Consider the following 72,089-nt stretch of genomic DNA (forward strand, 5'->3'; position numbering starts at 1 on the left):
ATTCTCATATAAGAGATATATGAATTGTTCTATATGGACATATTTCTACCATCAGGGAGCAACTAGAATAACAGGTGTCTCCTAGTAAGGCAGAGAGTGTATATTTTTAAGAAACATATATTTTATATAGAAAAAAAATGATGAAAAGAAATGCGTTAAAACAGAAAAGAAATGTAATTGTAAGTGGATTTTTAACTATTTTCTTATTTCAAATAAACATAAATATTAATATTTTTATGACTATCTGTATTTAATTTTAATCTTAATTATAAAAAACTTATTTATTCGTACATGATATGGCCTTTAAAATATAATATGTTATAATTCAACCAAATATTTCAACTTTGGTGGCCATTTTCAAAAAGTTGTAAATAACTCATTGTTTGGAAATAGAAATCAAACTGGGGTAGAATAGGGTTCAAACTTTGGACCTCTGGTCTGTAAGTCCGCAACACTAGCCGCGGGACAACCTGATTCAACCCTCCAAGTAGTAAATATATATTAACACCTTAATACTTACTTGAGAAGACCCACATCAGTGGCAATTTATTTTAATTATCAACGACTCAGGAAATGCTTTCGAAGCTTATATTGAGATTGGTTTCCTTCTAGCTTGAAATTTGTCGCGTAGTCACGGATCTTGTTTTCATTTAAAATTGAAAACAATAGATTGGTACTTGGCAACGGTAAACAGTGTAGCACAGTAGGTTATATAAAAAATATCGTTTGTTTCAATGCAAAATTTGCTAAGGGTCAGTTGCACGACACAAAGTGAAGTTTAAAAAAGTTACCCTAACCGACTATTAAATTATTCACAAAATTTAATATATTTACCTGCTGAAATTAAAAAGCAGCAATTTAAAATTTTCACAGCTTTATGTTACCAGTTTAGTAAGTAGTCAGCATTCCACGGTAAAATCAGTTTTTGGTTTGGAGTAAATTCCCGTCACCCTAATAAAATATATTGACAGAGGAAGTACCCATATTTCGTTTGGAGTCTTAATTTTGGATACCGCGATGAGACCATTATCTGGATGGTATTTTTATCTATTCTCGGTTAAAACTCTGGCCGCCATATTGCATCTGTGTTCTCGCCGTCATCGCTGAAGCTACGTGTTAAGGACGAAGAATATTCAGATTTATGAAAGTTTTTTTGTAGATATCGGGTTCAAGCTGAGTTGAACAATAAGTTTTTAGCATCATTACTTTAGTCAATAGTTTAATTTAAAGGTCTCATCGTCTTCTTGCAAAATCAAGGTGATTAAACGTCAAATTTAATTAGGTTATATTGACATCATTATATCGAATTCATTCATTAGACGTACCTGTAGAAATTATAACGGACTCAGTATTGATGTAGACATTTTTAACTGCACGTTGCATTTGTACAGAAAATTTCTTCATGGGGTCGATTATTTGGGATAGTTGCTGAATGTACATCTTGAGTGGTTTATGCTATGTATATGTGCCACATGTAATGTATATGTTTGTGTATGTTTTATATGTGCGTTCATGTGTGTGCGTAGATGGATCGGAGTGTACATTCGGTACTTTTATTTATTTTAATTTATTACCTCCATGGAAAACGCAAATGTCAACAATTTTCTCACTTAAAATTCTTATTTATTTTTTATTTTTTGTCACATTTAATGTTTATATCTTTTTAATTTATGAAAACTTAATTGGTCTTTTTATGTTAAAAAATTGTTGTTCTTAGTACTTATTTTGTATGACTGTATGTTTTCTAAATAAAAAAAATAAAATAAAAAAAATAAGACATACAAGCTGAAAAATATTTTCGACATTTTCCTTTTTTTGGCACACTTCGATTACTCTAAGACCGTTTCTAATAAAAGACGGGTATCAGAAAGCAGTCGACGCCAAGAAAACTATTTTTTAAAAAGTAACTACCAATTAGCCTTCTCTAATGAATCGAACCGGAATTTTAAAGGTCCTGAATATGCCAAGTGTATGGTGCCTAGAGTTATACTAAGAAGATACAGATAAAAAATTGGGCTGATTGTAATTAATGTTTCAAGTTAAATTACTGGAAGTTTACAAGATTCAACAAGAAAGTCTAATTTATTTGCCCGAAACGTCCAAAAAAAAGTTTCTAATAATGTTTTTCTCATTGGCTATTTTCTTACCTTGTCAGTTGTATCCAAAATAAGGCACCTACTGGATCCGAAATTAAGGCCCTACTTTCTCCACCCTAAAAAAAGGTTTTGCAATATTTTTTATTTTATTTCGATGGGTGTTTAATTTTTTAGAATCAATCGAATACAAAGAAGTAATAGATAATGCCAAACCGTAAATCGTAAATTTCATATTTTTAATTCTGCATTATGAAGGTATCCGAAATATGGGTGCTTTCCTCTTTTGATAAATGAAATGATTGAATAAACACGTTGCTAGTCCGAAGAAAATGGCATTTTAATTCGTGGCTTCCGTCTCTTTTTCTCGAATGAATTTTCATTGTAATCAGACGTGATGCTTTGCAGAAATATACATTGAATTTATTGAATAAGTAGAAAATTAGTCTCAGTTACATTTCTTAATATTTTTTTTATTAAAAAATGTAAATGTAAAGACTTTTATATCGGTTAGTTAGTATCGTTTCTATGGCAATGAATTAGACAGATAAACAGGTGAACTACGTAGATATGTAAACCTTTGTCTTGAGTTATTGCATATATTTCGTGATTTACTATCTGTTACGCAATATTTGATATTTATCCGATCTATCTAGGAATAATGAGTATTTTTACTCTATACTTGCTTGTAATATTCTAGTCTATTTATGCTACTATTTTCCATGAAATTTTTCATTTGTTATCAGCTTTAGATTAATTTTTCATTTAAAATAATCTGAATCAATTCCAGTTATGTTATGTTGTACTAAGGGCCAATTGCAAACTAGAAAAGTACACGTTAAAAATGTTTGATGAAATATTTGTGGCGCTCGTCAAAATGGGCAATATGAGTCGTTTTATCTGTCTTTTCGCAAACATTTTATCAATTTCGATGAAAAAGCAACAATAATTCAAGATTATTTTTTTATTAATTGAATTGGCATTTACTCTGTAACACTTCACTATAAATCATAGTGAAACTTTGGTATTTGTGTACCACTATTTTATGCTTTAGCAAGAACGCTACTACAGTTTAAGGAGAGCACTTCTCCAATCATACTGTACTTTAAACAACTATTCACATATATGTCTTAGATAAGTGGAATAACCATCTTACGTCAAGTTCCATCACCAAAAAATTTGTTTATGGAACCTGAAGTAAGATGTGTATTGTATAGATTCTATAATGACACCGTGAACAATATTTTGTATGTACTATATAAATTATCGCCTGTTGATGGAAGGAGTACTTTTCCAAAACTATAGTACTATTTTTGAAAAATAATAAAATTATGTAACACTAATATAAATCATTTTTTGTCATGAGAATTCATTCCATAATTTAACCCAGTTAGCCCAGTTCAACCAAAAAAAATACTACACAATGCGAACCTGGCTTGCGAAGATGCTCAGGAGTTGACAGTCAACAGAAAGATCTTTGTGGACCCCATAAGCACCAACTAGTTAGCTGACGCGGAATGATGATGGTGATGATTATGTCTGTTCACTTATTCGGACATCTATTTTTCAAATGGGACATAAAATCGCTGCTATGTGCGCTGTTTTGATGTTTTTTCCTTATTCTTCGTCTTCTCGTAGATCTGCTTATCTTTTCTTCTCAGATTACTCAACGTCAAGCGATGAGGGCCTTTCTGGAGGATCTTTCCGTCGCTTTGGGGGCCTTCCAGGTAGCGCCGTCTGGAAGATATTTTTTTGGCTGCTGTAGACACCAGTTTATCGCTGCACATTCTGTTTTTATGGTATATCCAGAATTTTCTACAGGATCTGCTCCAGTGCACTATTTATTTAATTTTTCATGTTTTATGTATAAATTTATATTAACAGAAAAAAATCAAACTAAACTAAAATTGTGAAATGTCTTCCATTGTCATCCAAAATGAAAAACATTGTTAATTCAATTACATAATGTTTTCTTCTGAAGCTTTAATAAATAAAACCAAAAAATATGTTTTCACTTATTTTTCCGTTTTTAAATTACGAACGTATAAATAAAATTATTAACTTTTTCATTTATTGCTCTTAAGAGATTTTTTATGGTGATATTAAAAACTGAAAAACATAGGTACTCAATCTCAATATTAGGCACTAAAATTGAAAAATTAAATTAACTTCGCGAAGATGCGTAAATAAATCAATTAACTAGATTTAAAATTTCCTGGGAGTACCTAAAACAAATTTGCCGGTCGCTTTAGTAATTAAATTTATCCCCAAGCGAGATTTCATCATTTGGAAAATAAATTATTAATTTGCAAGTGTCTGGGAATTGCTATTTCACTTTAAAATAAATAAACGAGTAAGATAGATTAAAGGAAATGAAATTTTCCCAAACCGGTGTCTTAACAAAGACCTAGTGTTATTTTTTTATGAAATGTAAAGGTCTTATTATTTTTAGATTAAGAATCAGGATTAGAATAAACATATAATGTTGTAAAAATAATAAGTTTTTCACAAAAAAACAAACCATTATTTGGCGCCATTTCCCCGTAGAAATCAGCAGAGAGGATTGAATGCCATATAACTATGTTTTTGCATACAGACCATGTTTCATTTACGTTCACTTTTTTGGCACGCGCGCCGATTATTCCGAAATTTGATATGTCTATCTTATAGTAATTTTTTAAAATTATTTTTATTAATATAATTAAACATGCTTACAGTTGTTACATTTCGACTTTCTTATTTTTTAAGAAAACTTAAATTCCACCTACACTTATAAAGAGACATATTTGTAATGAAAACCCTCACGGATGCTTTACAAAGTGATTCATAAAAATGTATTTTTTGCTATATGGATAACTAATACAGCGCAGCCGAAATCTTAATTAGTCAAGGCCTTTGAAACAAATTCAAATTCAAGGTCCACAGAGCTGATTATATGATCAACTAGCATGTAATAGAAAGCAATAGCTGTTGATGCGTTGACCCTTTTTCAGCTTTCAAAGACAACAGCTTGAGGCACGATGCAGAATCCTAGGTGAATATCTTAACGACATCCCACTGGTGATAGGTAAAAAAAACTAACAGAAGAGGTAGTATTGTACATTGTCAATATAGTGCAGCAATTGGTAAAATAAGCCAAAAGAACAAAATGCCGAACACTCTTTTAGTGGAACAGGAGGGCTTCTCCTTAAGTGTTTTAAGTGGTTTTCTCTCCACATGAGCAAATGCTGAGAAAATCCTGATTAGTTCACTCAAGAATATCCTTCCTTATCCCAAAAACTTAGTTTAAATTTAAAGCAATTTAACTGCAGAAAAAACGTATTTTTGAAATATAAACCTTGTTTATTTTAAAAAAGGTAAAAAATAATGCAACTCCCGTATAAAAATATTTTAAAAAGCCAGCAATGGCTGACTTTTATTATTTTAATTTACAAATACTTCGCTGTTTAATGTTAATCGCTTCGAATTATTTTTATTTTATTTATTAATAAAAACAAAAGCCATACAAAAAAACATGTACAAAATTATAAAAAGAACGTAAAAAAAAGCCGACAAGTTTTCCACATAAATACAATTATAAAAATCCAGTTCAGTTAGATTTTAATAAAGAAGTACATGTGTGTGAGTTTTTGTGTGTGAAAATGCGTGGTTAAGGGAGTGGAGTGTGGTTTTGGTAGGTATGTGAATATGAGTATAAGTGTATATGGGTGTGAGGGTGGGATTATGGACAGGGAGAGTGTGTTTTTGATACGAGCGAATAGAAACATCTTAAATTTATAATGTGAAAACAAATTTTGATAAAAAACAGAATTTTGTAAAAAACGGTTTAGGAATTTCTTTTTAAAAAATTGGTTTACTACAGTTAAATATATCTTAGCTAGTTTTATATAATTTTGAAATTTGCCTTATTAAACACGATTAAATCATTATACCAAATACATATAAAACATTATAAAAAAACATAAAACACTCCATGCATATGTATAACTTATATTTATTTTAATCTTGTCTTAAATATAATTTAGAAAGACGACAAGAAATCGCTTCAAAACAAACAAACCAGCAAGAAAACAGCTGTAAAAATAAAAAATAAAACTTTTTAGTTTAATGCCGGCTACCAACATAAATAGAAAAAAACATAGACGTTCTTAGGAAAACCAGCAATTAAAAAATGAACTCGCCGGTGTTTAATTTTGGTAGACGTGAGAAAATAATTCATAAATATCTTACAAATTTTAATTAGCACACGAGAGAGGGTTAAATCAGTCAAAACCGGAAATAAGCTCTGTAAATACCAATCCTCTTATTTTTGTTGAGACATCAGTTTGTCTTGATAATCCTGGGATGCCAAACCCATGACGTATCAACAAAAATACTGTACAAATGGTGAGCAGGTGAATTAAAAGTATACCCTTTAACTCTTAAAAGACTTTGGTAAATAATTCCTTTGCGTGCGGTGTTGTAACGTCGTTTTACCATAAGCAAAAAACGGAATATTCTGAATTTAAGAAAAAAAAGTGGAAACACATTGTTAATTAATTCTTTTTCAATATTTTTAAAAAATAAACGTAACATTTAGCCCTGTTAAAGCAATATATATGAAAATTATAAATTCATTACTTTCAATAACCGAATAAATCTCTTTTCTCACAAATACCGGCCACAAAACAGGGAATCTGTCTTTCTTGCTAAGTTTCATCTTTGTGCTCTCTCTTACACATATTTATTGCATTATTTGCATCACATTCATTTTTCGCGAGGCAAAGAAAAATATTTTTAGTATTAAAATCCAGCACCGTTATACAAATTTTACTATTCCAATCGTAAGTAAAGGTGTCCGTTTGAAGATTTAAAAAAATACGGTTTCGTAATTTAAAAAAATAAAAGATATATATCAAGACTTGTTTCGCATGTAGACTAGTGTGACATTACAGCCACAACAGAGTTAATATCCTTTGAATTGTTTATCATAATATTTCGTGCCTTTTTATTTAAATTATATCTCGTTATTATTTTTTTGTATTTTGTTATTTATATTTATGCTTTCATTTTTTTTGTAATTGGCGTACTATGTAATTTTTACATGCGAGTATATTTCATTTTTTTATATTACCAGTAACAAAAAACAGATGTAGGAAGAAAGGTACTGCCTAAACACAGGAAATTCCTAGCTAGTCTAGACGTGAAACAGAAAACCTCTTTACACTGAGAAAGTAGTGAAATAAAAAGCTCATATTGTAAAAAAAAAAAACGTTAGAAACTTGGCAATCCTTAACGTTTTCAGTACCCACAGATGTAGCTAGTTATTTAGCAAGTCATATAACTATACGATCTAGGTTCAAAGTAGAATTTTCCCTGAGAAAAGGTTTACCAACTTTTATATTATGTACATTGAGTATACATGGGCACGTACACACGCGCATGTGTTCACACATTTACCGCATGTTTTTTTTTATTTTTACCGTGACTTTCTCTGAAAATAAACGTGTAAAATGAGAAATTTTAATTAAGAGAGATAAAACACTAGACGATAAATTTAATTAATTTCTTTCCCAATAAACATTTTTCGCAAGTTGATGAAAGGAAAAAATAAAGACGCAATTTGAATTTTCTGCCTTTGCCGTTGAAAAGTAGAGGCGCACAAAACGGCACGCTGACTGACGTTACGGTAAATACACGGAGGTTTACATGAATTTTTGAAATTCTTGCAATAATTTGGTAAATGTAATATCTTGTTATATATGTATATTTTGATAATAATATTGCAGGGAACGCACTGTTTATTTACCTCTACGGAATGCACGCCTCTTCTTGCACTTAATAAAATTCAATTATAATTTGTTTTGTAAAGTACACATTTCACGAAACAATCGCTAAATTAAATTAAATTTTTAACTTTAATGGGTTTTTTCTGTGGCGTTTATCTACGATTATGCTTACCTATTCCAAATTTATCGATCAATGCTAAAAGATGGCGCCTATCTTAAGATGAAGATATGACGCTCTAATACTTTTATGAAAACCAAGGAAAGGCTATATTGGAGTTGGCTGTCTAACTTTCACATAAAAAGCACTTCTCTTGATACATTTTCCGTAAAGCAAATAGGTAAGAAGAAAGTGTAATGAATCTTCATTCACAAATCTGAAAAGCTTTTCCTTAGAAACTTCAAAATGGTACCACAAACATACCAGCAATACGCCTTAAATGTCACATCATTACAAACTAATATAAAATATTTGTCTTAATGCCATGTCGCTTATTCACATTTATTTTGCAGCAAAAAATACTGTATTTTTACATTTTATATTTCTGTAGATAAACTATTTTTAATCTTAAACAAATACAAACATACTGCTTTTCTAAAAGTTAACATACATTTTTGGTCTCTTAATTTATATTAAGTTAGAAAAACCTTACTTCTAGAGTAAAAAATAACATTTATTTTTTTATAAACATTTCTGTGTCCTTTGTCGTGCTTATTTCCTATGTCCAGGCAGGAAGATTCCTAGAACCTGGACACTTTTTTTTTATTTTTTAAATTGGAGTTGCTTTATTATTTACCTTGCTTATAATATACAAGGTTTATATTTCAAAAAGTGGATTTTTCTGCTATTAAATATCTCAAAATTTATCTAAACTATTGGGATCAGGAGGGGTATATTAATGTGGGCTAATCAGGAACTTCTCAGCATTTGCTCACGTGGAGAGGAAACCACTTAAAACTCTTCAGGAGAAGCCGGCCTGGACACTTGTTTTAGACTCGATTGCTGCTGTCAAGTAAAAACCCTAAATAAGTCAATCCAGTAAAAAAAAAGTACAATCGTAATCTTGTGGTTAACCGCTTTTGCCATACAAAAGTCTTTTGGTTCGACTACCGTCAAGGTAAATATGAAACATTAAAAAAAAAAAAAATATGTAATGCAATATTTCATAGTCCTTAGGCAAACACCGGTCATCTTGCCTTCTTCTAACATATTATCGATATGTTCGGCTATTGTACAACCAATTCACCGTTCTGATGGGAAATGAAGATAATTCACGTTCAAATTCATCAATTTACCAAAATAATATTACAAAAAAAAAATGTTCAAGGCATTATATTGTGACAACATATCGAACCAAGAACCCTAGAGCAATGGTTCGACATTATATTATATATATGTTAAAATGATAAATCCGTTGCGTGATGTTCTCGTGTTAAATATAGGTCCAGTTAATTCAGACCTTCAATAAACTTTGCTCGTGTGTCTTGGCGGGATGTTTTTATTAAAATATCCTACCGTTCCTACTAACACAAGTGAAATTTGTGTGTTTACTTGGTTCACCAACAGCTACTAGCACATTAACGCTGGCCTTTTAAACATTCTAACGCACTGTACTGGGTTTGATAAAAATACCTAGGTTGATATGAAAAAAACTTTTTTTTTTTTTATTATTTCAAACCTTAACATTCTGATTCGTACTAAATGGTTAAACGACGTAAATGTCAATCCGTTTCAGAGAGGCACGGCGCGGCACGTCGTAGCATAACTTAACATTAATTTCATTGGTTTAAACTAAACAAACCCATACTACACCTTCGCTGCATTGCGCGGTACTCCACCCAAAACTTTGTCGCCGTAGTGCGGTTATTTGTCTAACATTATAATTTTTAATGTTATAGCGACATTTTGTTTGTCTTTTTTTTTATTAAATAAATACTAGAACAGAGGAATAAAAATATTTTTTTTACAAAGATGATACCAGCTAAATTGTGTTTTTGTTAATGTTTCAATTGTTTTTATGTTGGAAATGGTAATTTTTTTGAAATTTCTCCATTTAAAAGTTTGTTTTCAATCCATAAAATAAAGAAGTTTTGTACATGATAAAATATTCCTTCTTAAGGTTTATTAGAAAGCGCCTTTTGGCAGGCAACAAAATTTCGTTTGTAAACATTTGAACCACTTCTTTAAACAAATAAATGCAGTCCAGTTTATATGAATATCTGAAAACAGCGAGACTCAAAATATTTCTCTTTTTATTTCCTCACAAATTGGATCAGAAATTAGCATACACAGAACTCGGTTGGGTTCTCTCCTTACATCTAAATAAAAAATAAATCGTCTCAGCCAGAGAAAAGAGCTCGCATAAAAGAAATAAAGCTGAAAATTTCTTAAATTCATCAGCTTTACGTGAACAAAGAAATGTTTTTGAAGACATGTTAATGAAATTTCAAAGAAAAATCATCTCCATACATAATTCAAGATTTCGAAATGTGGAAAAATGTTATAAATTATTGTCTCGAGTAAAATAATTTCGTATAGTCTACTAAATCCGTCAAATCTTGTTTTTATTCCCAGATAGCAAATACCACTTTTTATCAAGATTTATTTCAAACGTTATATTTGTCGACGTGACAGAAAGAAAATGAGGGATTTATTTTTATGTTAACAATTAATTTAGTAATGAGATAAATTTTCCCAAAATTCTTAGCTCGAAAACTGTTAAGAATATACATTTTGTATATCTATCGTTGGATAATTAAATAAGAGTTTTGTTTGTTTGAAAATGAAAAGATTTAGTTAATAATATATCTGAATTCAAAAGTATTACTCAGTAAGTTGGTACATAATCAAAATTGTTTATGATTATGATAAAATTACAAATAAACTTAACAATGAAACTTCTTGGTTTAGTTTTACTTTGATAAGTTTATTTATAATTTTATCATTATCATTTACTACAGAGTTTAATCAAGAAATATCAACAAAAAACATCAATATTATCAACATTATTATTGAACACACTTTTACTGCAGAGTTTTTTCTAGAGCCTTAATTTTTCGTCGGCTCAATTCGGTGTCAAAGATGATTTCCTTTTTTTTTACTGTGGGTAGGAACTTATATAGTCAAATAATAATTATTTAAAAATAAGCGTTACACCTAACTCCTAAAATAACAGGGAAGAAATGTGGATTTTGTACCTGAATTGATTTAAAAAATCTTAATACCTGTATTGTGTAATTAAATATTAAAATAATAAATCGCAAAATACTCTGTGGCGTAATGGTCAGCATATTTGCCTACCATACAAGAGGATATCTCGGGTTCGATTTCCGACATGGTTGACGTGAAACATTTATTTAACTCTTGTGTGGCTGTTATATCACACTAGTCTATATCTCGCGTATTTTTTTAAAAGATGAAATTGAACTTCTGTTATCTTAAAATGAACATTTTTGCAGCGGGTTTGGAAAAGTAAAATTTGCATTACTACTCCTGGATTTTAATACAAAAAATATTTATCCTTGCTTCGCGAAGAATGAACGTGACTCCAATACAGCAATAAATTTGAGTAAGAGATAGCACGCGGATAGAACTCATAACAAGAAAGACAGAGACGCTGTTCTGTGGCTAATGTTTGTGTGAAACATATTTAGTCAGTTATTGACAATGACGGGGACACATGCATGTGAGATAACCAGCGTATTTATGAATTTTCAATTTATTTTTCTATAACAAGGTTAAATTACATGTTTGTATTAATAAATTATGGAAAATATATTTATATATATTTTTTTAAATATCTGAAATTTAGAATATTCCGTCTTTTGCTTGTGGTAATATGACTTTACATCACGGCGCAAAGGAATTATTTACTAAAGTATTTTATGAGTTAAAATTGTGTTAATGATTTTGATAAAATTAAAAATAAAATTATCAATGAAACTTCTCGGTTTAGTTTAACTTTTTTATTACTTTGACCAAAGAGGGCTTTCGTTTGAGTAGGCATTTTCAAGACTTTCATTGATAATTTTATTTATAATTCGATCAAAATCATTAACTATGGAGTTTTATCAAGAAATATCAACAAAAAACATTAATATTCAAAAATTGTGTTTTTAAACTGCAATATTTCTCAGTCACTGGATTGGCACTTGAAGCGTAAGATTGATTATGGGACCGTCATGTTATAAAAATGATCAACATACGCTTCGATTGGTGTACCAATTCAATACCCTGTAGACTTTAAGGGGTGGAAAATAATGATGATGATTAAATGGAAAAATTGATAAAAAGTGGGATATTTATCCGCCTCTTGAGGTAGTTGTTCTTATTTCTAGGTCTTAATATGCATAATTTCTCAAGTTTAATTCCCCGAATATTTTTTTGCACCACAACAGGCCAGGGTACGTATTTTGATGAGTAAAAAATAAGTTTTCTGTATGAAAAATAGAATATGTGTACAATTTTTCTTCTGAACATATTCGATTACTTTAAATTTCTCTACAAAAATGCATACTTTCGTACATAAATATTAATATTAGTTTATACCGTCTCAGTATAAACCGATGAAGATAACCTTTCATAATCGCGACCCAGGAGGTTCAATTACGGAGGTGAATCACAGCACACTACACCAGTGTAAATACCACATTCAAATGTTAAAATGAAAAGCGTGAAGCGTAAGATTAATCTTTCCGGCAATTAGTTACATTTGCTAAGAAGTTAAAAAATATTATTCGACTAATGTAATTCCAATCAATCAATGAACTATTGAAATTAATTAATTAACACCGAATGATGAATTAATAAACCAGGGTGTAGTCCCATGGCTTATGTCGCCGACTCACCGATCAGAAGTCCGAGGTTCGCACCCCACTCTACCACTTAGTCCTCATTTTTTTTGTTGTTGAGTCATTTAAAATTCTTTGAAAATGGCAGTGAATCATATGAACGCAAATATTTATTAATAAAAAAAAAGTGGTAAAAGTTTTAATGTATTTTGATTACTCATACCAATTTTATCTTTCAAAACTAGGTTTTACAATCAAAAACTACCGTTTAATGATAGATTAATAACTGTTGGAAAATATTTATATAGAATTAAAAAAGTCATTTTTAAAATAAAGATCTTTCATAAAAAAGCAAATTAGCACTGAAAAAAAAGTTTGGCTTAGTTCAAATTAGAACGCATAAACAACTCTAGAATTTTTCATTGTAACGTGCATATTATATTTTCATATTCAGATATTTCATCAAAAAGATATAACACGTTTTATATAGTAAGTGAAATTGTCGTAGAACTAAGCAGACGAAGGTTTTATTCAGTCCAATGGAACGTACAAAATATTTGCGGCATTCGGCAAAGGGATTTGTCCGAGAAATAAGGGTGGTTTTTATTGGCTACGTAAAACTTTATGGTAACGATAGCTCGATTTGTAGCAAAACCTACTGCAACTATTGTTGAACCTTTTTTATTGCCTATCGTAAAATTGCTATGAAAATAACGCGTGAATACATGTAAATATATGTTTTTATTTTTCCAACAAAAGAACAATATTATCCAGTTTTAACACAATATCTTTTCATTGCTGTATTGAAATGGCAAAAACCGACATAAAATGAATGTAATAAATAATGCGAAACAAAGCTACACGAAATAAACAACAAAAACAATCAACTTTATTACTAATGTGCGAAATTAAAAAAAATAATAATTAAAGTGCAACCGAAAACAACAGGAATACTTTTTTCAAGAAGCTTTTAAAACGATTTCGGGTGTGTGGAGACGACTTATTTTATAATATGAGTATTTTTTATTTTATTTGATATTATTAAAACAAATAAGCCCACCATTGCACACATATAATATTTTATATAAATAGTAGAATAAATTTTAGTTCAATGTCAACTCTGTGGGGTTACTGTTGTATCAAACAGTTTTTTTTTAAATATATTTTCGTTTAATCCGCTTTCTCTTACATTATTTCATACGAGATTTGCAACCCTTTTATTCCATTTGCTCCAAAGGTTAAAAAATAAAACCAAAAAGGTTTTGTGAAATATTTATATTTTTGTTTCTTTACTTATTTGTGTGACGCCAGGTTCATATAGCTCAAGCTACTAAGATAAGCCCTCTGTTTTGGTTTCAACAACGATACTTAGAAATGTGGTTCAGTGGACATCGCTTAAAGCATTAAGTATTTTGAAAATGCATATAAGGTCCATCTCAGTTCTACGTCTCTCCAATAAAGACAGATTAAGAGATTGCTCTATTTCAAAATAAGAATAATTACCCCTTTGTAAATAAAGTATTGAAGAAATGTGGATGTTTAACTATGATCAAAATTTATAATGTGGCCAATTAAACCTGACAATGACAGGTTGTAAGCCCTGTAAATGCCGAGACTTCCTTACTCCTTTCTCCAAAAATGTTTCCCCTATCTGTTGCAACAAATTTAGAAAATCGTCTCAACTTATTTACCCCAATTATTTAATAATCCCGCATTGTTCAAAATAGTTAAAAAAAAAAAACAATTAAGAAAACTTAAAGAAATTAATATAAAAAGTTATTTTACATACATTTATGTAATTTAATATATAAAATGACTTTATACAAAAAAAATGAGTAAACAAAATAAAATACGAAAAATCAGATACAATTATTAGTGGAAAGTGCAAATTCAAAAATATATATTTTAGTATTTTTTTTAGTTTAAGTTATACGTGCATAATATTATAAAGTCAAATAAAGCTATTTGTAATGTCATGTGCGTTTTTAATGTTGATTTCAACTATTTTTTCAAGTAACTAGGTAACAATTTTATTGTATTGTATTTTTGATTTTCCCGCATTCGTCTTTGCTTTTTTAATTTGGCATTTTTGGATACCATATTAACTTGAACTTAATCAAGATTATTATTAGGCATACTTAATAAAAAATGCGTCCAATCATATAACAGCATGTACGTACACAATACTTTTGGCTTAAGAATCATGAAATAGTATCGAATAAAAAATTTAAAAACGCTTCCACTTTTCGTGAAAATCAATAATAATTTATGAGTAACAAATACTAAAAAAAAATATCATGAAAACGAACAGAAACTGCATAAATGTAACTCTACTACCACTAAAATAATAAACAACTAAACAAAATTATTTTAAACTCTTTGTAGACTAGAATCGCAGAATCCTTTCAGGATTTCACGCGGATGACGAATTCAATTATGTATGTGAAAAAGACCCAGAATCCTGGAAGAGTATTTTCGACTCGATTGCTACTGTCGGGTAAAACATTTGGAAAAGGAAATCAAATGGAGACGATTCCGCTTCGTTGTGTAGGTTGGCGCATTTGCCTTCTATTCTTGCTGTCGATTGCTGGAAAAGCGGACTTTGAGTATTGTTTTTAAATGTGGGTCTACACTGATAAATTTAATTGTTTTATATACTTGCACCTGAATCGTTTGACTGATTACCTTATCTTCCATGTAACAAAAATGATCTAGACCTCAAAAAGTTAAAGTGACAATAAAGTGCCATATGCAACACTGAGTAGGGACACAACGCAAAGTAAGGAAATTGTGATCGTTACAATACTGGACAAAAATGATAAATACTCTTTTTTAAAAGACAATTTCAATTCTTAAACGACTGTGGTAAATAATTCCTATGTCCGAGGTGGTGTAATATTGTGTTACCACAAGCAAAATATGGACTATTGTTAAGTTCAGGCATTTGAAAAATAAAAAAGTGTAAACATACTATTTAATAATTCATTTTTTCATCTAAATATAAATATTTAAAAAAAAGGTTTTGTATGTTCGTGGCCGCAAACCTCAGAAAGTAATAGATGGATTGACTCATTTTTTTTACGGAACATTGCATTTTATTCGGAAGTTCTGACAAAAACGGAACATTCTATGCGTTTTTAATTGGCTCATAATTTGTTGTACTTAACAAGAACTGAATGAAACCTCTACACAGTGCTGCCATTTTATCAATTTTAGTCAAAGTTACCACTTTCTTTCTTTATATTCTACAGCATAGTCACAGCAACACAAATGAAGATATTAAATTAATCAGTCTGTTTTCTCGGTAAATGTACAGTTGCTAGATTTTTAATTTACTCCCTCAATTAATATCAGACAAAGCCTCAGCAAAGCGTGGCGGGTTTAACTAATAATTTATAAAAATAAACAAATACGAGTCAATAAAAAGTCTAGCAACTATACATTTACCGTGAAAATAGATTGATTAATTATTAATTAAACCCTCTTACTGCAAAATAAATTAAAAATCATAAATACGACGGAAACTTACATGCGTGCACCCCCCATCACATTTAATAACCGACAGAATCTGTTTCACATAAACACCGTATACCAAACAGTGTCTTTTTTGTTATGATTTGAGTTATATATTTGTGCTCTCTCTGATACAAATTTATTGCTGTATTGACGTCACATTCATTCTTCGCGTAGCAAGAACAAATACATTTTGTATTCAAATCCAGCATAGTTATACAAATTTTACTTTCCAAGTTTGATGTATGAATATCCATTTGAAGATTACAAAAAAAAAACTTCATCATTCAAATAAATAAGAGAAAAATATTATGTCTTGTATCGTATGTAGACTAGTGTGACATCGCAGCCACACAAGAGTTAACTGACTTTTTAGTGGTATATTTACATGGAATCTCAAAAAAACTCTCACGGGAATTAGATCTAAATTTTTATTTAAAATCCTTCACGTTTGGAGAGATTCTCAAGAACGAATAAAAATGAAATGTTATTAATACTCGTTACGCATGCTTGGAGAGATTTATCATAGATTCTTATGGACGGAAAAATGTGTGAGGTATTCAAATGTTCTGAAATATGACTACGTTTACTAAAATTGATGCGAGTGCTTTGACAAACAGGTAAAATTAATGTTAAACTAAGCTCGTTTTATTTTGCGTAGTATGGAGCTTTGATAAAGATAAATTATTTGTTCATACTTCTGAGGCAAGCAAGTAAAGTTTGCAAAAATATTTTAAGGGTGTTCATATCTTCTAGAAGTGTATGAGTGAGCCTATTTTTACGCCCATCTTTTGACAAAAGAATTTCATGTTATTATTTACTTATTTATTAATTTCAATTTGAAATCAGTTTACAAATTCAATAACTTACTATGGATTCTTTAGGCTGAGCCTTTTTTGAAATATTCTTCCAATACATCGATCAATCTGTTAATAAGTAATACAATAAGGAAAATAAAAGATAAAAGCTTACTCTTTAAGATCTTACTTACTCTAAATTTATTCCTGTGGATATAAAAAAAAAATTCAAACTTTACAAGACTGTTTTCTTCTTTAATCAGACATTTACACTTTTTACCAATAGTGTAAAGTAAATAAATTAGAACTAAATATTAAAAAATGCAAAATAATGTCATTTCATAGAACAAAAAATCAATTTCCTTTTCCTACCTGATATAAAACTCCCAAATTGATGTAGTTAAGTCCATCAGAGATTTAGGAGTTGTTTTGGACTCTAAACTGGGAAACAACGAGCATATAAATAATACAGTAAATAAATCACTGAAATTACTTGGCATCATTAACAGAATATCCTCTGATTTTACTAATGTCCGTACAATCAAAACTTTTTATTGCTCAACTGTTCGCCCTCTTCTAGAATATGCCTCCGTGGTCTGGTCTTCATTGTATGTCAATCACATAAATCACATTGAATCAGTCCAACATCGCTTGTTCTGAAAAGTAGCGTAGATGCTTGGACTAGAGAGAAGCAATAATTCTTATGCTAATATTGAGTCAATGTCAAATATTTCTAGTGTGTAAAAACGTAGAACTTATATTGATTCCATATATATGTTCGGCATAAATGGTATAATCGATGTTCCATCATTACTAGGACAAGTAAAATTCAATATTCCGACTCGTAGGTTGATAAACAATGAAGTACTGTTTATCGATCAGCATAGAACAAACTATGGCCTTAATTCTCCAATGACCAGTCTTAACGGCCGGTCACCCAAGCCCAGAACATGTTGTATTTGAATGAACATCCGTGATGAAAGGGTAAATTCCGAAAATCTTGGAGTGAATGACATAGACAGGAAGCTGGAGAATATGTGTCATATATAAGAATATAATTTTAGTTTCTAAAAAATCCTTTTTCGTTTTATTGATGTAGTTTTGTTTTAATTTTTTTGATTTCTTTTGAATTTTTACACAACAATTGATGTGAAAGTATGCATAATTATGTATAAAATAAATAATAAACTAACACTACGAAACGTGCCTGTGGGCCAGTGGAGTGGTTACATCCATAAATAAAAATAAAATTGTTTTGAATATACCTATTGTATAAACATTTTCATTTGTGAACTATGTATTTGTATTTTATATCGGTTTAAACAAATAAATAAATAAATGAATTAAAGGCGATATTACGTGAGTCAATACAAAAATATTCCTAAAAGTCCTTCTCCTACTAATCAAGACAATATTGCCAATATACCATTGCTTGAAAAATATGCAAAATTTAAGCACAAATCAGCAATATCTGATTTGAGGTCACCATTTTTAATTTAAAAAAATTAAATTGGAGAAAATATTTAAAAAAAAATTGTTTTAAATTTTTTACGAAAAAGGGAGTATTTGCTCATTAATATTGTAATTTGGAGATGTCTGACTAATGGAAAGAACATCAGATAATTGAATTTAAAGCCATTTTAAATGAGTAAGATGATGTAGCATGATTTGAACCTCGGACCACTGATTATTGAGTTCGCAACATTGCTATTGGATTATAATGCGGTTGGTGAGGAGTGGACAAAGTGTCCTCATTCTAGGAGATGGAAAATTAAGATAGTGGACTGTACTGTTGGAGAAGGAAAGTTGCGCAACTCCACTAACCTTCTAATGATGAGTGTGCTGGAACCTGGCTGCTGAAACTGGCAGTCGTAAGACGCTGGCACAGCTTGTGTGTATTCAGCTGGCGGTCTAAATGCACGCTAGCACAGCTCGTTTGACGAGTGATTTGTTAAGCACTTTACTTGGTTGATGTTAGATTAATACTGCAATTTTAATGTTGTTTCCGGTACTCACACGTAGAATTATTGTTGTGTGGAATGCGCTAGGAAATAGAAAGGACAAGTAGGATATGCAGATTTAGTTGAGAGTTAGTCCAAACGTAGAAATAAGGGAAAATGTCACAAAAATGTATGTGATTTAAAATGCTTGTATTTCTATTAAAAAACTAAAAATTTAGATTTTGCTTCGGCCACTTCCATGTTCAATTTATCATCTTTAAATTATTTCAAAAAATTTAAGTTCAATACTTGGTCTTTATATGAGAACCCAGATACCTTAGTTTAGTCTAAATTTTAAATGGCGTAATCTGCCGGTCTTAAAGTAATTATTTAATTATTTACATAATTTTTTTAGTATACTTTTAAAAGAAATACCTTAGAAATTATTGTATCTATCTTATTTATGTTTTTTTTATTATTGCGCGATTTAAAAAAAAAACATTCATTTTAAAATAGCAAAATCGAATGATTTCCTCATTTTGCGAGCATTTCACAAGACTACAAGCTCTAGGTGGCACTGTCTTTTCGGTAAAGATGAATTTCACAGATGTCAGTGTACAAAATTCGAATGTTATATATTGATTGACGTATCTTATGTAGTAGTTAACAGATTATTAAATACGTTGCAAGTAATAAAAAGATGTGCGTAAAATATATCATTGTTGATTTGTTTATTGAAACTGTGCATTGTGTTATTTATTAAATTATGTATATTAAATGTTCAAATACGGGTGGTGTTTTTCGCTATTTTGTGCAAGTATTTGTTTTGTAGTAAACACTTTTATAGATGTGCGTAATTTTATTATGTGTTATATTATGTATTTATAGTGCAGATTTTGTATTGATGAATCCGCAGGCTGGCGGCCAGCGCTGTGCGTGTTCGATAAAATTGTAACAATTATAATTAATGTGTTTACTGATAAAATGTTTACAACTTATAGCTTGATATTATAGCGTTTAATATTTACGGCAATGAAAATTATGATAATCTTGAATGAATTTTTAATGTGAATATTACGAAATTATATTATTTTATTTTTGTATCGAAAAAATCACCTAACGAATGAATTTTATAATTGAACTATTTTACATAATTTAGTCTGGTTTTTATCAAGTTTAATAAAATTCGAATTCAAAGGCCATGTTAAAGAGTGGACGAGGTGTGAAGAATACTTCGTCCTAAAAGGAGTTAAATTTAGATAGTCGACTGTATTGTTGGGGTAGGAAGGTTGCCCAACTCCACTAACCTGCTGATGATGAGACGACGTGTGCTGGAACCTGGCTGCTGAAGCTGGCGGTCGTTAGACGCTGGCACTGCTTGTGTGTATGAACCTGGCTGTCTAAATGCGCGCTGGTACAGCTCGTTCGATGAACAGTTTGTTAAGCACTTCACTTGGTTGATGTTAGATTAGTACTGCAATTTTAACGTTGTTTTCGGCACTCACGCGTAGCATTATTGTTGCGCGCAGTGCGCTAAGAAATGAGAAGAACAGGTAGGTATATGAAGATTTAGTTGAGAGCTGGTTCGAACAATGGTTTTAGTTAGACAACAATGTCAACGGAGACTGTTGATGTTTTTCGACAGAGGCATATGAAAATCTAGGGATTTTAAGAAATATTATATTTATAACGTAGATATCGTGGGTAGATCTGTCTACTGAAATTTTCCGCATGAAATACTGTGAGATAATATAATGTAATTGCTCGGGCGGTCGCTGGTTCCGTAAATCTGAATTGGATAATTTTTTCCCCGGAGTATACTCGTACATAGTTGAGGTATGTTACACCGAATGAAAGTACTTTTAATTATAAAAAAATAGAATCACAAATCCGCTACCCCACTGTCAAAATACAAGTGGCTTTTACATAGATTAAAGTCATTCTTAAACTGTATCTCCGTTCCACCACCGAACTCAATTACACTACCTTATTATTAAATCTTTTTTATTAAAAGTACTTTTATTGAGTAAATTTATATTTTTTCTGTTTATACTCTGGGGAAACGTTTTCAACAAAAATGCCCATTTTCTTTATAATATCTTTTCTTAGTCGGCCCCTCGCGACTGAGGATCGTGACCACCATGTTTACTCTCGAAACTGTAGTCCTCTACTTGTCTCGACATCCCGCATTTCTGACAGATGTCACAAAAAAGAGCCTGTTGCAGTTTTTCTCAGGTTAGTCCAGCGCATGGGATGCTTCCCTCGTCTTCTTCTTTTCTTTATGCTGCCGACCACAACAAGCTTCCGGGCAATCTTCTTATATGTGACCTGAATATTAAAGAACTTTAATTTTATTAAATGTATTTTATTGCATTTATAATATCTGCCTAATATAATACATGTGTTTTTTCGTATATTTCTTGATATAATGTATCCGTAGTGCATGATTCGATATAATCTATTAACAGAATTTTGGTTTTATATTTAGAGAAAAAAAATATTGACCAACGAGTCAGTGCTGCAGGTAAAGGGGTCAAATATAAAAAACACCACTTCACATCATTCCAACAGAAGCAATATTGCTGATGATTGAACTGTTAATTCTACAAGGATAGTTTGGTCAATACCTAAGGTACAAACAATTTTTTCCAAAGCATTAGAAACGAATGCAGGAACTTACGTCAAGACTCCCAAAATTAGATTTCTTGTCATGCTTTGTGCACCTGTAATATACATTTACTAAAAAACCCTTTCATAATCCCAAATAAAATAAGTTGAATTGTACTTCTAATCCATTGAAACCAATAAATATCGCTTTTTATCGCCAAAGTTTTGACTCTCAGCGCGTCGTGGTGTTTTAAAATAATTCCAACAGTGCGTTCAATTTTGAGTCAGCTCAGAGACAAACTTTGAGCTGGACGCACGTTGGTTTAAATTTCAATGTTTTTGAAAAATATAAGCTAGGATGTGGGACAGTATAAGTTCAAAAAAAAAAACAAGCGTTGGCGGCCGGCTAGTTTGTGTCATGAGCCTTAAACAAATTTCACAACTCGATGGTAAAAAAATATTTTTTTTCACTAACTAATATGTTTTTTTTCGTAATACAAGGTTTACACATTTTATTTGCTTAATAAAGCAAGTTTTTTGGTGGCTTACATCAACAGGAAACACATTTAAATAACTACAATACTATTCGTACAGCCTTGGCCATATGTATAATACACCTTAAATAAACTAAGATATTTAATTTTGTGTTGGGATTTTTATAAAAAACTAACAATGGTTTTGAAATATTGGTTTATCGATAAAATATACTTTATTTTTTATTTATTTATTTATTATATTTATACGGCCTAAGCCAATTACAACAGTTACATGAAGAAACTGAACAAAAAGAACATAAAACTATTTAGCAAAGACAAACAAGGTCAAAACAATAATTGTATTCAATATATTCAAAAAAACAAAAGACCTAAAACTTTGAGCTAAACCATGCCAATCCAACTTCATCCCACACTGTTTAGTCGCGAAGAGATCTACGAAAAGCCGGAAGATCTATCACAAAAAATTCCAAGTCGTGTGATGAATTGACTAATCTACACATTGTGGACATTGGGACATAATTCTTATGGACATTTCTTTTGGTTGTTTATCGAGCATATTATACTTTTTTTTTTATATTGCCTACCAATTTTGACAAACAAATTACTCTGTTTTGGCCCATTCTTTAAATACGTAATTTTTTTTATTCCGGTTTAGATAGACCAGATGTTATTTATCATATTGACCATAAATGATCAAATGAATCGATGTCAAGAGCAAGCCAGTTAATAAGTTAGTTTTGTATTTTTTAAACGATGAAATACTTTTGTAAAAGGATGACATGGAGTATTGTCCAGCTGGAACAAAACACTCCTTCGGGACTTAGTATTACATTATTTAATTATAAATGGTTCTAAAACATCGTCCCGCAGGGCGGTATAGGTGTTGGAATTTAATCGTCCCTCGCACACAAAAAGTTTTCCCACGCCTGTAGACGCCAAACATCCCCAAACCATGCTTCCTTCACCCTTTTGTACTGTAGGCATTACACAATCAAGGTAGCATTCTTCAAGTTCTCTTTGATGGTCATATATAAAACCACAATTCACAAAAATCAATAAAGATAAAAAAATATGGCTTGTCTTTTATTTTATCTTTAAATACCTACAGATGATACATTTCAAAAAATATTTTTAAATTGATAAATTTTCTGCAATATATTTGCTTCGATATTCGTTTCAGAATCAAAGAATTTTCGCCCAGTCAATTGCCGTCCAATTTCGGTGCTCTTGTGCCGAGTTCAGCCGTTTTTTCCTGTTGACCTCGGAAAATGATGGATTTTTTTATCGCTTTGCAATCTTATAACCCACACTTCTACAGACACCTCCTCATTTTGCAGAGTAAAACGTTTTTATTACATTAGCTTTGCAGATATTTTCGAAGATGTGCTTTGACAGTCCTTACCAGACTAGTCCTTGCGACTATAAGTAATCTTTCTGCTGGGTGTTAGTCAATTTTTACAAAAGTTTGATTCTCAATATCGTTGAAGTATAGTTAAGACCGCATACCCAGAGCAATTGATTTTTATGGCTATTTGAACCTGAATTAACCCTTTCAAATTAAAAAAAGATCTGTGAACTCTCAGTTTCACTTAACTTAACTTATAATATAAAAAAAATATAACAGAGATTGAGAACATTTAAAAGAAGAGACAATTGTATTCAAGGCATTTACAGAGCTTATGAGGTGTCATTGCCTGGTTTCAGTGGCCATTTTACACACTGTGTAACAATCATTATTTTGCCTATATTTGAATATCCATATTTTTTCTTTTGGAAATTGGTAAAAAGTTTTCAGGCGTTGCCTAGTATATAAAATAATTCAATCAGATGAATCTCTTCACCATAATAAAGGTCTTAGCCCTTTTTTTATTTAAAAAAATAAAAATTTTTGGAAGTTCAACAAGGATACATAAAATACATACAATTTTTAAAAAAGCATAGGTAACATTCTTTATACATATCTTCAATTATAGAACTCCACCATCTTTCATAAATTATGTTAAATAAGTGTGTAGTTTAACTTAATCAATTTACCAATTTGGGCAATAATAAAGATTAAGTGAAAGATTTAGTTGAAGAAAGTAATAAAAATTGAGTAAAATAAATAAAATTGAGTTATAGATGAGAAACTTATTGTTTTTTAAGAAAATAAAAGAGGAAATAAGAACATATAAGAAGTAATAAAATAAACCAAAATTAATTTAAATCCACAAAAATAAAGATTAGACATTTGAGTTTAGAAACGCAGTAATATTTTTTGATAATCATTTGCTCTATCATGATAAATGTCAATGTTAATTTTTTTTTCTATTGTGTTATAGTCTTCACATTTTTGCACGAGGGTTAAAATATGCCATATTTTTTGTGAAAAGTGGAAGGTAAGAGGTATCAAGTGATCTCAGACGCCTATGGGGAACAAACAATGACACATTTTCAACACCAAACACTGAATCAACATTGTTGTGAGTTAAATCATACAAGAACATCATATCTGAAATTTGTTTCCTAGTTTCTAAATTTTCCATTTGAAAATACTCCAAGCGCTATTCAAACAGAGCAGTATTTTGCCCATAATACACTTAAATGACAAAGAATGAAGGATTTTTCTGCACGATTTTTATTATATTTATATAAATCACATAATGAGATGACCAAACAATACATCCAAATTCCAAATTGCTACGTACAAGAGAATTATACAAACAAATTATTGATGCTGCATTTTTAAATGGCTTGGAAATTCTGTGTATGAAGCCCAACATGTTTTAAGATTGATCTTTAACAATATTGAAATGATTAGAAAAGGTTAAACGTGAGTCAAAAGTAATTCCAAGATCAAGGATTGTGCTTACTGAGTTAAGGTCAATATTATTTTTGCTTTGAGTTTAACAGCTTTGAGTTTTTTTTCTCGTAAACTTTATTTTATAGCATTTTTGAAAATTTTGGTGCATATTATTCAGTTAACACCATTCACTTAAAGAATCAAGATGTTTTTGAAGCATTGCATGGTTTACTGTTGATTCAATTTTGCGAAATATTTTTAAGTCATCGGCATAGAAAAGATAATTACACTCTAACAGGGAACCACGATCTTTTATAATGGTCCAAGAGTAGAACCTTGCGGCACGCCAGATTTTACAGTTAATGGTGATGATTCATCTTAATTTATGCATAAAATCTATGTTCTATTTTTCAAATAAGATATCATCCAATTTAGAAGATCACCATTTATACCGATTGCTTCAAACTTTTGTATCTTATTTTGTAAGTTACTTTATCAACCGCCTTCTGGAAATCCGGGTATACAGCATTCACCTGACATTTTTTATTAAATGATGAACAAATATAGTCACAATATTTCAGAACATTAAAATTAATAGACCTTCTAGGAAAAAACCGTTTTGTACTGGTGGAAGAATTGAAGAAATATGGATGTCTGAATGGTGACTGTTACGCAGTGTGTAAAGTGGCTACTTAAACTAGCTAATGACAGGTCATACGCCCTGTAAATGTCTAGAATTCCATATTCTTCTCCATAAAATGTTCTCAATCTTTGTTATTTGTTTATTTTAATGACTCCCTAGAGGCTGAAATCCAATCTTTTGTCTATAAACATTTAGACAAACTCAAAATAATGTAATATAATATAAAATTACAAATGTTTAAACATGAAATAGAAAAATTAAGTTCTTTTATACTGTTTAAAGTTCGAAATAAAGGTCGGTTTAATCGATAAAACTGTCCTGCAAAACAAGTTAATTGATTATTTCTAAATAAACCACCTCCTTAAATAAAGAAAGTGGGGATAGGAGCTAAAAAATCTATAAAAACTCAACAAAATCCAATAGGATTTCAAAGACTCAAAAAATTGCAGCACTTAAAATCATAAACCAACTATTTAGAGGGTGCCTAATACATATGTCCAAGGCTGTACATCATGAAACACCCTTTTTTGAGGAGCCAAGAAACATATTGAAATTGTTGGTTAAATGAATATGAAATTTACGGCTCGTAGATTATTGTTTCCCGAGGAAAAATAAAACATTCGCCTCGAGGAATCGCTCCATCTTTATGTATGCAAATTCGTATAGTGATTGATGATATAACAGTTGAACGCTTTTCTTTCATTTTCTTTTTACTGTTTTTATTTTCAGGCGCTGTTTTCTAAATGAACAGCGCTTTACTCTACAAAAGACGGTTGATTTTATTCTGTCTAGTTTAACAAGCCTGCAAAAATAAACAGAACTCTGGAAGAAATTTTCTACGTTAATGTTTTTATCTTATTACACTGAAAGCGCCTTCTTCAAAATTATTATTAAATATTAGTATTAACACTGTTAAAATAAAATATTAAGGAATTCGTTAGTTAATTATACTTTTATAAAGAAGCTTGAGTAGCTTTGAAACCGGTCGGTTGAAAAAAAATAACGATTTATTTGGCTAAAACCAATTTTTTTATATATTTGTTTTATTATAATGAATAACCACTTTATTTTTTTTTCACAAATTTATTTTTTCATAAAACACAGATTACGTTACAGTTTGTATATTTATTGCAAAATGGCTATGAAAATATCTGACTAACGCCAACCATAGAAATTTGCAAGCTTACCGTGAAAATAACAATAAAAGCAATTTAATTATTTAATTTGAACCGTGGCTTATAAAATTTAAATAATAACTCCAGTTTTTGATAAAAAAAAAGTTATTGGTATAAGTAAAACCGTAAGGAAAATCCCTCGCTTTAAAATGGTTTTTGTGTGCGCGCAGGAAATGCGTTAATCGAAACAAAAAAAAAATTGCTTACGTTTGTGTGCCTAATTGCAATACACTTTTTTTTTTTTTTCAACGCCGTAATGGATTTAACAATATTTTGCAGAAATAAAAACGTGAGATAAAATAGTCCGATTAATACACAGGGAAAGAAAATAGGATAAAAATCAGATATGAAAAAGGTAATCGTGATAGTTCACAATTTAATCATGTGACATTACAATATTTGAGTTTGTCCAAATGTTTGTAGACTTTGTAAAATTGTAAATATTACACAGTATGTAAAATGGCCACTTAAACCAGCCAATGACAGGTCATAAGCCCTGTAAATGCTTAGACTTCCATATCCCCTTATTTAAGGTGTTCTTCATCCCTGTTGTAATTTGTAAATCATTCGAGTTTCAATATAAACAGAATGTAATTTTTATCCTTATTGAGAATAAATGGTAACAAAATACACAATTTGTAATGTAAAAGTTGAGGAAACAGATTAGAATAATGACCATGGCTAAAGAAGGGAAATGTGAAATAGTCAAGAGGGAGAACGAGGTCCGATATAGACCTTTCATATTAATTTATAAGCACTTGGAAAAGCAATCAGAAGAGCAATGTAATGCAAGTTTTTTAGGGTAATATATAAAAAAAAAGTATCTATTAAATTTCACCTCCAAAGAAGTCTATCGAAATTGATTTAATGCATTACAGCAGAGATGGAGAAAGTTTGTGTTACGGCAGTACCGACTTTTTATCCATTTTTTCATTCATAGGAACTTAAAAAACATACATCAATTTTGGGGGGCATTTATAAAGAGTTGTAAATAAGTTATAAATAAAAAACGAGAATAAAATAGTTGTAGAGCGGGGTTCTATAGCAGTTGGTTTTATATTTAAAAAAAAACTTATACTAATAATGATTGTTTAGTGGGATTTGCATGTTGGTGTAATTCGTCCAAACAAAGACACGAGTACGTCTCGAAACCGGTAGACATAGAAAAGTCGTTAAATAGTTATATAAAATTAATTACTAACATTGTACAACTTTTAATATGTTTCATGCGAGTTTCAAGGTAAACCTAAAAAACAAAAGTTTTTCTGTCCACTAGCATTTAAACAAAATATAAAAATAAACTCAGACATTTAGTTATATAGCTGGAAAGTTTTGTAAGAACAAGACATTAAATACAACAAATGATTATGTATTTCGTTTCTGAAAATGTGAAAAGTTTGGAGTTATAAAAAACATCCCTTATTTCTTGCTTCAAGGATACGAATCTGTAAGACTTGAATTCCTAAAAATAGCCCTTTCGTGAAAACTGTTAGTATTCAAACCACCTGAGAATATTGTTCTAACTCTCTCGATTTTGAAATTAAAAATTTGTGTAAGTTAAATCATCTGTCGCTGTAGCAAAACATAACTTGTATTAAAATAATTTCATTTTAATTATTTATTTATTTTCTATAATAAAAGATACATTTAAGTTTCAACACATATAAGTAAACAACATATATATAAATCTTTTTTTTGACCAATCGACTGACTAATTAAAGCTCTGAAAGACTACTTTCAAGATATATAATCTCAAAAACAATTTAGAATTACAGATGGTATGGTAATAGCATACTTTAGGTAGACATGGCAATTGTGTCATCTTAAAGCCAGAAGCGATAACATCGCTTGCCTGTGCTGTAGGAATAGGTCGACAAAACTGTTAAAGGAGATTTTGTTAACTGTTGTGAGGATTCTTGGCAAAAGTGAAAAGAATTCGACGTTGGTTCTTAAATGTTCTACAGCAAAGACAGCATTCTGACGCATATTAAGGTGAAGTACATTGAAGTTTATCTATGCGAGGATATCAAGGGCATCTTTATAGTTGGATAGTATTTTGTGCAAGAATATTAAACCAGCCAAAATCACCGGTTTTTGTCTTACTGGTGTTCCGCTTGTGCGTGGAGCGGAACATATTTTGTACACAGCGAAAGACAGGGAGACCTTTTTAGAAGTGATTACCAACGAGGAGAATACTTAAGAGGGCACAAGAAGAAGAAGAAGAAGTGGAAATTACATATCAAATGATTTATAATTATGGTAATTACTAACCGGCTGGAGTTGATTGTAAAGCTCGAAGGATATAAAATTTAATCGTTTTCTTCAAAACTGTACGAATTAAAGACAACCAAATTGCCAAAGCCCTAAACCGATGTTTCTAATTGTTGGAATTGTTTTAATTAAATAAAAAGATATCTTTACAAAAGTAGTGTAAATCAAGAAAATTGGACGAACCGCGCTAATACAGCTGTCGACTGAGATGAGAAAGTAGATTGTTTTTCTCATATATAAATTTTTATTATTTAACCTCACATTATTTAAAAATAAATATTTTCCTGACTACGTATTCAGTCGGTGTTAAATTATTATAATAAGTTGAATTGTAGTATTGGCAAATACGCATTTCATAGATACATGTTTTTATTTCTTATTTTTTCGTGATAATATATGCTTGCTTGTTTATTAATTTAACTTAAAAATGTCTTTTTTGCTTACCGTAACACTTTATTTATTGTTTGCTTTCCAGAATTTATTTTATCAGTTTATTTCTTTGCATTTTTTGTTTATATGTTCACTGTTTTTTCTTGCATACCTTTGTTATTATTGTTTTTTTTTTACTTTGTAAAACTTTTTATAATATCCTTTTTAACTAATTTCACATATTTTTTCTGTATTTATTATTTAGTATGTTAGCATGTATTTCATTTTTATTTTTTGCAAATGCCTTTTGGGCGTTAATTATCAAAATAAATAAATATGCCTACCAGTTTCAGAACACCACCGTTCCTTTGTCAAGGCTTGAAAATAAACATACATTCAATATTTTAAATCTCACAAACTAACATGCATCATCAATAAACATGTGTTCAGTTTTTAACGTCCTGACTACGAATTCTCCAAAAATCAATAAGGGGGAGGTAGTATGTATTGGATTGTAGGCTGTTTTTAATTTTTACTGAAGGACTTTAATTTAAATCTTTGATTTGGTTTGTTTGCTTCCGGCATTAATGATTTACTCGAATATATTTATTCTGGGGCACTTTTATATTAGTTTTAGAATACAAATAGTGTTATAAAAATGAAAACCACGTTGTAGTAGAGCGGGGTTTTAACCACGAACTTACTGATCCAGCGTCCTCGACAAAAGTAAAGAGTCACGACCCATAATGTTATCACTATAGTAACTCATAACAGTCATAATCCATAGAAATAAGTTTTGATGGTATCAATGGGCTTATTTTAATTTCATTTTACTTGGGCTTAAAACTAAGTAATTAATTATTTACGTTAGTTGCTTGAAAGATATGCTCAAAGGTTTAAAATAAATTCATAGTGCGATAATGTCTTCATATGTTTCAAACAAAAACTATATTTTTCAATGTAGATTGATTATAAAATAGATTAATATGTGGTTTCATTAAAGTAAGTACTCGATTCAACTCCTTAGGGAATTGTTAATGTTAACATATTACGACAGATATGAAGAACTTGGATGAGAAAGGAGTATGGAAGTCTAGGCATCTACAGGGCCTATGACCTGTCATTGGCTGGTTTAAGCGAAATGAAAAAATGCATTATTGTTGTATTAATAAACGTTTTTGGTACATTGTTCGAAATATCCTTTAAAATAAAAAATGTGTTATGCAAATAGAAATGAAATACTTTTATTAAATTTACATGATACATAAATCAATAAATTGTACGTAGCTACACATAATTTTAGTACAATATTTGAGTTTGTCCAAATATTTGTAAACAAAAGACTGGATATCAACCCTACAACAGGGATGGAGAATACCGTAAAAAAGGAAAAATCGATGTCTAGGCGTTTACGAGGCTTATGACCTGTAATGGGCTATTATCATGGATTTTTTTTATTAGCTTTTAAATTAATCTAAAAAATCACACGCCGATCGGTATTATTCTTTTTGAAATCTGTAAAGAAATAAGGGAGATATAAAGGATTAAATTCTAGTAATTTGAATGGTGCCAAAAACAAACAGCTCGTGACGTCATCAAGTATGACGTCTTCGAATGTTTTGTGACGTCATCGGATTTCTTTTTCATCAATGTCTATGGATTTTATAGAGTATTGTAGATAGCTTCTTTTTTCTATGCGTCGTATGTTTACATTTGCGGCGTCTTGTCAATTATTAGACGCTACGAGTTTTGATTTATCATTTTTAAGATGTATTATCGATGCGTTGTGCCTAAATGCAGAAATACATCAAAAGATATGCCGAAAAAACTATTTTTTCGCTTACCCAAGAACCCAGTAATGGCAGAGAAGTGGTGTCGGGCGATTAAAAGCATCAAAATATATTCAGCCAAAACCAATGTTTATTTCTGTGAGGACCATTTTAATGTAAGTATTATAACACGAATTCATTGAGTATACCGTTTTATATGTACAATGAATAGAAATATTAGACTTTCAGTAACAATTTTATAGAAACTATGCGTTCAGAGCATATTAATAATATACAAATTAATGTCAAAACCTGAAATTCAAATTTCACATTTTAATTTTCTCAGTGTGAGGATTAATTTCCAATTTCGTGGCTCACAAATCATGGTACACTATGTGTATGACTTAGATCCATGGGCAATGAATTTTTTTATAAAATATTACATTTATTTTATAGATAAAAGAAGATATACAAAACTATCTTAAATTTACTTTAATGGAAGGCCGTCCATTTTTGAAGAATCACGCGATTCCACATATTTTTAGTGGCGAAAATGAAGATCCACTTTCATCATTTGTGGGATGTGCACAAGGGTCCGTTGACGCCTCCACACGTGATACCTATTCAACGCAATGGCAGCCACACCCCAGTACTCCTGAGCCTCTACCTTCCACGTCCTACTCTGTGCCTCGAGTGTTCTCCATGTCGCCGCCGCATCGCACTTTTACTCTCGAGACTTTGCCCTGTACGAGTTCATCGTATTCTGTACAGCACGTATTAGTGTCACCGTTACCGTGTACCGAGGTGCCTCGCGTGTTCTCTGTGTCCCCACCAGCTCGCACCGTTACACCTGCGCCTTTACCCTGTGCGAGTACATCATATTCTATGTCAGTGTCACCACGTACCAATATATCTGTGCCTTTAAGCCAGCATAATAAAGGAATTCAAGTTGGTTTGCAAAAAATGCCTACAGTTAGAAGCAAATCGACTTCAACTCGTCTAGAGTACAAGACAATTGCTTGCTCACCTATAAAAAAAATTATTAAAATTAAATTTTGTAAAGAAGATTCTACATCAGTCTCTGCTGTGTCTGATGAAGAAAATGAGTCTGACAAAGAAAACATTTCAGATATGTCCATTAAATCTAGTTTAGGTTCTGAAGATCAAATTAACTTGACTTCATGTAACATGAGAGAGGGAAATGTTTTAATTTTAAAACAAAATCCTAAATTATGTTTAGGATTACCTAAAAATATGTATCACCTCATAGAATATATAACTTCTAAAGTAAATTGTGACGCTTTAGCTATTATGATTACTCTAAAAAAATTTAAACTTGGCGAGTCTTATGCTATTCTTGCTCTTCAATTTGGGATGTCCATAAGTACAATAGGTCGGATATTCACAACAACTGTGAAAATTCTAGCTCCTTGCTTAAAAGAAATGATTTGTTGGCCATCTGATGAGAAAATTAGGTACAAATTACCTATTTCATTTATATCAAGACATTCGAAAGTGCAATCAATTATCGATTGCTTTGAAATACAAATTCATAAGCCGTCAGATCCTACAAATCAAGCTTTAACTTGGTCCGAGTATAAACATACAAATACTCTTAAATACCTTTTATCTTGCACTCCTGACGGATTAATAAATTTTGTGTCTTGCGGATATGGTGGACGTGCAACGGACACTGATATAGTTGAAAATAGTGGATATATTAGTCATTTGCAACCAGGTACTCACATAATGGGTGACAGAGGATTTAAAAACATATCCAAACTTCTGGAAAGCAAGCAATGCCAGCTCGTGCGGCCGCCCAGCGTATCTGCAGGAGTTCAGTGTACACCCCAGGAAGTGCAGCGAGCCAAGCAAATAGCTGCATTACGGATCCACGTTGAGCGTGTTATAAGTAGAATCAGGGAATTCGCAATGACACAAATGTACGCAGGTGTCCATTATAATCACATTTTTTTAATGGATGAAATTGTAATAATTGTGTGTGGACTAGTGAATTTGCAAGGAGTTTTAATAAATGAATAAATCTGCAAACATTGTATGTAAACGTAATATTACCTATTTGAAAAATAATACATAAATATAAATATACGTTTATTTTTTTACATTTGAAGCAGTACATTTGTTTTTATTCAAATAGGTGCGAAGGTTTTTACGGTCACTGTTATCAATATGTTTCTTTTAGGGTGATACCGTGTGTGTTGGATTTGTTCCGACGTTTCGGCTACCATTGCAGGAGCCATCTTTAGGGTAAACTGAGTTTCAGGGAAACTGAGCTTCAGTTTACCCTGAAGATGGCTCCTGCAATGGTAGCCGAAACGTCGCAACAAATCCAACACACACAGTATCACCCAAAAATGAAACATATTTTTTTTATTCATTCTTATAATTTGTTTCTAACCACTAATATTTATTTTACTACGAACTGGTTTCAAAGCTACACAAGCTTTCTTATCAAGGTTTACTTAAATTAAACCCTTATAAGGAGGCTTGTGTGGCTTTGAAACTGATCAGTAATAAAATAAATATTAAGCGGTTATAAACAAAGTGCTTTTATTTTCATTTTCAATATTGTATTTATGAAAAAATATGGGATTTATGCTCTCATGGCTAAATGTTTTTTTATTTGATTAATTTTTTACTGTAACTATAATGTAACTCATAAAATAAAACCTGCGTACTAAATATATGCACATTTTATTTACATTCATACCTTAATGTTGCCTGTCTTATGTACTTTCATCATGACTTACAAGTGGGAAATTTAAAATTGAAGAAGTATAAATTTCAAGGAAATGAATCTGTTGATATGTGATTACTTGTATAATGGATGAAGCAGTAAATAAAAAAAACAAAGAAAGGTTGATTTTAACAAATTTAAAAAAAAAAGGAAATGCTTACAACGAAAAATGTTCTTTCATACAATAATAAAGTAGAAACTTTCGTTATCCATTGTACACCATATTATGTTAGTCACTTGGTAAAATAATATAATTTTACTTAAGGAGAAATGTTTAAGTTGTATTCATAAAAAAAGTTTTTATTCATAAATAAGTTTATAATAGTAATTTTTTAAATATAGCTAGACACCAAAACATTTGAGCTCTATCTATAAAACTTTTGCAGAGTGTTTCATTATAATCTACATACAATTTTGTTATGTTTTTTGTCAATTCGAAATCATGCGCAGCCACACAGAAAAGTGCTTTTTTTTTATTTGCCAAATGCATTTGCAGTTGCATCTGCATCATACATCTTGCATTGGGTTCCTTCCCATGAACAAAATATCGTTTTGCAGATAACTCTGTTGAAGGGCATTTAACTTCCACTACAAAATGATCAGCTATCGCATCCGGAGAGGCTCCAAATATGGGAAGTTCCTTGGAAAGCAGGAGGCCACATTTATTAAATTTTATTTTCAAGTCCTTTTGTAAAATTTCTAAAACTTCCGCTTCGAGAAGTTGACCACGCTTCATTGCTGCAGTTTCAATTATTCTACCACCAAGAATAGTTTCGATAAGTGTCCCATCTACTGTACCGCAATTTGCAACCTCATAGAGTTTGGATGCAGTTATCCTGCCAAATCGTAGGCTATTTATTTATTTATTTATTTATTTATTTATTTACGGACAAAGTCCATTATAAACATTACAATTAAAAGAAATTTTTACAAAGGAATAAAAAAATATAAGGAACAGAAATAAGCAGCAAAGACAGATGATAGATTTTTTAGATTAAGTAAAAAGCATAGGCTAACTATACAGATTCTTTAGCTGATTTGTAAAGAAAGACATCCTTACACCATAATAATCAAGATCTTGATGATCGTTCACCCGCCTGATCATTCTGGGCAAAGGCGACTGTGCACCATAATTGGTCCTGTAGTGACCGAGGAAAAGCATTTCATTATTTCTTAGTCTACGGGTGGGAACGTTAAAAAGAATCTTTTGCAAAATTTCAGGGGCATCAATGAGACAGTTCATAATTTTATACATGCAGATTATATCTGCAATGCATCTGCGTTTTTCAAGACTTGATATGCTTAAAAACCTCTCCATATCAGAATATGAATAGTCTCCTCTTTCTAATCCCATCTTCCATGCAATTTTTCTTATAAAACGATGTTGAACTGATTCAAGGCGCTTGATATGAACAGCATAATGAGGGGACCAGATTACAGATGCATATTCAAGAATAGGGCGAACTAAAGAGCAATAAAGTGTTTTAAGTGTAAGCATACTTTGGAAATCAGACGTAGTTCTATTAATAAAGCCTAAAATTTTTAAGGATCTGTTTACTATATTATCAAAGTGTTCCAGAAAAGTTAGTTTATTATCTAGGATCACTCCAAGATCTCTTATAGAGGTGACAATCGAAAGAACTTGGCCATTAAGTTTATAATCAAAAATAAAAGGATGTTTACATTTATGGTATGAAATAATTTTGCATTTATCGATGTTAAGTTCCATGTTATTAGTTTTGCACCAAGTATGAAATGCATTTATGTCTTCTTGGAGTCTGACACAGTCATCAATATTTTTAATTAGCTTAAGTATCTTGTTATCGTCAGCAAAAAGCCAGAATTTTGTAAAAGAAAAAACATTAGCAGCATCATTAACAAACAGATTAAATAGAAGAGGGGCCAAGTGGGCACCCTGTGGTACACCAGAAGTTACTAGGAAGCTATTTGATATGAAGTTATTGATTTTTACACTTTGTTTTCTATGTGAGAGGTAGGATTTTAAAAACGATAAAAAGGGATCTCTAATGCCTACAGCACGAAGTTTAGCACATAAAATGTTGTGATCAACTTTGTCAAAGGCCTTGGAGAAGTCTGTATACAGTACATCAGCTTGAAGATTATTCTCGAACGCTGTAAAAATAGTATCAGCACAGAGTACCATAAAGCACAGTCGGCTTGGTGCAGGGTGGCATTGGCTGCCATTTTACATGATTTTTCATTCATATTTAACCGGCAGTAGTTTATAAAATCATCTGCAGACCAAATATCTCTTGTTTTAATAAATTCATACACAAGGTAATTAATACAATGTTTTTCAATTTCAGTGGCTGGGCTGTAGTATTTAGTTAACTGGCTGTTAAATACTCCCAGCCGAATTGTTTTATTTATAAATTCGGCAAAGAAATTGTTATCTAACGCATGGATAGCAAAATTGGGATGCGGGTCCTTTCCTATTTCTTTGGCTTTAATGAACTTTTTTGAGGTTCCAATCGCAGCCATCTTGGATTTTCTCCAATAACACTCAGTTGACGTCCTCGAGGGTTCCTCAGAACGCCTGTTGAGCCACGCCACAAATGCTAAAGCATGTTTGCATCCTCCTGTAAATTAAAAATAAACAAAATTAACACAACGAACTTAAAACAATATAACTACATTATTTAACATGAAAAATCACAAACTTTATGTTTCAAATATAAATTTTACAATGATTTTTAGTTAATAAAAATAATAATTTAGATACTGGGTTGAAAAACTGGTGTCGAGTACAATTATTAAAATCCATGTTCAAATCCAATGAATCGGGTTGTGGTCCCGTGGCTAGTGTTGCAGACTCACGGATCAGAGGTCCGAGGTTCGAGCCCCACTCTACTCCAACTTGGTTTCCATTTTCTAATAGTGAGTTATTTACAACTCGTTGAAAATGGCCATCAAAATTTAAATATTTGGGTAAATTATAAAAACGCCAATATTTCTTTTTTATTAATAAAAAATGTTGAGAATAAATTTTACAACAGAAAATAATGAAAAATGTTATCTGTGTGCATTCTTCTCTTCATGGACTTTCCTAAATATAATATGAATTACCCGCGACCTGTGTTAATAAATAGGAAATTAACCTTTTTTTGGCCTTGACTAGTACAATATGTGTTGGCAAATATATACGTCGAGTCTTAGTTTGACAGTCAAGATATAGGAGTGTTTCATTTTGTAATATAATACCTTGAGAAGCTGGACAATCATGACACTGGCATGATTCAATTGTTTCTTGCACTTCATTACATATTAATGTGACTGCATAGGCTTTGGCTCGTACTTTGTGTTCCGGAGTTACACGAGCCTTTACGGTACAAATGTCGCCAGTATGTTTTACTTGGACATATCCTATCGAATTGTCACCGTAGTTTTCTCTTGTCGATCTAAAATTTTAACAAACATGTTACTACTAACTGTAAATTTAAGTAATCAATTTTAGTATTTTTAAAAGAACCCAGAGATTATAAAATATTATTTGACATCCATATCGCGTTCACCTCGAGTAGAGAAAAACGACTTCCGGCTACCCTTCCAGGGAAATTTTTATACAAAAGTAGGTCAGTTTACTTCGTAAAACCGAAAAGAATCTTAAAAATCATTAAAAAATTCCAAACAGTTCTACAAAACAAAAAAAAAACAGATTGTTGGATGACCAAAATAACAATATTCACACATTGAGGTTATGTATTCAGTCGACAAAGCTGAATTCGAAAGAATGTTTATAAAGTAATATAAAAGCAATTTTTAACAACAAACCATACTATACAACACTATATATATAATTATATGATAAATTATAGTATTAATTTCTTACCTGAAAGCTTTAACACCTCGAATTTCGGCGCTTATAAAACTCGCGTTACTTGTAAAGTAATTAGTCATCATAAACACATCAATATGCGGTAAATTGTCAGATTGTCCTTGTACAAAGCCACTGTCCGTCATGATAAATTGAATTAATTTAGAAAAGGTTGAAAAACATAAAATAATCAAATTAATTCGATATGAAATCCGTTTTCACTTTCATCTGTCAACGTCTGGAACTGGAGAGTGGAGTGGGTAAGGGGGGGGGCTTAAGATAATATGCATAGACAACTCTCTTTATTTTTCTATCTGAGGCCTGTGGCATTACCAACATTAAAATGAATGCATTACTCGTGAAGTTCTGTGACGAAATTTATAACCAACTTACGAAAGAATCGTTTTCGATGGACCTTATTTTCCAAACGAAAATAATGAATGAAAATATTCATTTTAAGAGCTTATATAAACACTAGGAGAATCTTTAAAAAATCTTTTATTTGTATAGTAGGTTAAATCCGATATTCCTCCCGAGTGATAATACCCTATTTGCTGGTTTTAGTAGCCACAACAACAATAAGGGTTTAGCTCTTTATCTTTACTTAACTAGGTGAAAGAATTTAAGAACTACGGTTGTTTAAACAAAGACAAAATGGTGAATGCTACACAGTGTGTAAATTGGCCACTCAAACCAGCCAATGACAAGTCATAGGCCCTGTAAACGCCTAGACTTTCACATTCCCTTCTTTACGGTATTCTCCATCCCTGTTGTAATTTATTGACAAATAATTTTATTTGTTTATTTACAATAACAACAACAAACCATCACGCTGTTTTGCCGTAGGGGTAGGCAGAGGGAATAGAACGCCATATCACTTTATCTTTGCATACAGACCTCGCTTTCTTTACATTCATATATATTCTCATACACGCACGCCGATTATTACTACTTTTGACATGTCCATTTCCAAGTATTTGATGGACTTGATCGTACCATGTCTTTCTCGGTCTTTCTCGTTTTCTGCATCCATCAACATTCGCATCGTAGATTCTTTCAGCCGTTCTTTCGCTGTCCATTCGCTCTACATGTCCAAACCAACGCAGCACCTCTTTTTTGATTCTGTCGATAATGCATATCTCAGCCTTACACTGTTCACGGATCTCGACATTTGTGCACCTATCATACATCGTGTAACCACACATTCGCCCGAGGGATCGCATTTTTATAGAATTTAACCTACTTTCATCATCATTTTTTCAACAATATTTTGAGTTTGTCCAAATTTTTGTAGACAAGGACTGGATTCAACTCCCTGGGGAGCTGGTCCTTGTCTACAAAAATTTGGACAAACTCAAAATATTGTTGATAAATTCACCTGGTCCATGAAGAAGTATAAAAATTGACAAAATAAAATTTTCAGGCGTTGCCTCGTATGTAGGTGAAATAATTCAATTAGATGAATCTCACCCGCATAAATAAAGGTTTCAGCTCTTTAAATTCACAAACATCAACAGATGAAAGAATTGAAAGAATATCGATGTCCAAATACGGGCAGAATGGTGAATGTTACACAGTGTGTAAAGTGGCCACTTAAATCAGCCAATGACAGGTCATAAGCCCTGTAGATGCCTAGACTTCTATATTACCTTTTCTGAAATGTTCTTCATCTCTGTTGTAATATGTTAATGTTAGCAGCTCCCCAGTGAGTTGAATCCAGTGCTTGTCTACAAAAATTTGGACAAACTCAAAATATTGTTGATAAATTTACCTGGTCCATGAAGAAGTATAGAAATTAAAAAAATAAAATTTTCAGGCGTTGCCTAGTATGTAGGTGAAATAATTCAATAAGATGAATCTCATCCGCATAAATAAAGGTTTCAGCTCTTTAACTTCACAAACATCAACAGATGAAAGAATTGAAAGAATATACATTTTCAAATATGGGCAGAATGGTGAATGTTACACAGTGTGTAAAATGGCCACTTAAATCAGCCAATGACAGGTCATAAGCCCTGTAGATGCCTAGACTTCTACATTACCCTTTCTGAAATGTTCTTCATCTCTGTTGTAATATGTTAATCATTTTTTCAATTCCATACTTCGCTCCCATACATTAGAGGGATCATTATGTTTTTTTACAAAATCTAGCTCATCAAAACAACGAATTACGTATTCTTACATTAATTTACCTTTATAAACACTTAGAGATCATCAACAAAAAAAATTCGCTAGTACTATCGTAAAATCAAATTAGTTTTGGATAAATATTGAAGAAAGTAATCAAAATATTTATGTTGGATAAACTTTTCTAAAAAACAAAAAAAGTCAATACTTTCCTAAATTATTTAAACGTCCGTTTCAAAATATAGCTTAGGGACATATTTATATGATCGGGATTCATATCATCTGACCAGAGAGGTAAAAAGATGAAACCGCCGAGTTGTATTCGAAATTAATGTATGAGAGAAACAAAAACAATGGGATTTGAACCTTGTTTACTTATTGTTAAGGGATATTCTCGCAAGCCATGTTAAAGAGGAATGTGGCATTTTTGGTTTTAGGGACTTCTTTCGTTTCTTATACGGTTAGGGTTGAATAAAACATGAGGGTCTGTTACCCCCGACTTTCGGTTGATACGGCACCACGTGTGCACGCGTATATAACTAAATAGACGAATAAATGTTTGTTTTAGAGGTGCGTAAAATGATGAGATTTAAAAGGGCGTTTGTGGGAAAATACTCACGGTGTATTATTACGAAAGAACTCACATCCAGAAAATTTTAGAAGCATCTGAAGCCTTCCCGAGAGTTAGTTTCACGAGAGTAATAAAACTCGTAAATTTCGTGATGATCATTTTTCTTACAAAACAATGCTTTTATTCTTTATCTTAAAAATGTCCCCTTTGCAAAATTGTTATATTTTGGATATCTGTGGAAATAACACAGTTAAAAGGATCTAGGGTATTTTAGTAAACATCGTGGATAAAAGGAAAACCTTTGTAGTCTTCATATTATTAACGTAAAACCTCGTTTCCTTTCCGAATATAATATTACTTATTATTACTCAACAGCGTAATACGTAAGCTACCGATAGAAGTTTTAACACAAATTTTCCCTTCTACATACATAATTTGGCTTGTATTGAAAATTTTAGTGATTTAAACATTTTATAATGAAATAAGATTATTTCCATCTTAGATTTAGTAAACTCTTTATTACTATTTTTAATTTAAATTTCAAAATGATGTACAAATAAAGAAATTCTTATGTGTGCTCTAATCATATGTAAATAATTGTTCAACACATATATTATTATGTCTTACCTCAAAGTTTAAAATTTGATTTTTTTTCCTTAAAAAAGGTTTTTTTCTATTTCATAATATTTTATTGCCCCACATGAAAATGAATTCTGTTACTTCGCCTTTTTTCTAAATGAGTATCATTTTTTTTTCCCCTGGTATTATGATTTTATTTTAGTTGACTTTGATCGACCTTGTGGTGAAATGGTCAGGGCGTTTGCCAACCATACAAGAGGCCTCGGGTTCGATTCCTGACAAGGTAAAATGAAATATTTATTTAAAAATGGTTTCTCACACCAGAATATTTCATAGTCCCTGAACCTGACTGACTTGTTCATTTTAATATGTTTTTGATAACTTTTTTTATTGTATTTAAGTTTTTTTCCTTTCGATTTTCACTAGGCATTAATTTACATTGTTTTGGTACTACACTCCCATTTGTTCTATTTTTATAATAGTTTTCTGTCGAGGCACCGTCAGCTGCTGTGCCGATACTTTTAAGGTCACGATCTGGTGGGTTACTTTGAATTTAAAACTGCAGTCAGGGAAATGATCTGACATTATCTTATACTGACACTGTTTATTAATACGCAAAACGTTAATATGTCAAATAACAATTTATCATTGTATTATTCGTATGATGGTTTTTAAAATTTATTCTCGTAGGTTCAAGACCCTGTCGGTATAAGACTTTAAACTCATGCCCCATATTCTTAATCCATATTGATTTATTGGCTCAATAAGCCCCAAGTGAACTAGTCTCAGCACTGAGTAAGGTAGGTATGGTTTTAAGTGGTACATGTTAAGCAGGCAAACTCTTAGCTTATTGCAAACTGCTTTTACCTGTTCTTCCTAATTAAAGGTAAAATCTCTTATAATACCTAAAAACCTATATTTTGATACTTCATCTATTTTTGTATATTTGCATTGTTGTAGATTTTAACTTAGTCTTGTAGACTTGTAGATTTAACATACTGTAAAAAAAACTCCCTCGAGTTGCTGTGTGGTAACCTGAGGTTACCTTTTGTTAACCTTAGATAACCTGAAGTTAGGAAATAATCACTTAATAATCACTGTCTCTTTTTAAATAACTATAATTTAATGTGTGTCCTGCTTAGCGATTTAATTTTATGATATCTCTTTCTCTCAAATGAATGTCATAAATATTTGTAAAAGAGTACTCCATATTTTGTTATTTTTGGAGATCCTGATGTACAAAATATTAAATTTAATATTATGTAATATACCAAAATATGTTGTTTTTTTTTTTCTTTGTTTCAAGGTTTTATTATGATTACAAAAAATATATACGTGGTATTTATAGTAGTTGCCGAGATATTAATTAATAAGTGTGATTTGCAACGCCGCGCCGGTTACATCACTGGAACCGGCGGCGGCGGGTTAACATACACTCTCTTTCTATGTTTAAATTTTTTTTTACATAAAAATACAATTTTCATTTAATTTCCAGATATATTAGACAAGATAAAGCATTACTTTCGTGGAAGCAACTTTCTTTAGATATTAGAAAATTCAAAGATGCAATTGTAAACTTTTAATCAAATTCTGTTTCTTGGTTAGTAGTAACTTTTGCATCGGTAAAATAGAATACACTTTCTTCAATTTTCCCAACTTACTGATGAATTTAGTGATCAATAGGATTTTCAAAGTTGATATTCAAAACTTTTCAAAAGATAAAATATAAATGAAATTTCATAATTTATAAATGTTTAATGCAATCATTAATATTGTATTAGTCTTTTTAAAACAATATTTTTTATTTTGGTACAAAAGGGTTTGGATGATTTCATTAAATGAATTTTAAATGATTGTTTGTTTTTAAGTCTGCGTGTTTTGTGTTTTTATTCAAAGCTGTAATTGGGCCTTTTTGTTTGTAAAAATAATTTTTAAAAATGATTTTATAATGTATTGAGTTTTTCTACTGACATTTCTTGGTGGAACTGCATTTTAATTATAATAATAAAAATATGTATTTAGTTTTATTCCACTTTTATTAATAATTTTTTACCAGTGGCCTACGTCTGTCGACGACCAGTCGGACGAAGGTAAACATTTATAATTAAAAGTGGAATAAAACTATGTACGAATTTTTATTATTATAATTTAAATGATTGTATTATTAAACAATGCCATTTTTCTTGGACTAGAACGTGAGAATGATTACTTGACCTTTGTGAAAAAAAACAAAATACGCGACGTTTAAACGTATTTCCGTATTTTCTCCCTGAATTTTGGAACTCGAGAAATGTTTTTTTTCTTACAAATACATTTAAATATTACAAAATAATAAATAATTACAAATTTATTACTCTATTAGGCCAAGAGCCCTGTGTTAAGTTGGGATACAACATAATGGAAAGTGGAAATTATCTTGTATAGGAGCTAGGACCATCCAAAAACACATTTTTTTTTAAAAGGAACAACCAACTAAGCCTCTTTTTTAGAGGCTTGTCAGCAGGTGAAAAATAGGATATGGAATGAAGCTATGTTAAATATACCACAACACCAGGGCAAATTGAGAAAAAAATCATTCTTGGATTTATTTCTTGCAACTACCGAGAATCGAAACCGCGACACTAGTTTCACAGTTAGCTGTCTTACCACGGCGCCTTTCGTAAACAAAAACGTCCAGTTGTATCTACCATTTTCGGAACTTTGGTATAAAAATATTATAACTATTTTTTTTAAATGTAAAACGAAAAAAAAAATTCACCGTGATTATTAAAAAAAAAAAAAACGGTTTAGTTTTGGGGTGCAGAAAACGAGACAACAAAGTGTCGATTTTTGTCAAATCAAAGATTTCTGAGGTGGTTCGGTCATGAAGAACTAATGGATGACAAAAGAGTGTTAAAACAGGTTAATAAACCAAAATCCTTAATCTGGCTATGTCAAAAGCAGGCAGAACTGAAGGGCATGTATGACAAGATGTGTGAATGTGGAAGTAGCTAGGAATATATGCCAGGATAGACAAGTGTGGCGGTCTATTCTCTCTGCCTACTCTTACGGAGAAACGGCGTGATGGTAGTAGATTTTTTTTTAACTACACCAAAACAGGAGGAGGAGGCTAAGAGGCCCAATTACAGTGGTGTATTACAGCACAGAATACCCAGGCTTGGAAAAAATACATTTGATTTTTGTGTTCTCACCGGAGTCAAACCCGGATTTATACTAACTTATCTTCTAAATTATCTTCTTTCTCGTTTAAAAACTAAAAAAATAAGTATTCCTCCCCAAAACGACCAACCCTGGAAACTTATCCACACAAAAAAGAATCTGATACTCTTTCTTAAAAAAAATCCATAGCGGTTCAGTTTTGGGGTGAGTAAAACAGGAATACGAGATCTCGATTTCTACCATTTTGGATCGGCATAATCAGTCAAACATGCAGTTGCCTTTATATGGCATAATATTTGGAGAGGCATATGCGATCAAGTGACAAAAAAACTATATTCAGATTTATATTTATCATACTGCTTTCGACGCATATCCTTTTAACCATTGGTTTTATCGTTCATTGGGATGAGTTTTGATTTTTAAAATAAAAAAATACTTAACTAAATTAAAGGAAAGACAAACTTTTAAGGTCAGTTCAAAAGAGCCGCTGAGGGCTAAAATAAACGAAGAAAAGATGCGAATGTTTGCTACAAACCAGAAAAAGCAAAATAATCTACAAAGATAGATAATTCGTTAAAAAAAATCTGAAATATAAATTTTCATATTATTTAATTATGCATTAACGTTTTTCAACACTTACTCGTACGAGTACATCCCCAATTAAAATTAAATTAGTTTATATTACTTTCATTCTATTAAATTATTTTGTGAGTAAGTACTGGATTTAAACAGAAAATGTTTTCCAAATTTTACAATTTCCTAAAAGAATTTGCTAAAGTACTTCTCCGAATTCTTATCTTTACTTGAAAAGCGATTTATTAAAGGTAAAATAACTTTAGGTAATTAAAACTTCACCAGGTGCTTGAGATTATTTAGGAATTAATAGCTAACAAAGCATTCGAATTTATTTTTTTTAAAATATGTATTTTTGGAAAAACCGGGTAAGATGCTTTTTAGTCCCAAATTCCCCTTTTATAATACTTGGAAAAAAAAATAAGCAAATACATCAAAAGAGAAAAAAAAGTTTGTGAGAACAATGTAAAAATATTATTTTTTTTAACGTTAGTTTTGAAACAAATGATAAAAAAGGCCGTTTTATGGCATGTAATAAAACGTGAAAATTGCAACTTACGTGAGATTTTATTTTATTTCTTTCTTTAAACGATTGATCATACATGTATCTACAAGAAAAAAATTAGTTAACTTATAAACCGAGCATATAATATAATATGATAACTTCCCTGGTCCATTAAAATCAAGTCTAATTTTATACACTACAAAACCATGTAATTGTACTGTTTGTTTCCTGAATAAAAGAGAACGCAGAATGTAACGACTTTGATTCTGAATTTGACCGACAAAAATATTTATTTAAACTTTCATTTAAGGGTAGATAATCTAATAGTCTGTGTTCAAGCAAACGAAGAAAACAGTATATGGAACCAAAAACCTGGATGCTACTTTCGGGTAAACATACTGAAAAGAGAAATCAAGTGAGGATAAGTAGGCCTCGTAATGGTTGGTGCATTTGTGTACCATGTTTGAGAACCCAGATTAGATTTCTGGTCGAGTCAACCTATATATTTGTTCTAAAGGTGGTTAACAATAAAATGGTTTACTATCTCTAGACTAATTCTTAAAACGTAAAACTAATCACCTTACCTTCATATAACTGATACGGTACGTTGCACTTGGTGTTCTATTGTAGTGCCCCATAAACCATCGTGTGTAGATAGGGATTTCACGATGATGATGAATGTAAGAGAGAACTGATATCTTAAAACATACACCTGAATACAAATCGAGTTTTAAGGTCAAACCGCAATACGGCAGAGCTGCGCTTCAGTGGCGCGGTGCCACAAAAACATGTTTGGTGTGCAAAAAGAGGAATGTGGATTAGTTTCATACAAAACCGCCCTAGTGCGTTTTGACCTTTACGGGTTTTAGCGCAGTATGTCGTTCATAATCTCATATTCAAGAACATTCAGAAAAAAAATATCCCATAAAAAATAATTATAAATAATTAAATTAATTATCTTACCCTAAGGTAATAAATTATCGAGAAACGAAATTGGTAAGCCCTATATAGATCATTATGTTTAGTAAGGCAAAGGAAACTTACTTATTCATAGTGGTAAAACTTAGATACGAAAAACATTTCAAAAATCGTATATTAAGGTAAATCTCATATTAAGCTGTAAATGCTAAAGATTTAATATTACTGATTAAAAGGCTTTGATATAAGAATGTGGTAATTTCATGTTTTATTCATGTAATAAATGAGAAAAGTTCCGACCACGTACCTCTCACACTGGAGTATAGAAACACTCCTAACTCCTGTATCTTCGAAAGCCGCAGGTTCAACAAGTTAGTATTCAGAGAACTTTCAGAGGTTTGCTTCTAAATCCCACCCCGTGTGGTCACAAAAATACACTAGATAAATCAGGGTTGCTCTTGAAGTGAACACGTGAATTGTAATTTTATTTATGCAATTTTAAATTAATAATAGCCAATGTGGTGCTTTTTGGTTAAAAAACTTAGACGCTAGCTCATTCACTGGGAGTTATGAGTTCGATTTACGGTAAGATTACGAAAATAAATGGAAATTCAGCAATGCAATTGACAATTTTTGACCCGTTTTGATGTAAAAAATAATTCAATTAAAATATAATTAAGGAAATGTACGATTTTTTTCAGAAACCAGCCAGATAATGAAATATTTATATTATAATCTTTTTCAACCAGTATTTTTTCTTTATTCTGCCAGGAATTGAACTCGAGTTAATAGAAAACCGAATGTATTTTTTTTATTTAATATTTTCTACCATACAATATTACATAATATGTACATGAGCAGGCTTATTTGTTTTAGCAATTTCTTCTAACAAACTAATAATATTTATTTCACCCTATATATGCATATAGGGGCAAACATATTGCCCAAAGGCAATTTCTTCCTACCAACCCAAACGATTGGTTTACAAATGCAGTGCCCTATGCTCTATAGGGTGCAAAAAAGGTAATGATAATGATGACCCAAACCGTTCAGTTTGAGAAAATTAAAAGAACATGGATATGTTTTAACAGAATCTATAATTTTAAATCACAATTTAAAACAAAAATTAACTAAAAAATGTACACTAACAATTTTATACGAAAATTTCAAATAGACAAGTGAAAATAAAAAACGACTCATCTTTTAAGGTTATCCACCAATCGAGCCATTTTTTGACATTTTTATATGAATAGAAGTACTGTTTAGCCAGGCCATGAGTCATTGATCGGAACCAGTAGTAATCGGAAGGCACAATGTCTGGTGAATTCGGCGGATGGGGTAAAATTTCCCATTTCATCGTTTCCAAGTATGTTTTGACTGCCTTTACAACATGTGGCCAAACGTTGTCATGTTGCAAAATTTCTTTGTCATGTCTCTCTTTGTATTGCGGCCGTTTTTTTTATTTAATGCTTTGCTCAAAAGCATCAATTGTAGATTGTCATCGATAGCAGTCTCCCGCGATAGTTTCATTAAGTTTGAGGAGCTCATAATACACTACACCTAGCTGATCCCACCAAATACGGAGCTTATTTTTGGAAGCATAGATATTCGGCTTTACCGACAATATTGATGCATGTAAGGGCTTGCATTACGTTTTCCTATGCTTTGGGTTAGAGTAGCGTATCTTCTTTTCATTATTAGTCACGATACAAAACAAAAAACCTTTCGTTTTCTGCCGTTGAAGCAGCTGTCCACACGTGACGTATCTCGCCTTCAATTCGTACAGCACCCGATTTCCTTGTTTTTCAATAATTTCTAATGCTTATAAACGTTTGACAATTGTCATGTTTTAAACTTTTAATAATTTTTCAAGTTTATTTTGCATTTGACATGGGTCTTCATTGAGCAACGATTCCAATTTTTTGAGTTCAAACTTTTTCGGGGCGCTAAAAAGTTTTTTATCTTTAACGTCAAAATTATTATTTTTAAAGCTTCAAAACTAGTTTCTGCATATTGTTTCCTACAGAATATGGTCGCAGTGAGTCTCCGCAAAAAAATTACATGCTTGAACTGCAGATTATAAAATAAAGTGAAATTACCCACAAATACCCTTTTTTGGCACGAAATTCGACATGTTCAACACCATTAAAAAATATGTTGTTTAAACTCCGGCAAAAAGCACAAACTTTCATTTCAAGCCTAATAATGAAACCTTATGACAAAGTTGGCTTTAGTATTGCCCGATGTAAAAAGGCTAAGATGACACCATTTGTTGGGAAATAGCGAGAACTTATTCAGGTCCCTTCATTTTTGAAATTTTTTTTCATCACAAACTTTTGACCAATTCTTCTAATATATTGCTTTAAGCAATAAGTCCGCTTAAATAATTATTTTTTTAAATGAATACATACATATTTTACAAAACTTTTAAAAACATTACATTTTATGTTAAGATTTTCAATTTATTTATTTTTGCAAGAAATTTCTTCCCTTAATTGTGTAAAATTGTACAATGAGTTTTTAGGCTCTGTTTTCTCCTTATTGGTAATCTTAACCTTTTAATCCCTTTTTTATATCAGCGACATTGTTGGTTTAATTTAATTTAATTTTTATTTTATTAAACATCACGATTATTTCATCATTGAAAGTAAAAAAAAATACATTGGACTTGGTATAAACCTGGGAACCTGGTATAAAGTTACACCTAGATATAGTAGCAGAAAAAGGATGGGAGTACCACTCTTACTATAGTGGTAGAATAAGAATGGTATTCCTATCCTAATTTTACCACTTATACCAGATAAATTTATACCAGGTTTATAAGTAAGGCCCATTATGTATTATTTGTTGCTTTATTGTAAAAAACCGATTTCTAAGAGCATTTTTTCTAAGTTTTAATATGTACCTATTTCTTGTGAAAACTATCTTTATTGGCTTATTCTGTTTAATTTGAACGTTTTTGATATCCCTTTCATTAAATAAAAATAATTTCTATTAACAGTCATTTATATTAGGGTTTATTTTGATTTTATAGTTAGGAATACTAGAGTGATCTCTCATATTTCTTTTAAATCCATATCTAAAATCGACAAAAGTCTTAATAAATTAAAACCTTTTTCATTTTGAATATTAGATATTGTCATAATTGTAGAAAGACAGATGTGCGAAAAGGGTGACATTGACTTTCTTTGATATTTGATCTTGTAAAGGTTATATAAAGGCTTTATCATTGAATTAAGAATAGTCTAGAAGGAGCGCAGAATCGTATTTCAATGCATCGCACTGTGTCCGAAAAATTCCCCACTTTCGCCGCGCACATACGTAAAATCACCACGTAATATTGTCAGATCGCGAATAATATAATCATAGCACAAACGTAAGATAATTACATTTTAAAACATCAATTTGTTCATTTCTTTAAAATGTTATTGTACACGCGGAAACATTGATTGACACAATATATTAGATAAGAAAAGGGTAATTTAATAAGAGTAATTGAATTAATGAGCTTTGAACTTTAAAAAGGAAACAAATTTTATCTTACATAAAGCGGATATTTTTATGCCATGTTAAATTAATGACATTTTATGCCATAATGTTTTAAAGATAACGTCGGTCAAATGACTACGACGGCATTGTTTGATCTAAGAGGTCAAATATTCGTTAGTTTTCTCATTAGATGAGCAAAGTAACGTAAAAAATTCGAATACCCTGGCAACATTAACGAAAAATAATTGAATTTTTAAGTAATGCAGTTGCTCTTTACATATGCATTTGCTACTCAAACATGAAATGTGATCCTATCCTGTTTCTTTTTTATCCCAGCAGTGTTCCTACACTTAAAAATGAGACAACATGGTATAGTTGAATTCAATTCAATGGTTTTGTAATAAGCTACGTCTACTAAGAAACTAATGGTCAAAACGTAAAACTACTCCTTAAAGAGTAGTTTAGTTGCCTTTTGTTTGATGCACGTATGCGGTTTTTGGACTATTCTTAATTCTATGGGCTTTACATTATAACTAATCGAAGTATCAAATTTAAAACTTGTGCATTTATCAAGTTGTGACATAATATGTCAATTTCTTTTAACTGCTCTCACGTAACATTGAAAAAAATAACATGTGTCATTGTTTTATGATTATGACGATATGTTTCTATTGTACGCAAAATATTACGAACTCTTCAAAATAAAGAAGTAATGTGCAATTGTATATCGTATTTAAGCAAACATACAAAAAAATTCAAATATTATAGTGCTATGCATCAGAAGTGCATCCATTGGGAAATTAATAATTTGTTATCTATTTGTCGGGGCATTCGATATTACAGCTATGTCAGTATGATTAATGGATATGGAACTAGAACTACAATAATCGGTTAATAATATAATTTATGAACCTTGTCATTCAAATGATTGATGGATGTCACTTATCGTGTTTACGTATATTAGCCTGAATTTTCATTTATCTCATGAATTTATATTTTTATTTAAATATATAGATTTATAAAAATCAACACATTCAGTTAAAAAAATACAAAGGAAAAGATTATTGTTTTTTGAAAATCTCAATTTCGTAAGTTTTGAATAATTAATACATATTTTCTGAATTGCGTTTTCAATAGTGAAAATTTTAGACGAATATTTTGGACTTGATAGCTACTCTCATGTAAGAAAAGTTTTTTGGTTTATTTAAATTTGTTAAGCACAAAAGAGTAAACAAATTTTTGTCGCGGGGGGCGGAATAAATCGCTATTTACAAAAGCCACTCGACTAAGAAAAATTAATCGAAAATCAGAAATGTTATTTCTTTCTTTTATACTACACTATATCTTCGCTTCTCTAAAAAAATATCTTGTGTTTTGTCTTTTTTCATCTATTTTAAAATAATATTTAACAATCACTGCATAAAAAACAAATGCTAGAAATGGTGACTCTTATCACGGGGCTCTGAGCCCCAATTACAATACAACTATGTTCCAATATTTTGAGTTTGTCTTAATGTTTGTAGACAATTCATCATCATCATCATTCTCTTTCCGCACCTTATGGTGCTTGGGAGACTGCATTGGTACAACAATCACAGCGTATCTTAATCATTTTTGTTACATGAAAGTAAGATGCTCAGTCTTACGCTTCAGGTACCAGTCCAGGGACTATGAAACACTTTAGTGTGAAAACACTCTTTAAAATAAATATTTTATCTCAACCATGTAAGGAATCGAACCCAAGACCTCTTGTATGATAGACAAAAGCGCTGACCATTACACCACGAGGCCGACTTAACAAAATATTAGATTTTTTACCCTAGGGAGTCATTAAGCGAATGTTACACAGTGTGTGGAGTGGCAACTGAAACCACCCAATGACAGGTCATAAGCTTTGTAAATGCCAAGACCTCCATATTTCGTTCTTTAAAATATTATCCACCCGTGTTGTATTTTGCTGATTTAGTTATGTTCAGTTACATACAAAGTCAATTCGAATTTTCTGAGGGAGAATGTGTATTTGTGTGAAAATCTGGAGTATCTTCTTCGGTAACGTGTAATTAAATATGTTTCAAAAATAAATTCCAGCAAATGTGTCTCATCATTAAGACGAAAACGACTTAACTCAAAAAATCAACTTCTTGGGAAACTGCAAAAGAAGAATGGAATTTGCGACACCTTCGTATTATTTCGTCGATTGTTTCATATTTTTCGAAATGAACACCAAATTTTTAGTTCAAAGTTATACCGAAAGCATTCAGTTATGAATTCATGAAAAAAAAGCGCAAAAAAAATAAATTATTATAAGTTTAAACAAGACGTTTATTTAATGAGTCATTATTAGATTGAAAAAAAAAACAAACGAATGCACTTTGATGAATAGAATAGAAAAAAAATAATGTTTAACAGGTCGATTACCGGTTAAACATTAATTTTTCTAATCATGCTGAAAGTATGCAGTACCATGGAATAAACTCTCTTAAAAATCGAAGAATAATGTTGGACCAATCATTTTTATTCAAACTAATAAATAATAAAATTGATTCTCCTAACCTACTAGAAAGACTTCCATTCCGTGTGCCATCTAGACCGACAAGACAAAATCTTTTGTTTTACACTGAAAACGCGTCAACAAACTATTTTAAACAATCTACAATACCTAGAATATGCGACCAATACAACAATATATTTACCGAAGCTGATATTTTTTGTGACAATGTATGTAAATTTAGGTCAAAAATTATAGAAATTTTGAGAGAAGCAGACATTTAACATTATTATTATATAAATGTTTTTTCATTTCGTTTCTTTTACATTTATTGTATTGAACATAATTTAAATTATTGTATTAAGTGTAAACAATTTTTTTGGTGTGTGCATGAGTTTCTTACTCTAATATACAAAGAAATTGGCAATATATGTGTACATACTGTTTGTTTACCTAATAAAATAAATAAATGAATAAAATAATGACATCATTTTTATAAAGTCAGATCAGGTCACCAAACATATGTTTTTATTTATTCAGGGAACGATATAAACTTGAATAAGTCACTAAGATTATCGGTAAGTCGAAACGCTAAATTAATCGTTTGAATGTTCAAAAAAGTAAAGTAAAATTGCCATTTGTACGGGAATAAAATGAACTAAACCGGCTTTCGGTCACTATATGTTTGTCTGCGTTGCGTCTTTCACACAGCAACATAGGCGAAACACTAATAGCGTCGCTTCCTTACTAATAAAGAACCTATATTCTCTGAGCAGCAAAGATACCGATGTGGCGGTTTAGTGCTATTCCCACCCAAACGTTGCATTTTTTTTTTACAGAAAAATGGATGATGTTCATTGAAGTCGTTTTATGATCTTAACTAATTTTGAGTTTTTTTTTAGTTGAGTCGTTTTCGTTCTAAAGGTGTAATGTGTACCCATTTTCAAACATGAAGTTCAATTTTTTTTTCAAGACTTTCTATTGTAATCAGAGCGGTGAACCATTGGGCCCGTATAACAATAGAAAATTAACTGAGTTGATATAAATACAATAGATCACTGTTATCTTTTCATTGTAATTTCGGACCTGAGATAACGAGGAGATACATGTCCTCTCTTATTAGAGTTCAAATGATGAATATTGATGAAGATATTGCGACAATGTTCTCGCACAATCAATATTCATTTTTTCAGCCTTCGATTTTTCTTTATCTCTCTTCCATACGAAGAAAAAACGTCAGATATAATGGTGAAATACGGTAACTACAGAATTAATAGAAGAATTGGCCTTGCGCCGTGGCACAGTTAGTTAAAATGGCAACCATTAAATTGACGTCGCGAGATCACATCCCACCTCCAAAAAAAAACAAAAAAATACAAAAAAAAAAGTACAAAGATTCCAGTACAAAAAAAACAGGAAATATTTTCTCTCCTTTTCTCTCTCTCTTCCCTCTGTTGACTTTTATGAATTGGAAATTTGAGCAAATGTGGATGTTTTAACAAAAACGAAATGGTGATCTGTTGATCAATGAAAGATCGTAAGCTTGTAAATGCCTAGATATTCATATTTCCTTCTCAAAACAGTTCTCTCTCACTGCAACAAATTCAAACCTTAACATTCCTAATAACTAGAGACTAGAAGACTGCTGCGAGACATAACATAGATTTGTATATACATTATTTTTAAGCGTGTTGTCCTTATTTTTAATATTATTTATGTTAATGTTATAATTATTATTTGTAGTATCCTTTAATAATATGCATGCTTCCATTTTATTTTATTTTGTATTCCAACTCAACACAGGGCACTTAGCCTCATAGAGTTAGAGATATGTTTTTTTTTTTCGTAATGTGTATGTTTATAAGAATAAATAAATAAATAAAATAAATAAACTCCCTAGAGAGGAAATCTATCCTGTCTTCAGACATTTGAGCATTCTTAAAATATTGTTTACTCTAATTTTACTGCGTATGGATTTATACGATCCACCTGAAAGCCTTACGTTGACTAAAATAAATATTTTAGATAAACGTTCTAATAAAAGATTTGGCCATTTTTCAGGAGAGCAGTTTAAAGTTTGGCTTGTTGCTTTTTTGTCGTCACTTATTATTAATTTTCACCTACAATTTGGGAGGGGATGACAAATTAGTCTTTTTGTGGGTGCAAATGGTACGACATGCTAATTTAATACATTTAATGTTACAATCTTTAAACTATTTTTTTCGTGTTTAGCACGTTTGTCTTCTTGACCATCGATATTATGAGGATTTGCGACGGAGGACCGGTTTGATCAATGAGTATTTGAATATAGTTTTGCAGTCACTCTCTTGTAAGATGACTCCCCAAATACTGTGCGAAAAAGACAACTGCACGTCGTACATATTATGCCTAACTAAAATCGGGGTTTTTAAAAAATGGTTTTTGGATGTTCCTTGCTCCGTAAAAAAATTCGTATTAAAAAAAATTCAAAACAAACCATAGAAAAAACTCATCGATTTAGTACCATAATCTAGGGAAAAATGACAGGAGTATAGGTAATGCAGCCCAAGTTAGGCCATCACAGCACTCACACAGACGTAAAGCTTGTATACAGTATTACTTTTCTGTAGAAATTATATTCTATTAAATTATTTTTATTAACTTATGTGTTTTAAAAACAAAAACGTATTTAATGTCCAACTTGTGGTATAGTGGTTAGCGCGTTTGATTGCCGTGTATTATATTAAAGTAAAATATTGATTCAGAGTAATTTTTTTCAGCAATGTTTCGTGTTAATGCGGAAAAAAATTATATGTATTCCTATGAACAATACAGATTTTTTTTTATTATTTGAAAAATATTTTGAAATTAACAGTGATTACTAAGAAACGGACGGTTCGTGGAATGCGTTTTTTTTTAGTGCCGCGTCGCGTCGTAATAATTTTTTTCATTTCTTTTCTTGCTGTCAGGTCTTCTTTGTTTTTGTTATGTAAAAGTTTTGTAAAATTGAAACAAACTTATATTTTCGGTTGAAATTTTTGAGTGCTTTCGATTATTTGTTGATTTTAGTATTTGCTCAGTGGCTGAATATTTTTTGTTGCAAACTGGGTAAATGAAAACAAATTACCTAGAACTTACGTTTGATGAAATAAAAATAAATTTGTGTTATGGAATATCGAAAGGCACGTGTCTAAAAACTGATTGACTCATTTATGTATAAAATTATAATAAAACGAAAAACCGTATTTAATGATATGTTAAGTCATAAAAATTATGAATGAAAGCACTTTTCGAAAAATGTATGAAGATTGAGAGACAACCGATTTGTAAATAAATTTATACCTAGATAAACATCTTAATGCCAAAAAAATTTAGTTTTAATTATTATTTTGTCTTTTTAATCCATGTTTTATATATTTGATACTACGTTTAAAATGCGAACATCAAAATACTAAATTTATTATTTACCACAAATTAACACAGAGATTAAACTAGATTTACCCAAATTAACTGGATTTGGTATCGCAGAAAAAGCGTTCGTTTTTTTAAATTATTATGTCATTGTATCTCTCAGTAAATATTATAAAGAAAAAAAAATGTATTTTATAATAAATTTAAATATCATCCTTTACCTGGGTTAGGGATACCTTTAATCCGGTCATAAATCATACTTAGATTATTACAGCGCATTTCACACAGCGGTAAAAATCCACACGGCACAATAATTTAACAAAGGGTGGGTTGATATTAATTGTTTTTTTTTTTTATACATTTATTTAATTAATACCAGGCAAACGCAATAAAATGACTCATCTCCACTTAATTTCTTTTTTCAGGATTTTAATCTAAAAGTAGCTCCTGAATAATTTTTAAATTAATAAAAATAATATTATAAATGTCGATCCACCCTAATTTTATCATGCCATATGGGTTTGGACGATTCGTGTAAATAAAGCCTGCGTGTTCAATAAACACGCACTTTTGTATCCTTTGGAAGCCTGTAGACTCACCAATACTTGGCTATTTGGATGTATTGGATGGCCTCAACTAGAATTGAGTTGCCATTACGTTTGTATGAAAAAAAATCAGGCCTAGCATCCTATTAAGATATATATTTCATTAATCGTAAAATGACAGGGTCAAAAAATTATGATTTCGTAATTTTAAATTGTTTTTTGGCAAAAAGTGTAAAGTTTTAAGTTTATTTAAAAATGAGATAAATATTATTTTGAAAACCTCTCGCAATTGTGAGGCCAGACATTGTAGGACGTAACATAACGAAGCATTGTTTCTCATAATGTAAACCTGTAATATGTATGTTTTAAGATAAGGCAAAAATTTTCTATTATGACATTGGTGGTAGGGAGTCAGAGAGGTTGATGCATGTCGTAGATTGGAAATTCTTCCTGTCTTGTAAAAAAAAATGTAAGCAAAATGTTTCATCTATATTGAGTAATGTCGTTTGTCTTTTATGTTTATAAATGTATTGTAGCAAGTTTATATTTAATATGTCTCTTCCTTCTTTGAAATGATGTAACATTTCAATTATGAGGTATTATCTAATGCCTAACTTGGAATGGGGTATGTACTCTTGTAAGCGTAAAAAAATATGATACAATGTATAAATAACTAAACAAAATAAACTCGTTCAAAATGGCCCCCAAAATTGAAATATTTGGTTGAATCGTAATAATGTTAATATTCATTTAAAAAAAAAAACTATGTATTTAAACAGCAACCGTATATATATCGTATTCCAAGTAAAAAAAATATTATTAACACGAAAAATATAAACTGGTGTTTGGATTACACAGGGTTTATTAATTAATAATCAGCCAGGCATTTTATTACAAGCAAAACATAGCACAGAAAAATGGTTGTAAAACTTTTTCAGACATGAAGATAGTAGATTGTTCTTTTGATAGTACAAAAATCAGCCATGTCTATATAATATACACAGTGTTAATCTTATATGTTAATGCAAATAGGACATTAATAATAAAGGAAACATTCGAGGGTTGTCCTTAGGGAACCATCCTATTTTCATCCCAAATGAACCCACTCAAATTATCTCTCGTCATTCCTTCACAATATATTCGTAGACAATGGATTTGATTTCAATGAATGTTAGGAGTTTCAAAGGAATAAGATACCTTTCACACTAAGGCTAAGAAGTTTCCTCACTGGTCTTCAATTAAGTAATTCGGTCAAAGTAGATGAATTTACTATTGAGCTTTCTAACACTGAAAAACAATATTAACTGGTTTATTATATAAATAAAACACGAGTGATACTTTAATCCACAAATTTGGAATATCCAGTGACCGGTTTCATCGCTTTCGCGACATCTTCGAGACTGGTATATTTATTAAAAAGTTAAATGTATTTATACAGAACAGAGGTAAGGATACATAATTCAAAGTTATATGTAAGTAAATTAAATAAAGTTATTTTTATCTTAAGGATCATTATCGACAAATTTTCTATGGGTTAACAAATGAATGGATATAATGTTATTTTAATGAGTTTAAGTATTTTATTTTATTGTTGGTGTCCCATCCTTCGTAAGTGTGGTTTTGTAATGATTTCTGAAAAACAAGGGGTAAAAAGTCATTAGTAAAATTATATTACAATGGGTAAAGTAATGGAGAATGCACATGTGTTATCTGTTCATTAAGTAATTCTACGTCGGGTTTATTTTTTAATCTATTAATTTCGAGAATTTCTAATTTGTCAAGTTTATGGCCTTTGGGTGCAATATGAATTATTTTTACATTATTTTTTAATTCGAAGGAATGTTTGTTTTCTATTAAATGATTGGCAAAATTTGAATTATCTTTATTATTAGACCATGATTGTATGTGCTCTTTTATGCGTGTTTTAAAGGCTCTACCCGTTTGGCCTACGTAGCATGTATTTTTACAATCGTTACAATTAAGAAGGTAAGTTCCTGAGTTGGAAAACTTATCTTTTTTGTCTTTAGTATTTACTAACAAAGTAGCTAAGGAATTATTATTATAAAAGGCTGCAGTGCATTTATTTTTATTTATTAAAATAACATTATATCCATTCATTTGTTAACCCATAGAAAATTTGTCGATAATGATCCTTAAGATAAAAATAACTTTATTTAATTTACTTACATATAACTTTGAATTATGTATCCTTACCTCTGTTCTGTATAAATACATTTAACTTTTTAATAAATATACCAGTCTCGAAGATGTCGCGAAAGCGATGAAACCGGTCACTGGATATTCCAAATTTGTGGATTAAAGTATCACTCGTGTTTTATTTATATAATAAATTACAATGAACTTCCATCAAGAATTTTCACTTACAAACTTAAATATTAACTGGTATTACAATTTATCTATCAAAGCCAGGACTACTTTTTAAGGACTAAGTTTTCATCAATTATATTCAATTTCAAATTTTTCGACAAAAACTGTACTGTAAAACGAGTTTTTAAGACTGACGCGTAGGTATTACAATAGAAATGGAGAACTATGATTTGTTTATTATAATAAAAACTGAATTGAAAAAAATAAATGTGAACTGGATTTTAAAATTCAAATTATTAATAGTGTTAAAAATAACCTGAACATAATTAACTTTGTAATTATTTATTATCAAATAAAAAAAAAAGGCTTATTGAAAAAAAAAATTTGTTCAGTTACTGATCGGCGCGGCGCAGCGTCGGAGCTGCACATGCTCTTTCATCGAGGTATTACTAAGAATTTAATCTTAATCTTGTTTTATAATTTTAATTAAATTAATGTCTTATGCATATAGAAGTAATAAATCAAGTCTCTATGTGAAATCTTATTTTGTGTTTGTGAAGTGAGGGCTGAGAGCCCTTGTGTTCATGTATTTTTTTATGATTTTTCTTACATTGAGTTTTAAAAGTCCGTTTGTAATATTTTTTTCGATTCAGTAGTAATTATTTTAAATATGTATATATCAACAAGATTTTAAGTTTTTCCGAATGTTTGTAGACATGCCACTTAAACCAGCCAACGACAGGTCATAAACCCTGTAAATGATTAGAAATATATATTACCTTCTCCTAAATTTTAACCGCTCTGTAACATCACAAAAATTAACAGATAGAATAATGAAAGAAATCTTATTTGTTTATTTAACACTTTACGCACATATATATTTATATATATGGTCGGGCATATTACCTTGATGCAATTTTTTCTAACATATCCTAATCGTTCAGTTTGAGAAAATAAGAAATATGTGGACATATTCTAAGGATTATTAAAACGGAATCTTATAATTATAGACATTTTCTTTTTAAGTCTACTTTTTAGTTGATCAAAACTTTATTCGGAAATAGTGGGAGGGATGGGAAGAAATGAAAAAAGAGAAAGGCGGAGTTCTTGTTCACGACGAGGAATCGACTGCCTCGGGTTCTATTGTAAACTTTTACGGACAGCGGCAATGTTCTCGGCCAATCTTGCGTTCCTTGAACGTACGAATGTTGGCTGATTGATTGCCAAATCGGTCGTCTCAAATTAGGCCACCAAACGTCGAAGAGTAAACTGTGAAGAGCCATCACGTTTATCGTAAAATGGGGGCAATGCATGCAACGTTTGCACTAACGAACACTAATTTTGATAACAACATGTTATCATTTGAACGTGCTTTTCAATTGTGTGACTTACCATGGTGATTTGGCGTAAGAAACTTAATAATAAAAAAATATTTGATAGATGTCATCAAAACAAAATGACCGCCACGGACCGTCAAAATCTACCCACGCCAATTGAAAAACCCTTTATAATCATGTGTTCTTGTTTGCAACGCAACAAAAATTGATTTTGTTCCTCCTCGAATGAAATCAAATCATGAAAGTCGTATATCAATTTCAACGCTTTTTCAGCTCTATTATTCATCGCTCTAAGAATTTAAATAGTTTTTTGGGGTAAAAAAATAAATTATTATTCACCCATGAAGCCTTTTTCAATGATTTTTTTAAACATTCCATAGAACGTCCAAAGACAATCGTTAAAATAACTCTCGTTAATTTACAATCGAGAGGACAATGCCTTGCTTTTGACTGATATGAAATTATCGATATTTTTCTGGGAAATATAAAAATAACAACTTCGTAAAAAAATCAATAAACAAAAATCAATTTACCAAACTAACCATACAATGAACCATAAAGTTCTTTCTTCGAAGATTATGGGTAGAAACGTTTAATAAATTTTCATTTTTATTTCTTGATAAACATTATCATTAAAATTGACAAGCCTGCTACTTTATTAATCAAATACTATAAATACTGGCTAAACATCTTTAAAGCAGCTTTTGAGATACTTTTATTCTCGTTTTTGTAAGCTTTCAAAATATACACATATTTTAAGGGTGCTTTAACTGTCAAAAGGCATTGATGTCATAATCGTAGGTTGTTACAATAAACAAACAGCCATCCAACAGCGCCTGCTTGTTTTAATAATTTGAGCTTGGAACTGATTAAAAATATTTTTACTGACCAAATCACTCTGGCCATCCATCGAGCTTGGTACATAGAACCTGAAGGTTTTTTTTTCTGTTTCTCCACCTAATAAAACCATTTAAAACACAACTGACTCCCGATGGGCATATCTTACAATTATAGAAGTTACTTCAGAGCGGTAAAAGTAAAGCAAATTTTCAATTTTGAATTCAGTTAGGAACGATTCTATTGTTTCTCTACAGCACTGTATTTTAATCGGAACCGGGATTTTTTAACTATCATCGATTCTGTTCCTAAAAAGTGTGAAATCAAGATTTGTTGATACTGATACCCGTATGCAGAGACAAAACCCAAGGTGAGGAAAGTACATTCTAATCTCAAATGCGGAGAATAACCCGAAGGTAAAAACAGTAGAATGTACTTTCTTCACCTTAAGTTTTGTATCTGCATGCGGGTATGAGACTTATTTAAGTTTCACTTAGAATACGCTGTGTAATGGCGACAAGCAAAAATATGCATATCTTTTTAACACTTTAGATCTTGACCACTGTTGGAAAAGTTTATATCAATCTACATTTTTACTCGAATCAGAAGAAAAATCTTCTTGGAATAGTTTTTATGATGCTGAAGACGTTGACGTGGGAATATATTTGATATATTCTTTAACAGCTCGAAATCGCCTCTTTATTAGTAAGTTTTTTATCCATTTCCCCGAAGTGACCAGGAAGGCCGTCTCTTCCTGGTGCTGCAAGTCTTTCGATCTTTTTACATTTCTTTGTACGACTCTTTAAATTTGATGTGGGTTTACAAGGTTTCTTACACAACTCGGCAACGATTCGGTAGGTATTTGTACCTTTTTAAAGGTGGTTATACATTTGCAAATAGTGAAATACGTTTTCGTGAACAGTTAAATGTATTTCTCGAATATTGTTAAATATAACAGCGAGAACTTGTCTAGTTGATGGGAGTTTTTAACTTGTTATTTGATGTTTTCGTACCCTGTTTCTTTTTTTAAATTACATACGTGATTCCACTGTTATACTTATTTATTAAAAACAATACGTTTACTTACAAAAAAACTTGAAATTATAGGCAGATTTCCACGTGGGTATGCACTCGCGTAAGTAAAAGTGCTGACTATATTTAAGTGTAAGTTGGCATGGGTTGCTATTGTTTAGTGACAAACAAATGTATTTACTATTATTTTGACCTATACAAATAAAATAAAAGCTTTTCCATTCAAAAAAACTACTTATTCGAGACTCCCTTACCTGTATAGCAACCTCCGTGGTGTAGTGTTCAAAACGCTTGACTCGCACACGGAAGGTTCCGAGTTCGATTTCCGGGGACACAAAATAAATAATAAAATATGATTTTGTAGAAGCCAGGGTATTCTGTGATGTGATTCACAACTGTAATTGGGCCTCCTGGCCTGTTGTGGTGCAAAAAAAAAAAATATTTTTTTTTATTCGCCTTTTGTACAAATTTTTAAATAAAATAAACACTTAACGTGCACTACCACTTAGGCGGTGAAATCCAGCCATCTTTACGAACATTTGACCATACTCAAATTAGTGCATAACATTTTTTAAGTTTAAAGGTTAAAAGTTAATCTTTAAAAAAATAAAGTTTAGTTCCACCAACAATGATAATAATAAATCATTGGTGCTTTATTCTGTCTTCAAGACTTGTTAAACTTTGTCGTAAAACGTAATTCTCTTGAGGTTAAAGTAATAGCACTTAACTATTTAGAAGCCATTTTCTAACTAGTTAATGCCATTTTCATTACGATTTTCTCAATTATGTGGGTGTAAGAATATATTGTCTCCATAAAAGCAGACTATCTGAAGCGTCATTTTAAAATTCCGCTAGTTGCTTTAATCTATTCTTGTACATACTCGTTGCTTTTTAACGGGTAGGATATAAACCACTGTAATAACGAACATGGTCAATTTATGAAAGCCAACCTCGATTTTATTTCGACAACTATTATTTTTCATAAGAATTTTCGAATCAACTGTTAATTATTCTACCTAATAGCGCAATCTGTGAGGTGAAACAAATAAATGAATGTGTTTATTTTAAACTCTGTAATATTCTGACGGTAAAACAACTTTCTGGCTCGAAATAAATTGTAGGTCACTTTATTGATCCGATTAAAAATCCGACACTCCCAACACTATATTTAAAACTAAAAGCTCCCCCTGGTCGTTCTTTAAATCATAAATAAATTCGATTAAAAATCCGACACTCCCAACACTATATTTAAAACTAAAAGCTCCCCCTAGTCGTTCTTTAAATCACAAATAACAAACATTAAATTATTATTTAATCATCCAAAATTGTTCAATTGCCTACCAATTTAGGAACAATGAAATATTGCAGTGCAGAACTACCCTTCTAATCTATCTAGCCAGGAATCAAACACTGGATTTAAAGCATGATAGGTGGAGGTGAGTCTAAAAAACATTTCTTTGGTTCTGGTTTTGGAGTGCTCTCCGTAAAAAAATTCAACACATATCAGTTTATGGTTTACCTCTTTGTTCCGAGAGCACCCTCCTAATTCCCTTCCATTGTACCATTTTCTTCTCCAACTCATAGAAAATTCATGCGGCTTGACTGTGGAATCATCTCTCATCCTTTATCAAAAATGTTTTAAACTAGCCATGTCTATTTGAATCACAAATGAAAAAACATTAACTTTCTCTTTTCTTATCTTTCCTCCTTTCCTTTCTTTTTATTCCCTTTTCTTATTAAAGACTAGTATTGATTTTAAAGAGTCCATATACAAATGTTACTATTTTTATTGTTGTACATATTTTATTTTATTATTCAGTTGGAAGAAATTTCTCGCTAATTAGCCCGCCAATATACAAACGTAAATATTGTTTACAAAAAAAAATAATTAAAAAAGAATAATCAATCATAATATGAATTGCGGATATTTCATTAAGTAACTATATGTTTTATGTTTAGGCTGAATGTTTCAAAATTAAATTTCATGCGAAATTTTAGTCATATTTGATCGTACATGCGTGATAGAAAAATATTCTTCGACAAAAAACGATTCTAGAAAAACAGCGTTCTTAAAAGCCGTACTTTACAGGGACGCTTTCTTTTTTCACTAAAGTCTTTCACACTCTTCCAAAACGTTGAATAAATTCAATTTTTACCCCTGGAAAATCCATTTGGCCAATCCAGGGTACGTACGTAAGGTAGAGAAATTGTCTCCTACAAGGTCGATTCTAGTGTTTTCATATTATTAAGTGGGTAAACATCACGCTCCCTGTAATGCGTCAATATTGACCAAGCTAGGTAATAGGTAAACCTGGAACGTAAAGCAGGGGTGGGTAACGGTCGATCGCGTGGTGGAATAATTCAAATTAATACCAACCCGTACCTAAATTCGGTTCGAACCCTTCAAAGAAATATGTATCCAATCGCAAAAGCGTGTAAGTTTTGTACGTTGGAACGTTCCTGGAAGTACTAAAAGAATTCACCTATTTTTTATTAATTTATTTCAATCAAACTCACCTCGTTTGTTTTTATATTAAAATACTCTTGAACTACTCATTGGCAAACAAAATTTATTCAAATAAACCGTTTATACCTTGTAGTTATTTGAGTTTCTTATTTTTTCCTTTGTTTTACAGAAAAAATAATCAGATTAAAAAAATAAGTATTTGTAAATAAATGTATAACACCATTACCGACTCCACTGAGTCCAAACTAGTTACCCTTACATGCAAATCCCACTATACACCTTCACGATAAAGTGATCACAAAGTTAATGCTTAAAATATTCATTTAAGAAAATAAAAATTTTAGCCATTTGAAATGTAAAATCAAAGGAATCAGCGTTATTTTTTTTTAAATTTAATATTTATTTTGTATTTGGCCTAAAATAAAGTAGATTTTTTTCCAAACATCAAAGAAATTAAATATGTTTTTCGTGTTTATTTTAGCGAATGTGAATAAAATATATGTATACAAAAATAATGCTACAATATTTTTAGTTTGTCCAAATATTTGAAGACAAAATACTGCCTCCCCCTAGGGAGTCATTAAGATTGACAAATTACAACAGAGATGGAGAACAACTCCTTAGGGGGTGAAATAGCAGTCTTCCATCTACAAAAAATTGTACAAACTTATAATATTGAAATAAAACCAACTAATCCAAGAAAAGGTTTAAAAATTTAAAAATTCGTATTCAGTCGTTGCCTAGTATGTGAAATAATTTAGTCAGATGAACCTCTTAACAACCCTTAAGGTTTCAGCTCTTTTACCTCACTAAAATCAACAGATGGAAGAATTAAAGAAATGTGAATGTTCAAATATAGGCAAAATGGTGAATGTAACACACTGTTTAAAGTGGCCATTTAAACCAGCCAACGGTAGGTCGAAAGCCCTGTATATGCCTAGACTTCAATATTCCCTTCTCTTAAATGTTATCCGTCCCTGTTGTAATTTGTTAACAAAAATACGTAACTAGTAATACGTGTATAAACATTAATATCTATACTAGTCGTCAAAGGAAATAAAGGAAAAGAAAAAGAGGAGAGATTAAGGAAGAGAAAGGTTTTGTTCTTTAAGGCGTGATTTTAGAAATACTATGTTTAATAGTTAATATGTGATGATTTCACAGTCAAACCTTCTGGCAATTATGTAAGTTAGAGAAAAAGAAATACAAAGAAGCGTGTACGGAATTAATTGAGATTTTTTTTTCGTCTTCAATTAAAGCTGCTAATAAATCGACCAAATTCATGAAAAATGACTTGGTTAGTAGCAATTTGTTTTTAGTTTTGTTTCAATGTGCAGATAAAAATAAAAATTTCCAAGTTTGCTTGCCTCTGGCTGAAAACATTCACTGTTTTGTATATAAATATGTACTATGTAAATTCATTATACATGCTGTGTCAGCCAAAATGATAAACGGATTGCTCATATCAGCAAATATCAGGTGGTACCTCATACATTATAAATTATGAAGAAAATCAAGACTATGTTTAAAATATATACTTATGAATCAAAATTTATTTACTAGTAATTCAAATAAACCAAATCTAAGAAAGAATCGTGAGCTAGAAATACCATGTTGTAAAACGAGGCTAGCTAAAACAGCATTCAAAGGCCGAAAATTGTATTTTTTTACTGATAATATTTTGTTAATCCACAACTTCAAAAATTTTCTTCTTTTATAAAACACGCACTATCCTGGATATATTAAACTAAAGGTATTTACTCTTTTTTCCTATAATATATTTTGTTGGTCTCTAGACTGATTGTACACAACGGAGTTTTAGTCACAATTCTTACGTATGGAAGTAAAAATATGCCAAGATAAAGAATGAAGGAATAGAAATAACGTGCTTAAAACGCTCAAGTAAATGAGTGGGAAAATTGATGCATGGCAGCGCAAGCTTACGTTGAAAACTATAAAATCATAAAACAATATAATTCTGGGACAGGTGCGGTTGGTAAAACAGATATACGAGTAAATAGCGAAAATGAATGTAACGTAGGACAAAAACGGCTAGAAAAGACGTGGCATGTCGAGTTTAACCAACATCTCGCTTCTGGTTACATAAAATATAACAGCAGATATAACCACATTAATTGATAAACCAAACGCAACGTATCTTAATAATTGTTTATGTAAAAAAAAAATTAGGCTTACGCTATGGTTACTAGTCCAAAGACAGTGAAATGTTCACCGTTCAAGCCTACCCGAGTACCCATTGATTCGAAAATACGAATCAAGATTTTCGATTCTAATTCACATACAGAACTGTTTTCTTCGGCCATCTGGACACGGTAAAATATCCTTTTTTGACAACAAACAAAACAAATAAAATTGTAGAAGTGGATTTCTTATTGTTTAATGTATTTGTATTTATTTTTTTAACAAACGTATAGCCGAATTTTTCATTAGCAAAACATTGAATAATGTAATAAAATAAAAAATGTGCACAATTATGTGACAGAAAAACAAAAAAAAATACAGAATCTGAAGATTATTTCATGAATAAAGTAGTGAAAATAAATAATGAGATGCCTGAAATCATGAAGAATGAAATGAATTTGAATAAATTTAAGAAAAAATGTAACATTTACTGTAGGCATCAAAGTATTTAATATGGCTGAAGAAATACATATAGTGCAAACATTAATTTGTATACTATGTCATGTCGATCGAAGTCAGAAAAGGTAGGAAATTTGAGTAGAAAATCCTTTTTCTAAGTATTTTATCCTTATTCTAAGTTTGTGCTCATTCACACGGACGAAAGATTTTCCAAACTCTCAGCTCCAAGTTGCTGAAGCTGTTCAAAACACAGGTCGAATAAATAGTTTCAGGTGTTTCAAAGGATAAAGAGACAATTTGAAAAACTTCCCTTACAAAATCTTTTTATAGCCGCAGAAACGAAGTGAATTATGATCTCAACTTTGATAAAGGAAGAACGCGAGATTGAAATGCCGACGCAAATTGAAAAATGTATTCCATAATTCACTTAAAGCTTTATAACTGATGTAGTTTTCAAGAGTTTTCATTTTAACTTTAGTCTTTTATTCATTTTTCTTTTTTTAATTAATTTTATACTAGTAACTCAATAAAGACAAATAAACCTACTTTTTATAAACGATTTTCATAGAAACAAAACTTTTAAAGAGTGAAATTTATATTTATTTATGTGTTTAAAATAAATATTTATTTTCAAAAAATGTTATCTGCCAAATAATATCCTCCACGACTAGAAATTACAAAACGCATTCTGTTGGCCACATTTTCTAACGAATCTGGCGTTATTTACATAATGGTGAGTGTTATATTAGTTTCGTTGCTTCACAATTTGTTGGTTTGTTATCAAAAACTATGGACTTACGGTAGCCTCATAGAAAATAATCAAATGAGTCAAAGCACTCATCAATTAAGAGGACCATTGTTGGAAATAGCGTTAATAATCTCCATACTTTTTACGCAGTAAATCATGTCTCTATTTCTATTATTCTATTTTATCTTTTAAATAAATTTACAAAGTAAGTTTTTTCAATTTAAATATAAAAATAATTTATTACTTACTTTATAAATGTCTTTTAAGAAGACGGCAAATTATAAAGTTTTCACGAATTGTTTGTGAATATCTCATGTGCGTTGTGTCGCGTCAGATGGGCGACTCGTAGTCAAAAAACCATTTTATGCCTACAAACAAACTCTTAGTGTGACAATAATAGGTTTTAGATTGACAGCTCTTGCGTGAACGCATTTTTGTTTCGTGTTTTTGTGTTATTAAGAAAAAAAGTTATCTGCAACGTCTATTACGTAACCTTGTAGTAAGTGGAAGTTTCTTTTTTGCCTTTGTAAGAAAGTCTAAATTTGATTCGTATAGTGGTATTTACGAGTATTATGGTGTATCAAATCATCTCACATGTGTAAATTAAATCATTTAATAAGTTACCCATCCAAATGTATCAACAATGTACAACAACACACCATCATGCCGTTTCCTTATAGGAGTAGGTAGAAAAGATAAAACGCCATATTACTCATGTCATTTCAGACCTTTACATTTATACATCTACACGCTCGTCAATTATTCCCACAACTGATATTTCCATCTTTCATGCTCTCTCTTATATAATTTTACTGCTGTATTCTTCACGTAGTAAGGGTAAATATTTTTTTGTATAAATCCAGCATAGTTTTACAAAGTTTCCCTTCTAAATTCTGTGTAAAAAAGTCAATAAGAAGATTACAAAAAATACAACTTCATTATTTAAAAAAATTAGAGAGATATATCAAAACTCGTATTATTGTAAACTAGTGTGACACCGCAGCTACACAAGAGCTAATCAATGAATTATTGAGTGAAAAAATATAACGTTAAATATAAATATTTAAATTATTTTTATATGAAATAACGTTGGTCGTTTAAAATATAGTGCAATGGTAATGTGTCAACCATAAATATAAACTTATTTGACCAATATGTATCTTCAGCCCTACGGGAAATTGGATAAAGTATTTTTTTTCTTACGCGCGGTGAAAATTGGCGCATTAAATTTTACGGCAAAGTTTCCGGAAAACGGACTATTTTGAATGACTTCACTGACACGTGTGAATCAACCTATGATATGAGGGCTATGAAACATTTCTGGATTGCTTACCATGGATGGACCAATGGGAAGAACTGAATGAAAATAAACGGAAAAGAACCTCTGACGCCACACGCGGAGTTATTTCAGAAATACAATACTTAAAAAAATCGTAATGCTTATGATACGATATATAAAAATTGAAAAAAAATGTTTTTAGTTTATTTTAAAGTCTATTTAATAGTGTATTAACAAATACAATAACATAAAAAAACCTCTGAACTTCCTCATTAAAAAAACTTACCATCAAAAATCCAACCGGTAAATGCTTGATCTTTCTTTACAAACCTACTTATCCGGATTAGTTTGCCGTAGATTTGAACTCTTATTTCAAAGTATTTGAAAAAGTTCAACTTGAACTAGAAATGAGAGTGCTCCGACGCTCGTTAGAAGTGGACAGGCGGGCGATATAATGCGGTTCTAGTGTGAGCTGAAAGGTTACCATTTACACATACTCGTACATAGATTACTGCAATTAGTGAGTCCCATTAGCAAAGGACTTAAAACTTGGAGAACTATATCATGTTTTGGATGGGCTCACAAACCATCTACTCGTATATTTTATTTATTTATTCATTAAAAATTACACTAGTTTAAATATAAGTAAACTTATTAAGGCTTTTTAGGCTGTGCCCGTATCAAGCCATAATAATTAACAATAAAAAATACATAGTGAAATTAAATATATTTAAATATAGAACGAAAGAAGAAAAATTATAGACCTTTTAAATTTATTCAAAATTGTAAATTCAATATGGGATTGCCCTGAACTAGTATCTCTCATCAACTTCAGGGTGAATGGAAGAATGATTAGACAGGTGCCATTGTTTTGTAGCAACAATTCACGGACAGTGTATACTTGTAATGCCGTATTAAATAGACTTCATGAACTTGGCAATAGTTAGTCCCACGTATCTGATATATTTAGTGTAGGGTATTGATGTTATAAAACAAACTTTTTGAACTTTTTCAAAGATGGTGAATATGTACAATTTTTTGTTCACTTTGCCCAGCTGTATGAAATAGTACTTATGATTTTCTTGTTGTATTACTGTAGAATGTTTTATTATTTAAATATTCTACTGAATATGCTGTATAATTTTTAGGTTAATTTGTTAAATATGAATCTTGTATAATTTTTAGGTTTAATTTTTTTTATAAATCTTGGGGATAAGGAAATTTATGTTTAAAAAAAATATGTATTAAGCCAAATATGTTATTATTATAAATGTTTGTAAAAGGCAAATTGGCCGTTTATGTGAATAAAATAAATAAATAAAACATGTGATGTAAAATATAACATTTTTTATCAATATTCCTACAGAGATGAGGTAGAATTTTTTTCAAATTCAGGATTATCGATATTCGAGCGTTTACAGGGCTTATGACCTGTCATTGGCTGGGTTGAGTGGCCACTTTACGTTTTAACAACATTCCCCATTCCGCTTATTAGCGAATATCGACATTGGCATCATTTTGATTCCTGTATATATCCTATTCAACGAGAAAGCATTCACTAGCGTGTTGGAGCACCATCTATGTATTGATATTGAAGTTAAGTATTTTAATTAGCAAAAAATACACACACCAAAAAATAATGTTGTGTAATAAGATCTGGTCAAAATATAAGTATAAATAAATTGCAGAATCATCTGCAGGCGATTACTAGTACTTAATTTAACTCGGAAGAGTCTTAAATACATAAAATAAAGTAATATGCTAATTAAAATACTTAACTTCAATATCAATACATAGATGGTGCTCCAACACGCTAGTGAATGCTTTCTCGTTGAATAGGATATATACAGGAATCAAAATGATGCCAATGTCGATATTCGCTAATAAGCGGAATGGGGAATGTTGTTAAAACGTAAAGTGGCCACTCAACCCAGCCAATGACAGGTCATAAGCCCTGTAAACGCTCGAATATCGATAATCCTGAATTTGAAAAAAACTCTACCTCATCTCTGTAGGAATATTGATAAAAAATATATATACCTACTCCCCCTCGGGAGAAATCCAGATTTGTGTATGTACAAAAAATACACACACCAAAAAATAATGTTGTAAAATATAACAACCCAGAAAAAAAAATGTAAGTAATAAATAATAAAATTCCAAAGAATACAATTTTAAAAAGATAGTCAGACATAAATATGTAATATAAAATGTAACTTATAAATGATATAAATTTAGATTCATAAACAATCAAATATACAAAATAACAGTATAATGAAATTAATAAAAGTAAAAAATAGTAGTATTGGAAAAAAACAAAATAATTGTTTTATTGAAATCAATTGAAAAAGAATATATATATACATATAAAAACATAATTGAAATGATAATTGAGATATGGTTTCAAAAAATTAACTCTACAGTGTAGTAAGAATAAGTAGAGTTATTAATAATATGCCAAATTAGATTGAGTACTAAATTAAAAAATTCAAAAATACGTAATAAAAAAAACATAAAAATATTAAAATATATAAAAAGCAATAAAAAGTAAAAGTATGGAAGGAAAGCAGATATGTCAATTTTTGTTAATTGCTAATCTCAAACTTTAAAAAAATTGACAACCTTGTCCCTATCGATGTGCAGACAAACAGTGCAAACATTTTTCTTAAATACATTGGCACTTGTGGAGTTCTTTATGGCTGCAGGATGTTGATTAAAAAATTTCGGAGCCAGGAAGGTAAAGTTTCTTTGAGCTAGCTTTGAGTGAGTGGTAGGGCATATTATAACACGTGTATTCGTTATTTTTTCGTTCAATAACTTTTTACATATTTTAATTATTTTTTTTTGTTCTATAACTAATATTTTTTTACCATATTACAACAGAGATGGAGAACACTTTAGAGAAGGTAATATGGAAAAAAAAGTAAAAAATGATTTTATAATTTTGGGCCCATAAAATATGCATGGCTCTCTGCGAGCCTCGTTTAACAATGCGGAATTTCTAACACACGTTTCCTTCTTTGACTCTATCTATTTGAATTACTTGTAAATAAATTTTTGTTCTTAAATGTATATTTTAAACATTGAAAATAATATATTTGTCTTAGATCTAAAAGTTCAGCTTCTTCGAACAATTGGAAAGCGGGAAAAGAGCGATTTTTGTGAAGCATTATTTTTAATATAAATTTTTGATCAGTTTATAATGGTTTAGTATGATTGTTGTAAGTTTGCCCTCATCCAATTATTCCATAGAAAAGCGATGACTGTACAAGTGCATAATATACCATTTTAATCGTATTTAGCTGGGCGTAAATACTTAGTCTTTTGAACACATAGGTTGAATATCTTAGTTTATTAACAATTATTTCTAGATGATTAGTCCATTTAAGTTGACAGTCAATGATTACTTGCAGGTATTTTATGCATTTTTCAGACTTCATTTTTTCGCAGTTATTACATACGTCAAGATTACAATATTTATTATGAAACATTACAATAAGGGAAGAAGAAG

General features: G+C 30.7%; 1 protein-coding gene across 1 annotated transcript; it reads right to left on the minus strand.

Moving 5' to 3' along the window:
* Positions 1 to 34,086: 34,086 nt before the first annotated feature.
* On the minus strand, positions 34,087 to 37,948 carry LOC148272611 (uncharacterized). Its single transcript, XM_088239821.1, has 4 exons — positions 37,621 to 37,948; positions 36,993 to 37,189; positions 35,932 to 36,370; positions 34,087 to 34,621 (listed from the first exon to the last, which is right to left on the minus strand). Exons 1-4 carry the CDS (start codon positions 37,749 to 37,751, stop codon positions 34,087 to 34,089), a joined length of 1,302 nt encoding a protein of 433 aa, XP_088095947.1. The 5' UTR covers positions 37,752 to 37,948.
* Between the last annotated feature and the right edge of the window lie 34,141 nt (positions 37,949 to 72,089).

Source organism: Micrasema longulum, unplaced genomic scaffold (assembly GCF_059751315.1).
Source record: "Micrasema longulum isolate JH-2025_06_02 unplaced genomic scaffold, ASM5975131v1 h1tg002275l, whole genome shotgun sequence".
Taxonomy (NCBI): domain Eukaryota; kingdom Metazoa; phylum Arthropoda; class Insecta; order Trichoptera; family Brachycentridae; genus Micrasema; species Micrasema longulum.

What these genes read in the sequence shown, in the direction of transcription:
- LOC148272611 (XM_088239821.1), bottom strand. Translation starts at nt 37,751, where the DNA reads ATGACGGACAGTGGCTTTGTACAAGGACAATCTGACAATTTACCGCAT. An exon ending in TGATTGTCCAGCTTCTCAAG is followed by an intron (nt 36,371 to 36,992) that starts GTATTATATTAC and finishes TTTAATTTACAG; the next exon opens with GAGGATGCAAACATGCTTTA. An exon ending in CAAGCCGACTGTGCTTTATG is followed by an intron (nt 34,622 to 35,931) that starts GTACTCTGTGCT and finishes ATAAATAAATAG; the next exon opens with CCTACGATTTGGCAGGATAA.